General features: G+C 36.2%; 2 long non-coding RNA genes and 1 pseudogene across 2 annotated transcripts; 2 read left to right on the top strand and 1 right to left on the bottom strand.

Annotated features, from left to right (window-relative positions):
- The first annotated feature begins 19,062 nt into the window (after positions 1-19,062).
- Positions 19,063-34,947, top strand: LOC147382027 (uncharacterized). Its single transcript, XR_015174184.1, has 3 exons — positions 19,063-19,465; positions 20,197-20,315; positions 34,812-34,947. It is a non-coding gene; the product is annotated as an uncharacterized LOC147382027 (long non-coding RNA).
- Positions 27,157-29,399, bottom strand: LOC147382028 (ribonucleoside-diphosphate reductase small chain-like; annotated as a pseudogene).
- A 6,205-nt stretch (positions 34,948-41,152) lies between the features above and the next one.
- LOC147382026 (uncharacterized) lies at positions 41,153-42,076 on the top strand. The gene is made up of 3 exons (XR_015174185.1): positions 41,153-41,357; positions 41,735-41,879; positions 41,993-42,076. It is a non-coding gene; the product is annotated as an uncharacterized LOC147382026 (long non-coding RNA).
- The last annotated feature ends 30,013 nt before the right edge of the window (positions 42,077-72,089 follow it).

Here is a 72,089-nt window from a genome sequence, read left to right as displayed (position 1 = left end):
GGACTTTCGAGGATAAAACTTGAAAAACCCCAAGTAAGAGAGCATTGCTAGAATAACCTAGACTATTTTTAGTTGTTAGTTTACCGTTTTTATTTATTCTTATCATTCTTTTTCGGTTCAATCATTGATCGTATGTTTGGATTATGAATATTCTTCTCTTACATGTTTGTATTATTTTTGTTTATTTTGTTATTATGGCTCACTCGAGGGTTATTTAGAATGACCCTAAGTAATTAAAGAGATCATGAGGTTTAATTGAGGAGGGAATGATGATTAATGAATGTTGAAGTTTCATTTGATTTGATTTGATTTTTTTTTGTTTTAGGATTCTTTTTTTTAAGCATCGTTGTTTAAAAAGAAAAAATAAAAATAAAATTTTTTGTTTAAAGGTGCGATGCATCCTTCAACAACATTTATTATATTTGTTTTGTTTTTTTTTTTTTTTTTTTTTTAAATTTTGTGTGCTGTCCATTGACAGCAAGGAGAAATTAACGAAAAAAATATATATGTACGTATATATGTTTGATTCGTTGATTATCAATTTTCCTTTTTTTTATTTGTCCCTTTTTAAAGGTATAGTTTTTGTAAGAAGGTTATGTTGTTCGTTGACAGCAAATAAAAATCGGAAATTTTTTTTAAAGGGTACTGTAAGCGTGAACAACACTTACCCTTTGTGTTAAATCGATTATAGGATGGGGCGCCCCGAGTAAAGTGTTATTTTTACATTTTTCACACCTCATTAACAATGCTGGTGTGAGTGGTGTGTTATAAGAAAAATTAACTTCTAATATACCCACATCGTCTTCTCAAAAGCATTGATTCACTGTCATTAGCGGAGACCGATTCAGTCTCTCGGTTCAGCCGGTTTAAATCAACTTAAAACTCAGCATAAATCACCGATTTCTTTCCTTAAGGAGATACGGAGTCTCGAATCGTTAGCCATCTCGAAACTTAATCGATTTTTGCAGGATTGTCCATGAGAATCGACGTCTTTTCGGCTGAAAAATGTAGAGTTTTTTTTGCTGTTTCGAATTGGCAAAAGATCTTAAGGGCATGAATGGATCTTGTAAAATCGAGACATGGATCGGTCCATTCTGATCGAACCAATTCTTTTTCGATCCAATTTTCTGATTTGTCATGATTCCGTTTTTAAATAGCGAGATCTCATCGAAGGATTCCGAGATTGAACGTTCGATGAAAAGGATTGAGATCTTAGAGGTTGATAACGATAGTCTTAGAGCAAAAATCGAGAGGTTAAATGCGAAGATCGAAGAAGAAAGAAAAGAAAGCAAGAAGAAGATGAAAGAGGAGATTTCAGAGTGAAATCGAGTGGAATCGAAGATGATCTGTAACGAAACAGGGGAGATTGATGTGTCCTCATCATATAAGTTTCAAGGCTTAATCGACATATCGGCAAGATCAAATCTTTTGAAGAACTTGAAAAAATCAGCAAAAATGGTCGATATTGCTTCGATGGATGAGAATCAGAAACTAAAAGTTGTAGTAGATCCGAAAAAAGAAGAAATTTCAGAATCTACAATTTCATCTCAAATTATCGATTTCTAGTTCTACTTCTGTTATAGATCTTCATCCGAAGAGACGAAGAATCTAAAGAGTTTGCCTCCGATTCCTCCACCTCCGCCACATGTCAAATCCGCACCGTTTCCAGATTTTTTTTTTTTTTTTAAAAAAAAAAACAAAGGATTTTCAAAAACCAAGTTTTGAGTGCTGCCGACAGCAACACGTGTGTATTTTTGTTTTTTTTGGGTTTGAGATCAACTTTTTTTTTTTAAATAATAAAAAATAATATAAAAAAAAAACAAAAAATAATAAAAAAAGGAAGGACAATTTTTCTCTCATTAATCATTGTTTTATCTTCAATATCCCTTGAAATTTCTGATTATTTTGGATTGTCAAGAGTGACCCTCGATTAGACCATTAAATTTTTTTGGGAAAATCTTCTTGGTTAAACTCGTAGTATACCAAATGATATTTGATTTTTGGTGCGACATTTTTAACTAAGCTATTGATTGGTCTTGATTGGTATATATCTTGATAATTGACCTTAGGCCATATTTTGATGCCTAAGGTATATCCAACCTTCTTTAATACCTTGATCACATGCCATTGATTGACAATCAATTCATTTATATTTATGTGATATCTCATACATATGCCATGATCCTAATTTTGATGTACATGCCCTGATTTGGATTTAGATGCTATGGTTTATGTATTTTAATATGTTAATAGTATGATCAGGCCCATGGGCCATTTTGTTTGAAAAAGGCCCCGGGCACAGCCCACCCTATTTTGCACACACCACATGCATATTTACTATTTTACCCACTTACACGTCCCATATAGCCAACGTGGCACTAGTGCGTGGCCCGGTCTCTTCGGAGATGCGAAGTCATTCATGAAAACCACAACTCCAGTCACGTACCTTAGGGTATATCAAACTGGGGCATCAATACCGTCTGATCAGGTGATTCTGAGAGATATATTGATACACCCAGGCTGAAGCGACCTGAGCCTTTGACCTATTGTACGCCACACAGTCACATGTCCCGATTGCCAATGTAGTACTAGTACGTGGTCAGTCCCCTCGTGGGATGCCAAACCATTTATGAAAGCTACAACTCTTGACTCGTACCCATAGGTATGTAAAAGATAATCTAAGTATATCAATTGTACTTTTTGGTCAAAACCAGTGCCTAAGCAAGATCTTGCCCCGCTGTACCCTACTGTACGAGGGGGATAGACTACGTCTATTCTAGACGAGAGGTATTTAAGTGGGCCCTTACTCAGCATTGTGCGCCACCTCTCAACTGGATATCAAACTGGCTATTTTTGGCTTCAGAGAAGTGAATTGAGGTTTTAGATTATCACCCATACGGTATATCAAACCAAGTCACCACGTATCGAGAGGTATATAGGTGTGCTTGGGCAAGGGTGGCCAGATAAAAATGCATTGCACGTAGTAAGCCTAGAGTCTAGAAACCTTCCTTGTAGGTCACGACTCGAACTTATCGTGGGTGTTCCCGGGTTGTTTATTGAATGTAACCTTTTGATTGATGAATGTATGAGAATGATGAGAATGAGGAGATCAGAGTGTATGATTGTCCTTAAGGATAAAAAATGTTGTTTTTGAAAATTCAAATGGGTGCACCGACCCAATAAAGAATCCATTCTTTTATAATAATGACCCAATCCATCCCGATCCAACAATCATGGTGGGCCAGGCCATTTAAATTAAAAATGGAACTCAAAATTTTAAAAGAAGAAAAATAGTTTACAGGAGGAGAATATTTTCCAGAAAATAATGTTTTCCGAAAGAAGTGTTCTCTAAAAAAAATATTTTCCAAGAAAAAATATTTTTCAAAAAAATATTTTCCATAAGAAATAAACAATTGATATTTTACATGGACCTTGGAAGAGTACTAAAATACCTTTTTGTGTCGAACCAGGATGCTAGTCGCAGGCGATAACCCAATCGATCAGTTAATCAAAACAACCGTCATAAGAATGCACCCTGTAGAGAAGATCAATTTTGGAAAATTCATGTTAAGGAGTGCTCTCTACTTCCACGAATTTGAGATAGACTGGAACCTCTTACATGCTATGGCTAAGCGATGGAACCCCTATCTTCACATATTCCATATGGAGTATATGCATTTATGTCCTACTTACGAAGACTATTGTGGCATCATGAGGATATCCACTTCAGGACCTCTAGTCAGGCCCTCATTGAAGGCTGGATACTTTGGTGACCTCGCCACAAGACTGAACATTTCCAATGAAGAAGTCAAGGCCTTAGTCCACAACGGGAGATTGGCCTTAGTACCTTTATTGGGCCTGTATCGCTCCCGCAGTCATCCTATCAATGTAACACCCGAAGCCTGACGAGCTACTAGAGATTATCGATTATGCTTAGGAATCCTAACCCAATACATACTGACCTCTAATAGTGATGGCCAAACTATCCTTGAGTCCTGCATAGATATAGCCTCTTAACTCTTAAGGAAAGCCAACCCGGTACCTCTCATCCTAGCTGAAACTTTATCAGGTTTAGATGCCATAAAAAATGGTGAGCGGGAAAGCTTCAAAAGAAGCCCCTACTTACTCTATATGTGGCTTTGTGATTGTCTCAAAATAGTAGATGTTCCCTCAAACCTCGAATATGGGCCAGAACACTTTTCCAAAAGAAACCTGTTAGTGCGTCACAACTCAGTCAAAGCTTGGAGCAAATGGTTAGACTCTCGCCTTGCCTGTCATATCGGTTTTAGGTGCCCTTGGTGGATGACTGATCCCCCTGTTCTAGGAACTAAAGGATCCTACTATGTCCATCGGATTGGTATAGAAGAAACATCTTTTTACCATCCTAATCTGATCCCAGAACAGTACGACGTACCTACAGAGTTATCCTTACCCCAGCACAAAGCTTTCTTTCCCCACGAGCCTTTGACTGAAAAGTTAGTACACCTCATTGAGAAAGCTTGGAATAAACGCAACTTAGGGTATCCAGATAAACCAACAGAATTCAAAGAGCCAGTTGTTAGAGCCAAGAGGGTCAAGCCTGACAGCAATCCTGATGACCATCAAGACAAAGCCAAGCGTCCATATAAAAATAATTCTAGTCAAAGTTGTTGAAAGATGTTTTAAAAGAAGAAAAATAGTTTACAGGAGGAGAATATTTTCCAGAAAATAATGTTTTCCGAAAGAAGTGTTCTCTAAAAAAAATATTTTCCAAGAAAAAATATTTTTCAAAAAAATATTTTCCATAAGAAATAAACAATTGATATTTACATGGACCTTGGAAGAGTACTAAAATACCCTTTTGTGTCGAACCAGGATGCTAGTCGCAGGCGATAACCCAATCGATCAGTTAGTCAAAACAACCGTCATAAGAATGCACCCTGTAGAGAAGATCAATTTTGGAAAATTCATGTTAAGGAGTGCTCTTTACTTCCACAAATTTGAGATAGACTGGAACATCTTACATGCTATGGCTAAGCGATGGAACCCCTATTTTCACATATTCCATATGGAGTATATGCATTTATGTCCTACTTACGAGGACTATTGTGGCATCATGAGGATATCCACTTCAGGACCTCTAGTCAGGCCCTCATTGAAGGCTGGATATTTTGGTGACCTAGCCACAAGACTGAACATTTCCAAGGAAGAAGTCAAGGCCTTAGTCCACAATGGGAGATTGGCCTTAGTACCTTTATTAGGCCCGTATCGCTCCCACAGTCATCCTATCAATGTAAAATCCGAAGCCTGACGAGCTACTAGAGATTATCGATTATGCTTAGGAATCCTAGCCCAATACATACTGACCTCTAATAGTGATGGCCAAACTATCTTTGAGTCCTGCATAGATATAGCCTCTTAACTCTCAAGGAAAGCCAACCCGGTACCTCTCATCCTAGCTGAAACTTTCTCAGGTTTAAATGCCATAAAAAATGGTGAGTGGGAAAGCTTCAAAAGAAGCCCCTACTTACTCTATATGTGGCTTTGTGATTGTCTCAAAATCGTAGATGTTCCCTCAAACCTCGAATATGGGCCAGAACACTTTTCCAAGAGAAACCTGTTAGTGCGTCACAACTCAGTCAAAGCTTGGAGCAAATGGTTAGACTCTCGCCTTGCCTGTCATATCGGTTTTAGGTGCCCTTGGTGGATGACTGATCCCCCTGTTCTAGGAACTAAAGGATCCTACTATGTCCGTCTGATTGGTTTAGAAGAAACATCTTTTTACCATCCTAATCTGATCCCAGAACAGTACGACGTACCTACAGAGTTATCCTTACCCCAGCACAAAGTTAGTACACTTCATTGAGAAAGCTTGGAATAAACGCAACTTAGGGTATCCAGATAAACCAACAGAATTCAAAGAGCCAGTTGTTAGAGCCAAGAGGGTCAAGCCTGACAGCAATCCTGATGACCATCAAGACAAAGCCAAGCGTCCATGTAAAAATAATTCAAGTCAAAGTTGTTGAAAGATGTTTTAATAAGAATATTTCTTTGTCAATCCTTGTCAATAAAACTATTTTTCTTTTGAATAAATATTTATTTCCTTTTCGAATACTCATTGTGTGAATGGATTAATTAATGGATTGGTGCATAAACCTCAATAAAATGATTCTTTAAAAAGTTATCAAGGGGATAATACTGAAATTAACTAAATCTACCTTTGATGGGGTCATATAGGATTATCATTGCGCCCAAACTCAAGCGTCCACCTCCTAGTTGGAGTCGTAAGTCCAGTCGTTTAGAACGAGCACCAAGTCAACAAACAGAGATGGCTTCAGAATCTGAGCTCACAGAGATCCGTAAGATCTTGGCAGCCTTTGCCAATGATATTAACAGTATAAAAGGCAAAGTGAAAGTATTAGAACAGACCTCGGAATCGACGGGTAATCCTCTAGATGATCCAAAAGGGAAAAAGGTAGAAGAGAAACGTCCACGTGAAATCTTTGAACTCGACGGAGACGAAGAGTATGTTGATGAATATCCGGCGTTATCTAATAGAATGTCTCAATTGGAGTCAGCTATGAAGAGTATAAAGGGTATTGATGAAATTACAGCATGCATTGAAGCTCTGAACCGCATCCCTAGAATCCATTTGCCAGAGAAGTTTGTGATGCATGAAATTGACAAGTTCAGTGGGAAAGGTTGTGCAAAAACATATCTTAAGGTGTATGTTACCAACATGCGCATTATGGGGCTCAACGACGAACAGATGACATTATTGTTCCAAAGAACTTTATCAGGATCAGCACTACGTTGGCTAATGTCTCAAGATCCAGTTACTGTGGGTATATGGGAGAACATGTCAAAGGCCTTCTGGCATCAGTATAAATATAGTACTGAAATTGAGACCTCAAGAAGGGATTTAAAAGCAACTAAACAGAAAAATGGGGAGACATTCACTGATTTCATTGGTCGCTGGAGGGCCCAGGCTACTCAAATGTGGGATAGACCTTCGGAGAATGAACAAGTAGCAATTATCCTAAAGAACTTCTCTCAAGGATATGCTCAACACCTAGTGGCCCAATACCTCCCTACTTTTGAATCCTTGTTACAAGTTGGAAGCCAACTCGAGGATGCATTTACCTCTGGAATCCTTTTTAACCCCTCAGATAACAAGCCTAAGAAATCATATGTTCCCAAACCCAATATCAACCATACTTACATCGCCAATACTTCAGTTACCCCAACTCAACCCCCAGCTCGGACTAATAACCAGGTTCACCCAAGTCAACCTCGAATTCCACGTCAATTTACCAATTTAGGGATGACCCTTATCGTAGCTTTGCAAAAATTGTTGAAAAAAGGTTTGCTTACCCCGATTCAATCTCGTCCTTTACCAAATCCCTTGCCAGCCGGACACAACCCCAACTTATTCTGTGAATTTCATCAAAATCCTAGCCATCACAAAAATCGATGTATCACCTTACGCCATGCCATTCAAACCTTATTGATAACAAAAAGATCACGATCCCCAGCCCACCAAATGTCACCATTAATCCACTACCTACCTACCAACCTCCACTAACCCTAAATATGGTTTCTCACACCTCATTGCCATTTGATCCCGCCTCTCTTATCCATCCAATCCAGGTCAAACCGCCTAGTTACCCCCTTGTCGGGATAACTTTCACTGATGAGGTTTTTACTACGAACTATGAACCATTTGATTTAACCTCGGATGATACATATTGTTTATCCCCACCCCATTACGATAGTCCCGCATTCACTAGTTACCTGTTGGCTCAAATGAATCTGAAAAATCCTGTACCTTTGATAGATGAAGATCCATACCTGTTGACTGAAGAAGATGAGCCTTTCTCCCTTTCCTGTGATGAAGTTAGACATATGACTCGAGGGGGAAGAGTTTTTAAGCCACAAGAACTCCTTGTTGATAACTCTGCAGCCCTAGCAAGAAAAGAAAGAGAAGATCCCACCAAGGAAAGCATCGAAGAAGATAACTCCATGATCAAACAGTTGAAAAAATCAGGGGCCAATATCTCAGTATGGGGTTTACTCATGGCTTCCACTACTCATAGGGAAGCTGTTCTCAAAGCACTAAACACAGCCCAAGTCTCCCTTGATACTTCTCCAGATCAGTTGACCAGTATAGTACGGACGACTTACGTGGAGAATATCCTATCCTTCTCGGACTCAGATCTCCGAAAAGAAGGGGCAAGCCACACTAAGTCGTTGCACATTACAGTTGACTGTAACGGGATGAGGGTACCTCTGGTTTTGATTGATAACGGGAGTGCACTGAACGTCTGCCCGCTGAAAACGGCTACTTGTTTCGGGTTTAAGGCTGAAGATCTCAAGCCCACTAATCAAGGCGTTAGGGCCTATGATAACACCAAGAGAGATGTACTGTAAATTTTACACCTTCGATTGTCCACAGGCATAGTAGAATTTCCTCTGGAATTTCAGGTTATTGACATCCAGTCTGCTTTCAATTTACTGTTAGGGAAACCATGGTTACACCAAATCAAAGTCATCCCTTCTACGCTACACCAGAAGGTCAAGTTTATCAAGGATGGGCTAGTAATTACTCTTCATGGAGACGCTGAAATTGTAGGGTTCGTAAATAGTACTGAAGCCAAGAATGAGCCACTGCTTGAGATTCAACCAGAACAACAGGGGATAGAACTTAGTGGGTTCGAATTCGAAAAAATATGCTCAGTCCAATGGGATCAAGCCATGAAAGAATATTTTCCAATGGAAAATACCTCTAATTACAACATGGCAAATATATTCAAGAAAATGAGATTTTTCCCTGGTATGGGTTTGGGTCGCAAGCATCAAGGTGTTAAAGAGGCACCAGTGATTAAAGAGGCCATCGACACATTCGGACTAGGATTATAAGCCTATTAAGGAAGATTGGGCCCAATATTGGAAGACAAAATGGGATAAGGCCATTGCTAAAAGGCAAAGGCGTACCACAGATCTCATTAAAATGAAGTCCTATTGAAAAAACCTTCAATGGTTATTTTGTGAAAGAAGGAGAAGACTTCTGTTACTGTGGGTTCCCAGAGCCTTTCTTTGATCACATCACAGGTACTCGTCTGTCGGGGTTTGAAATCTTCTTTGGCATGGAATGGCCTAAAAATGAAGCAAGCACAGAAATTAAGAAGAAGAAAGTTGAAGACTGACAGCTCGATCTGGACTCCCTCAACATCGATCAACTATTCATTGAAGATCATAGTATCTTAGTGTTGTCAGTTGAGAAAGGGATCCCAAATCCTCAGTCTGTAATCAAACCCGCTGTTGGGTCTCTATCAAATTATCATGTAATCAGTCATGTGTTACATGTCAAGGCTGGGTCTGTCGATCCCATTAGTCCTGTTCAGCCTGACATGCCAGTTGAGTCCTTTATTTCTGTTGAGTTGAGTAAGTTAGTTGTTTCTGTTGAGTCTGGTGAGTCTATTTTTCCTGCTGAGTCATGTGAGTCTGTCAAGTCTGCAATGAGTCCTGTTACCCCATCTCTTTTTAATGAAATGAAAGAAATTTTTGATTACCCCGAGCGCAATAATAATTTAACTAATAACCTGGCTTCGGAGGGAGAATCTTCTGACGAGGAACCTCCCCCTGAAATAATCAAATTACTTGAATAAGAAGAGGAACGTCGGGCTCAACCTCTAATAGAGGAAGTAGAGGTAATCAACCTCGGAACAAAAGAAAGTCCTCAGGAAATTCGGATAGGAGTCAATTTATCTCCCGATGAACGCAAAGGGATAGTAGACTTGCTCAGAAAGTTCAAAGACGTGTTCACGTGGTCTTACGAGGATATGCCGGGGGTAAGCACAGATATTGTTCAACATCAGATTCCGTTATATCCTGATGCTCGACCAATCAAACAGAAAATTCAACGTATGAAGTCGGAATGAACTTTGAAAATTAAAGAAGAGGTTACGAAGCAGATTAACGCTGGATTTTTGAAAGTAGTAGAATACCCTGAGTGGATTGCTAATGTCGTCCCAGTGCCGAAAAAAGATGGAAAAGTTAGAATATGTGTGGATTTTAGAGACCTAAACAAAGCAAGCCCAAATGATAGTTTCCCTTTACCACTCATAGATGTTCTAGTGGACAGTACAGCAGGACACGCGTTGTTGTCCTTCATGGATGATTTTTCGGGGTACAATCAGATAAAAATGGATCCTCGGGATATGTAAAAAACGTCGTTCATCACACAATGGGGGACCTTCTGCTATAAGGTCATGCTTTCTGGTTTGAAGAACGTTGGAGCCACCTATCAAAGAGTAGCCACGACTTTACTACATGACATGATACACAAGGAAGTCGAAGTCTATGTAGATGATATGATAGTCAAATCCAAAGAACGACTAGGGCATGTTGCTGCGTTAGAAAAGTTTCTCACAAGGATTCAAAAGTACCAACTCCGCCTCAACTCACAGAAATGTGTATTTGGAGTAACTTCTGAAAAGCTGTTGGGATTTGTGGTTAGTCAAAGAGGGATCGAAGTAGACCCTGTGAAGATTAAAGTTATCCAAGAGATGCCGCCGTCCGAGACTGAAAAACAGATTCGAGGTTTTCTGGGCAGAATCCAGTATGTTAGCAGATTTATCGCTCAACTCACCAATGTCTGCGAACCTATTTTCAAGCTTCTAAAAAAGAATGAACCAATAGTTTGGAACGAGCAATGTCAAAAGGCTTTCGACCAAGTCAAGGAGTATCTCTTAAACCTGCCTATTTTGGTTTCACCCACACCGGACGAACTACTTCTTCTTTATCTGTCAGTCACAGAAGAAGCTATGGGATGCATGTTTGCACAGTATGACAAAGATACTTGCAAAGAAATGGCCATCTACTACATCAGCAAGAAGATGTTAGAGTATGAACGAAAACATTCGACTCTTGAAAAAACTTGCTTAGCATTGGTATGGACTACTTAGAGACTCCGGCGCTATATGCTGTCTCATTCAATTATCCTGTTATCTCGGATGGATCCTCTCAAGTATCTTTTCGAGAAGCCAGCATTGACCGGGAGAACCGCGCGATGGTTATTGTTGCTATCTGAGTTTGACATCACGCATGTTACACAGAAGTCTATCAAAGGGAGAGCTGTAGCAGAATACTTAGGAGATCACCCTATAGCAGAAGGAATAAGGCCTGTCGATCAATTCCCAGATGAGAACATCCTGCACGTTAAAGAAGAACCGCAGAACCAAACATGGCAGTTGTACTTTGATGGAGCCGCCAATCAAAATGAGTATGGAATAGGGGCAGTCCTGTTTTCTCCGGAAGGATGCCACATTCCTATTGCTATTAAATTAGCCTTTTTGAACACTAATAACACGGCTGAATATGAGGCGTGCATCACGGGGCTTGAAGCTGCTTTGAACGTGGGCATTACAGAAATTGAAGTTTTTGGGGATTCAGCCTTGGTTATACATCAGTCATTGGAAGAATGGAAGACTAGGGATGAAAAATTGAAACCTTATCATGAGTATTTGTTAAACTTAGTCAGTAAGTTTAAAGCTATCCTGTTCCAACACTTGTCAAGGGAGGATAACAGATTTGCTGACTCCTTAGCAACTTTATCTTCAATGATCCATTTACCCCTTGGCATGGAATTGAGGCCAATCACTGTTGAAGTCAAAGACAAACCCGCATACTGCCATCAGATCAACATTGCTACTCGACTACCCAATGGAAAGTCATGGTACACGGATATAAAGAAAGTGTTGGAAAAACAAGAATTCCCGAAAGAAGCATCGAGGAAGGAACGACAAACCCTACTAAGATTAGTATCTCAATTCATCCTGTGCGCAGGAAGTTTATACAAAAGGTCTTATGATAGGATTCACTTGTCGTGTGTTGATGAAGATCAAGCTGAACAGATAATGATTGAACTACATTCAGGAGAATGTGGCCCTCACATGAGTAGGAAAATGTTAGCTAAGAAGATTATGAGATAAGGATACTATTGGCCCACGATGGAAATAAATTGTCATCACATGGTCAAAACCTGTCATAAGTGCCAAATACATGCGAACCTTATACATGTGCCATCATCTCAATTAGTGGGTCTGACTTCACCATGGCCATTCTCAGTCTGGGGAATTGACATTATTGGTAAAATATCGCCTAAGGCGTCAAACGGGCATGAATACATTCTAATTGCCATCGATTATTTTACCAAATGGGTCGAAGCTGCCTCTTATGTTGTCCTCACTGCGTCTCGAGTTGCAAAGTTCATTCAAACAAATATCATCAGCAGATACGGGGTACCTTCAGAGTTGATCTCTGATAACGGGTCGCACTTTAAAGCTGAGGTTATCAAATTGTGTTCAAAGTTCAAAATTTCACACTACAAATCGTCTCCTTACCGCCCTCAGACTAATGGAGCAGTCAAAGCAGCTAATAAGAATATTAAGACTATCCTCAGGAAAATGTGTCAATCACATCGAGATTGGTCAGAAAAACTGCCATTTGCATTATGGGCATATCGAACTTCAATTCGATCCTCTACTGGAGCTACTCCCTATTCCTTAGTGTATGGCATGGAATAAATCTTGCCAGTTGAAATGGAGATTCCGTCTCTCGAGGTTTTGTTAGAAAGTCAGGTGTCAGAAGCAGATTGGGTTCGCCAACGGTATGAAGAATTGAATTTGATCGAAGAAAAATGACTAAGAGCGTTGTACCACGTGCAAGCTTATCAAAGAAGAGTCGCCCACGCATTTGACAAAAAGATCAAGGCCCGTCACTTACAAATCGGGGATTTAGTACTCAAAGAGAATCGGGCACCTATCTTTGACCCTAGAGGAAAGTTCAAACCAAATTGGGGAGGTCTGTTCATCATCAAGGAAATATTACCAGAAAAAGCTGTCAGACTTCAAGATCATGATGGAATCGAATTACCAGAACCAACCAACCTTAACCAAATCAAACGGTACTACATTTAAGGAGGCCATCTTTGGCCGAATCAATCCTCATATTACCCAATTCAACATATCCTTTCTCAACCCCTTTGCAGCCTATTCAAAAATAAAAATTATGCCTTTTTTCTTTCTCAGCCCGATCACCTAACCTAGGGAAGGGAAGATCCGAACTACGTTTTGGTCTGATCTCAAAAACTTTGGGGTACGTAGGCAACCTGAGAAGTTACTTCACGCCCGATCATATAGAAATAAAAAAATAGATTTCTTGACAAAGAAAAAATCTAAAAAAAAAAATTCAGAAGAAAAAGAAATCCAAAATAGGAAAGAAAATTCAAAATTTTTTTTTTTTATGAAATGCCACACAAGGGGCATTTGGGTTTTTGAGCCTCAAAATCCTTTTCTTTTTATACCTAGTCACAAGCCTACCTATAAAAGTCCTCCTAAGTACCGTGCGAAAAGATAGCAAAGCATGATCAGACAGTAACTCTAGAAGTTCAGAGGAGAAGAAAAAGATAAAAAAATGATGAAGCCTACTAAGTTGAAAACTCGAAAAGGGCGACTTAGACAAAAATTAAGGCAAGCTCGCAAGGTTGAAAATCTGAAATAACAACTTTGGCAACAATCAGAGCCAAGAAAAAAAAGAAAAAAGCTCGCTAGATCGAAAACCTGAAAAGGCGATCTAAGCAAAAGTTAGAGCAAGCTCGATAGATTGAAAACCTGAAAAGGCGATCTAGGCAAAAGTTAGATCAACAAAGAAAAACATAAGAAAATCCCAAGTTGAGAGCGGTCCGAACTGAAACATCAGAAGTCCGATACTTAGCTTAAACCAGGCATAGACTGAGAAGTCACAAGTATTTTGTCTACGATCGATCTGAAAATGTTTACTTTCCCAAGTGAACCAATGGAGAAAAGGGTGAATTCTATGATGAGTCTCGAAAGGAAATAATTTTGTTCTCTTGAGCCTGACTCAAAATCTTCAATAAAATTAATCAAAATTAAAAGTTGGATCTTTATTGCGCTTGTGGTAATCAAATATTTCAAACCTTCATACAAGGGGCATTTTCTTTCTTCTTTAATGTAACTTTTCCCCTTTATACTAGGGGCATTTTTTTTAATTTTTGCATGATGTGTTCAATTATCTTCAATGCCACGTACATTGTCAAACTAGGGGTATTTTGTTTTTGAGCAATGTTAATCCTAAAAGATAATGAGAATCCCAAACTTAAGGTTACCCTCTTGATAACAGTTTTTCGAAAAACCTTTGAGGTTCAAAAGAAGTAAAAACTCAAGTTTTAAATTCATAAAAAATTTTGGATAAAACCTTGAGGTTCAAACAAAAGTACTTCGGATCTCACCTTTGACTGAGCCCAGAGATTAACTTACCCAGAGTAAGAGATATGGCATTCTTTCGTTCCCAGATTCCTTTCCAGATCCAATCATTCTTAGATTCAATCATTTCTCTTCCAGATTTAGTATCTTCTAGATTTTTTCTAATTAGTCTTCTGCAAATTCATTCATTCATTTCTAAAATTCCTTCATTCCTCTGCTAGTTTTGCTCAGATGCCGCCAAGGGTTATCTTGGATTTTGCTCAGTTGCCGTCAAGGGTTATCTTGGATTTTGCTCAGATGCCGCCAAGGGTTATCTTGGATTTTGCTCAGTTGCCCCCAAGGGTTATCTTGGATTTTGCTCAGATACCGCCAAGGGTTATCTTGGATTTTGCTCAGTTGCCGTCAAGGGTTATCTTTGATTTTTCTCAGATGCCGCCAAGGGCTATCTTGGATTTTGCTCAGTTGCCGCCGAGGGTTTTCTCGGAATTATGATCAGTTTATGCTCAATTATGCTCAAATTATGCTCAGTTTGTGCTCAGTCTATGCTCAGTTTATGTCTAATTTATATTCACTTTGTGCTCAGATTTTACTCAAATTTATCTCAGATTTTAAGTCCACACACTTGCACAATTGTTATATCAGTCAAGGAGAATTTCTAAAATTCAAGGATCTGACACTGCCAGTGAGAGTTTGCGTTCAAGGACCTGACAAATTTTTAGTTCGGAGAGAGCTTTACCCTCAAGGATCCGAAGACCTCGACGAATTGCTAAATCAGGCTGCAAAATGAACTGTCACTAGCTTTGGCATTCGGACATCGCACTATCTACCAAAATAGATTTTGCTATCTAGTTTGCTTCAACCCTCTGCCAAAGAGAGGCATCTGTAGACACCCCATTTGTGCATTCGCCTGATTAATCAACTCGTCAACCTGATCGTAATGATTCCCAATGATGGATGTTATTTCCATTGCTTTATTTTGTTACCAGATATGTTTCAGAAATCCGGATGAGGTATCTCGAACTGATAAAACTGTAGAAACCACGCTACACTAAGAAAATACAACTCTAGAAACATAGAAATCATCATCTTTCAGACAAAAAAAGTTTTACGATATAAATCACTAAAAAATTACCAAATTACCAAAATACCCCTAACATCAAAACAACTCTAGAGCCTACATTACGCTTAGAAAAACCTTTTCGAACACATAAAAAACAACAAATCGAAACCACATAAATCATTTCGCCAATTTTAACAGAATTTGACAAAATTACGAAAATGACCCTCATAAAGTTCACGATCATTTCACACAAAAAATTTCATAAATGACACAAACTAATATTTTCATTGAATTCCTAACGAAAAATCGATTCTAAAACATCCTAGAACGTTAAAACCGACTTAAAACGTGAAAAAGCCCTCTCCAGGGGCAAAACGGTAATTTCACAATTTTCATAATTAAAAATTTCAAAATTAATAAATAAATTTTAAATAATTAAAGTGAAACATTAATGAAATTAATTTAAAATTTTGAATTAAAAAAATCGATCAATCGGACCCTTATGAAAAATTGTTGAGGGTTCGTGAGATATTTCTTTAAGGACCCCTCCATTTGGGGGTTCAAAGAATTAAAGATATAATAGAGGGGGGTTGTCCAAAAATTTAAAGTCAATTAAGTAAGACTAAAGTCAAGGTATCAAAGTCAATCAAGTGAGACTAAAGTCAAAATTAAAGTCAATTAAGCAAGACTAAAGTCAAGATATTAAAAGTCAATCAATTAAGACTAAAGTCAAAATCTTAAAAGTCAATTAATTAAAACTAAAGTCAAAATTTTAAAGTCAATCAAATAAGACCAAAAGTCAAATACTAATAGAGTTCTAATTAAATAATAACTCTATTTAATAGAGTTCTAACTAAAAAAATAATTCTACCTAAAACAATTCTAACTAAAACATAACTCTACCTAAAACAATTCTAACTAAAACACAACTCTAACTAAAAGAACTCTAATTAAATACTAACTCTATCCAAATCAACCCTTAAAAAATTCTATAAATAGAGGTCTCCACACCCTATTTTCGTATCAAATCATAAACCCTAAGAGAAATAGGTCTAGAAGCCCCCTAGCCTCTCATAAACCCTAGTTTTGGAGCCCCAACTCCTTACCTAACATCCCTTCTTCGATTTTAGCCTAAAAAACACCTAAAAGTCCTTCAAAAATACCTCAAAATCCATAAAAAAACTCGAAGAATTTAAATCCAAGGAAAAAAGAGATACCTTGCCTCAGAGATCGAAAATCTAATCCGGAGACAGAACGAAGCAAGAAGTACGGTACAAGGAGCAACTTTTGTCGGATCTGAGGGAACAAAGTCTTTGCTATCTGGAAGGTATAACTTTTTATTTTTATTTTTTTATTTTATTATTATCTAGGTTTTGTTTTAGCAATGTAACTTATTTGGGAAAATTAGTAGAGACCGGTTTTGGCCGGGCGGGGTTGATGCCTAACACCTTCCAACCCCGTAACGTGATCCCCGGACCTTTTTTTTTCTTTCGTATATTAGTTTACCTTTTCTAAAGTCAGTTTAGTTTTTAGACCTTAATAACTAGGTGGCGACTCCCAAACCTCAAGGGTCAAAAGCGGATCCGCGCACCCCACGGATCGAGGGCACTTTCAAGTAGGGGATGACTAAAGGACAAACATGGTTATAATTTCTTTTGATCTCTCTGACCTCACTTTAGATAACTATAGGTAGGATCCTCTTGTGATAATGGTTTTGGGAATTTTGAACGTTGTCTATTTCTTGAAGACTTGAACTGCGTCCTTCCATTTGTTATAGTTTCTCATCTTCTCATAACAATGCAATGGTTTTATTGCGTGAATTGAAATTACTTTTTTGAACTCTTAATTCTATTGTTTTACAATTAGTTTTGCTTTGTGCATAGCCCTACTTAGTGTTGAATACCTTTCTTCATTTTTTTTTCTATTTGATTTCTTATGGTAATGGAATATAGTAGTATTTTAATATCCATATTTATGAACAAAATTTTCATTTCCTTAATTCTAGTCAACAAAAATCACTCAAGGTGAAGTTGATATTTTCTTTTAATGATTCTATCATACTAACACCATGCTTTTTGTACTAACATCCTCTATTTAACCTTTCTTAAAATTTTGGGTTTCTTGATCTTGAGGTTTTCAAGATGTAGTCACTGAGCATGAATGTGAGAATAGACTTTTGGCTGATATTATTCCACCAAATGACAATGGAGTTATTTTTGACAACATTGGAGCCTTAGAAAATGTAAAAGACACATTGAAGGAATTGGTGATGCTTCCTCTACAAAGGATAGAACTGTTTTGCAAAGGGCAGCTGACAAAGGTCTAATTTGTTTTTTACCCTTTCCAGAGTGAATTGCCCGACACGGTGGAATCTGATAGTCCAAAATATTCAAGGAATCGAAGTAGTTCTTCTCGTTAATTTTTTTTTTAATTTATTTTAAATTTGTTATTATTATTATTATTATTATTAGTTTTTTAATAGTCAAATGATGTCCTCTTATCCCGCCTTGCAAGGGAATACTGCTCTTTGGTCCTACTTGCAACTGATGCAGGTGCAAACTTTATCAACATATCAATGCTAAGCATTACTTCAAAGGTATTGCTACACATATAAGTGGTAACTGTTTCAATATTATTCTCTTGTGAGATTCATCTTGAATCTAACAGAGGACCTCATGTTGGTTACAGTGATTTGGTGAGGGAGAAAAGTATGTCAAAGTGGTTTCTCAGTAACAAGTAAAATTGCTCCTAATGTTGTTTTTGTTGATGATGTTAGTTGAAAACAGTGACACCTTCATTTTCTTCTCTACCTAGATGGCTTTTAAGCATATATATATTTGTTAGAGTCGTGTTGAATCGTAAAATTATGTTGTTTAGGATCCACATTGAATTGAGAGTAACATCATTGGATCATAGATTCAAAAAGATGTTTGTTTACTAATTTTTAAAAAAAAAATATGACATGTTGTAACAACTAAAAAAATGCAGGAATATCCTATAAATTAAAATGTATTATAGAAGTCTAATTACTCCACAAATTACCATATCCATAAGCACATGCTACACTCGTAGACCATGATCACAATGAATCAATCGTTACGTGGATGCACAAACACAACAAATAAGTTGCCAACACCAAAAATTAGGAAGAAGGCATATTTATTAGTAGAAAGAATCATTACCACCTTTCTAGGTGAACACTACAATGAGTTCATGGTAAACTGGGATGGCCTACATATTGGGAAGATGTGAAAATCCAGAAGAACATGAAGCCATGCGTAAAATGACAAATGAGTTCATGGTAAACTAGGAAGGCCTGCGTACAAAGGATAAAGAATGTGTATTGGTACTTAGATATTGCAAGGTTTCTATTACAATTTCACTTTTAAGTGCCCTTCATAATGAAAAGTTCTCATTTAATTGCTTATCTGCCAGATGTCCAAAACAGAGAAAAAATTCTAAGAGTCATATTGGCCAAAGAAGAGATGGCACCTGATGTTGACTTGGAAGCAGTTGCAAACATGACTGATGGATATTCCGGAAGTGACTTAAAGGTTACATAATTTTAGTTCAATGCAATCAGCAATTCCAATGTTGGAATCTTTTTTTTATCTGGTATGCTTTGCTGCACATATTGAGTTTTTAATTTATCTTTCTATTTCAGAATCTTCGTGTTACTGCGGCACACTGTCCCATAAAAGAAATTCTGGAAAAGGAAAAGAGGGTAAGTATCGTGTCCTCAGTCTTAGAGAAAGTCGCTAGTTTGTGCTCCCATTCTGAATTATGTGGACAACTATTATGTTTTGTTGTTTCTTTACCAATGCCTACATCAATACTTCAGTTTGAATGTTGGCATGATTTATTGGGGTTTTGTATCAAATATATGTTTATATGCATTTGCGTTTGATTCAATTGAATTTGTTAGTATCATTAATTCAATATTGTTTTCTGGTGTTGATTTAAAATATCGATATTGTTTGTTGATGCCTTTGATGCCTATCTGATAATCTGAAATTTATGTTGGCCCAACTTTCAAGAGAGAAATTTGGCATTAGTAGAGAACAGATCGTTACCTCCTTTGCATGGCTGTGCGGACATCCATTCTCTAGGCATGGAGGATTTTAGATATGCACATGAGCAGGTATCATCTTATGCTTCTCCAAAAGCAAAATTGCGGATGTGAATTGACTTTATCGCCTCCTTCCAATTCAGGAGATTTCTATATACTCTAGTTTTCTTGTCTATTTGGATTCATCATTCTTTTGGCAATTAAACCAATGAAGTAGTAACACATGTCATGATACATGTACACCATATGATTCAGCCTAATTACCTTAAAGATAATTTTTGCGACAAAATAAAAGGGCATATGGTTTTGTTGTTTTTGTTGTTGGTGGTTAGTAACTTTACGCATAGGAAAAAAAACCCCGCATCTCGATTTAAAGTGAGTTGGGCAAACTCTAAAGAGAGATAAGGACAAATTGCTACTAAGAACGTAACATACGCCAAAAAAAACGTGTCTCCATGTGAAGTGGGCTAGGGTGAACCATGTCCCCATGACAAAGTGCTACTAAGAACATAACAAAACTTTGAAGATGTGGGTTCTAAATCCACTTGTGTAGGTTGGGCTGAGAATTGGTTTGGGTTCTAAAACCACAATCGAGTCATGAAAACATGATGAATGCTTTATCTAGGTTTTGGGTACTAGATATCTTCAGCAAATATATTGGACTATGGCACTCCCTTTAAATGACTAACCCTTGTAATGGAAGATTCATGTTTGCCTCTTCATTTCAAGAGACTTCTTTTCACTAATCTTTTAAATTTTTTTGAAAACCTGTAAAATTGATCAATGTTTTTCTTTTTATGTAGGTATCTGCAAGTGTTTCATCAAAGTCCTCAAATATGAATGAGCTTCTCCAATGGAATGAACTATATGGAGAAGGTGGATCAAGGAAGAAGAATTTACTGAGCTACTTCATGTAGAGGAGGTATCTTATGTTTACAGCCTTCTTTCTTGGATATATTTTTTTTTTAAATTTTAATTTTTTACTTTAAATTTTATTTTCTCATAAGTCTCTGTAAGATTAGGGACTGATATGGATGCGTATTCCATGGCAGGTTCCCATGTATTATAAAAGTGATTGATAATTTTTTATTTCAATATTTATATCAATCATTATTAACTTATTCTAGTGAGATGCACCTTGTTGAGTTGCTTTAATGGAAAAGCTATTTTTCTCTGTGCTTGTACATACTGAAAGCACCCTTGATCCGCGTGGTGCACGGATCCACTTTTGACCCTTGAGGTTTGGGAGTCGCCACCTAGTTATTAAGGTCTAGGAACCAAACTGACTCTAAAAAAGGCAAACTAATCTACGAAAGAAAAAAAAAAGATCCGGGGATCATGTTACGGGGTTCGAAGGTGTTAGCCACCAACCTCACCCGGCCAAAGCCGATCTCTACTAATTTTTCAAAGAAGTTACATTGCTATAAAACCTAGATAATAATAAAAAAAAAGTAAGAAGTTATACCTTTCTGATAGCAAAGACCTTGTTTCCTCAGATCCGACAAAAACTGCTCCTTGTACCGTATTCCTTGCTTCGTTCTGTCTCCAGATTTGATTTCTGATCTCCGAGGCAAGGTATCTCTTTTTTTTTATCTGGATTCTTCAAGTTTGTTATGGATTTTGGGGTGTTTTTGAAGGACTTTTTGGTGTTTTTTAGGCTAAAATCAAAGAAGGGATGTTAGGTAAGGAGTTGGGGCTCCAAAACTAGGGTTTATGGGAGGCTAGGGGGGCTTTTAGACCTCTTTCTCTTAGGGTTTATGATTTGATACGAAAATAGGGTGTGAGGACCCCTATTTATAGATTTTTTTAAGGGTTGATTTAGATAGAGTTAGTGTTTAATTAGAGTTCTTTTAGTTAGAGTTGTGTTTTAGTTAGAATTGTTTTAGGTAGAGTTGTGTTTTAATTAGAATTATTTTAGGTAGAATTGTGTTTTAATTATAACTCTATTAGATAGAGTTATTATTTAATTAGAACTCTATTAGGATTTTGACTTTTGATCTTATTTGATTGACTTTAAGATTTTGACTTTAGTCTCATTTGATTGACTTTAAGATTTTGACTTTAGTCTTAGTTAATTGACTTTAATTTTGACTTTAGTCTTACTTGATTGAATTTAATACCTTGACCTTAGTCTTGCTTAATTGACTTTAATTTTTTGGAGAACCCTCCTCTATTATATCTTTAATTCTTTGGACCCCGAAATGGAGGGGTCCTTAAAGAAATATCTCACGAACCCTCAATAATTTTTCGTGAGAGCCCGATTGATTGATTTTTTTAGTTCAAAATTTTAAATTAATTTCATTAATGTTTCACTTTAATTATTTAATATTTTATTTATTAATTTCGAAAATTTTAATTATGAAAATTGTGAAATTACCATTTTACCCCCGGAGAGGACTTTTCATGTTTAAAGTCGATTTTTAATGTTTTAGGATGTTTTAGAATCAGTTTTTCGTAAGGAATTCAATGGAAATATTAGTTTGTGTCATTTATGAAATTTTTCGTGTGAAATGGTCATGAACTTTATGAGGGGCATTTTCGTAATTTTGTCAAATTCTGTTAAAATTGGCGAAATGATTTATTTGGTTTCGATTTGTTTTTTTATGTGTTTGAATGGATTTTTCTAAGCGTAATGTAGGCTCTACGGATATTTTGATGTTAGGGGTATTTTGGTAATTTGGTCAATTTTTAGTGATTTTTATCATGAAGCTTCTTTTTGTTTGCAAAATGATGATTTATATATTTCTGGAGTCGTATTTTCCTAGCATAATGTGGTTTATACTGTTTTATCAGTTCGAGATACCTCATCCGGATTTCTGAAACATATCTGGTAACAAAATAAAGCAATGGAATAAACATCCATCATTGGGAACCGTTGCGATTAGGTTGACGAGTTGATTAATCAAGCGAGTGCAAAAATGAGGTGTCTACAGATACCCATCTTTGACAGAGGGTTGAAGCAAACTAGATAGCAAATCTATTTTGGTAGATAGTGCGATATCCGAATGCCAAAGCTAGTGACAGTTCATTTTGTAGCCTGATTTAGTAATTCGTCGAGGTGTTCGGATCCTTGAGGGTAAAGCTCTCCCCGAATTAAAAGGTTGTCAGGTCCTCGAGCTTGAATTCTCACTGATGATGTCAGATCCTCGAATTTTAGAAAATTCTTCCTGACTAATGAAAAAGTGCGCGTGTGTGCAATGGTGTGATGCTTACTAAGTAAAAATGTGTCAAGTCCTAGAGATCTTCTCTCACTGACAATAATGATTCAAAATTGAGATGCACTTATGCAACGAAAACAATCATGGCAAGATATGGTAATTGGAGTCATAACATTGTAGGAACTTCGTTAAATCCTATTTGAAATTCTTTTTTAGAGTTCAAAAGATTTTGAGTCTCGTTTATCGGACTCGAACCTATTGTAGTCACGCTTCTCAGGTTAAAGAACTTAAACAATCCTGTTAATTCAATATGATTCAAACAAAGCTGGAGTCTCGTTTCTCGGACTCTGACTAAGGTTTACAGGAACTTAAACAATCTTATTAAAATTGGAGTCTCGTTTCTCGAACTCAAACTAAGGTTTATAGGCACTTCAAAAAATCTATTCATTTTATGATTCAAAAAGTTGGAGTCTCGCTTCTCGGACTCGAACCTAGGTTTGTAAGCACTTCAAAAAACCTACTCATTCTATGATTCAAAAAGTTGGAGTCTCGTTTCTCGGATTCGCACTTAGGTTTGTAGGCACTTCAAAAAGCCTATTCATTCTATGATTCAAAAAGTTGGAGTCTCGTTTCTCGGACTCGAACTTAGGTTTATAAGCACTTCAAAAAGCCTATTTATTCTATGATTCAAAAAGTTGGAGTCTCGTTTCTCAAACTCGAATTTAGGTTTATAGTCACTTCAAAAAGCCTATTCATTCTATGATTCAAAAAGTTGGAGTCTCGTTTCTCGGAATCGAACTTAGGTTTATAAGCACTTCAAAAAGCCTATTCATTCTATGATTCAAAAAGTTGGAGTCTCGTTTCTCAGACTCGAATTTAGGTTTATAGTCACTTCAAAAAGCTTATTCATTCTATGATTCAAAAAGTTGGAGTCTCGTTTCTCGAACTCGAACTTAGGTTTCTAGGCACTTCAAAAAGCCTACTCATTCTATAATTCAAAAAGTTGAAGTCTCGTTTCTCGAACTCGAACTTACTAAGCCACATTTCTCGGAGTTAGATTTATAGGAACTTCAACAATCCTATTAATTCATTCTATGATTCAAAATCGAGCTCAAAGTTTGAAAGATCGGGTCTGTATTGGCTTATCATGCATCTGGATTCATAATTATCACTAGACTTCATCGGACTCCTAAGTAAGATTTTTATTTTTATCATGCGATTAAGAATAAAACTTTGGAATTAAATGACTTTCAAAAATGCCCCTAGTTTCAAGGTTGGCTTTAACTGGGACTTGACTACGAAACTGATGGAATGGATTACGCTTGAAAAATATGGACTCTGATGTATGACAGATAGAAGAACCGACATTCTCTTAAATTTAAGACTCTTAAGATTATCATATGTGCAATAAAGAATTGATCATTATTTTTGAAAAATGCTTGAGCTGGACTTAAAAAATCTTGATAAATATTATAATAGAATATCTTTCTCTTCAAAGTGGTTGATGATTCTACATCTTCCATTAGCGAACACTTAAACAAGTAAACATACTTTTGAAGATCCTACAATGTTCAAGATGACTTATGATTTTTTTGACTTCAACATTGTCTTCGTCGGATGTGAGCTCTTGGCTGAAAAACGAATATTGTGGCTTGAATGGTTCTGCGTTTTCTAGTTTCTACACAAGCTTCCTTCTGAATTTTTCTTCTTGATGGGACCTTTCCTCCTATTTGATGATGTCCTAATTTTTGCCTAGATCGCCTCTTTAGGTTTTCAATCTAACGGACTTTGTTTTTCTTTTTCTGATGATGCCTTGATTTTTACCTAGGTCGTCTTTTCAGGTTTTCAACCTAGCAAGCTTTCTTTTTTATAGTTATGCCCTAAATTTTGCCTAAGTCGCCTTTACGGGTTTTCGACTTAGCGAGTTTTTTTTTTTTTTGATGATCTTGAATAACCAACTCGACAAAATCTTGGTTTCCTGCACCTTAACCGAGTCAATTAGCATTCAGGAGGACTTAATAGGTGGGCTTAGGATATGGTCTAGAAAGAAAAGATATAAGGCTCAACTTCCCAAAATGCCCCTAGTCTAATATTTTCTTGTTTTATCATTCTTTTATGTAAATTCTTTTGACTTTTTTTCTCTAATGCCCCTAGTTTGGCATTCTTTCTTTTTCTCTGCCAATTTTTTTTTATGCCCCTAGTTTGGCCTTTTTTCTTTTGAACCTTTCAATAGGGCATTTTCTTTTTGGATGACACTTTTCTTAAGAGAATACATTTTTTTTTGCGTGACCGGGCCTGAAGTAACTTCTCAAGTTGCCTACGAACCCCAAATATTTCTTTTTCTTTTAGGATCAGGTCAAAACGTAGTTCATACTTAGATTCCCTCCCAAGGTTGGTCGGTGTGGTTTAGAAAAAATAGGTTATTGATTTTTTTAGAGGTTGCGAGAGGCTAAAGAATGTTATATTTTTTTGGTAAGATAGGAAAATAGTTCGACCAAAGAAGGCTTCCTTTGGTGAATGCTGCTCGACTTGGTCAAAGTTTCAGGAATTCGATATCTGGATTGCTCTGTCGACTATGGTCTTCTTTTGAGAATGAGTAACTTCAGTTTTCTTCTGAGAATGAGTAATCTTTAGTCTTCTTCTATGAAATTGAGGGTGATTGAGTTATTTATATTTAACTGTTTAACTTTTCTAGAACTTCCAGAAAATCTTTTATTCTTTTATGAATGAGAACTCTTCTCTCTCGAATGAAAAACCTGACGGATCCCTTCTTGTGGGTCTTAATACCTTTGTCGATGGTTTCAACTGTATCATTCTTGATCGATGAACTTTGACTTTTGAAAATCATCATTGACTTTATATCCTCATGAGACTATGTAGGAATGTTGTTGAGCTTCTCAAGTAAATTTATTATTCTCTCATGTTCTCCTAAGGAAAATGTAGTACCCATTTGCACTTTTTAAGTGTACTCTTTAATTCAAATATTTATCGAGTTTGATTAGTGAGCTTTAAGTCAATCCTCATGTTAGATATTATGCTCAAATCATTATTACACGCATGATAATCAAAAGCTTCTTTATTTTATTAGAATTAAAAAACATAAACTGACAAACTCGTCGAAGACTCGAGAGTTGAAGAAAGACTAACATAATTGAAACAACTAACTGGATTTAAAGACTGACAAAAAACTGGATTGAAACTCAAAGAAAACTCAGAGATAATTATCTACAAAACGAGAAGGTCCTTCTGGGTGGATAGACTACTTGGACTTGACATTGGTACTTTAATTATATGACTCTTTTGACGGACCCAAAATGACACAGATGAGGGTTTAGAACGTTTAGGGGCACCTAAGATTAACCATCGATTCTGAAGGTTTGACTCTTAACCGCATGATTAAAAATTAGCCCTCCGGTAGAAAATATCGAATCCAAATGCACTATAAGTCTATAGTGACCAAGAAAGTGAGAAAGGTTAGACGCAGGTCTACCCCTGATTGGGATTGAACCTTTGATTAAACAAATTAATTTGATCCTAAGATCGAATCTTTTTTATATAAAGTGGTATGAATCTTTAAAAGTTAAACCAATTAGTCAAACTAATTTGGTGTTGATCAGTTTGATCCATTTGTCAATTGGGCCAACTGGTTTAATTGGTTCAAATTGATCGGTACATTTCACCAATTGGGTCGGACCGATATTGCGGGTATAGTTTGAACGGTCTGGATCGGTCCGCCCACTTACTTGTTGGTTGGATTGATTAAAGCAACCCGGGAACACCTATAGTCGATTCGAGTCGTGACCTATAGGAAAGCTTCTAGACTCTAGGTTTACTACGTGCAATGCAATTTATCTGGCCACCCTTGCCCAAGCACACCTATATACCTCTCAATACGTGGTGACTTGGTTTGATATACCGTATAGGTGATAATCTAAAACCTCAACTCACTTCTCAGAAGTCAAAAACAGCCAGTTTGATCCCCAGTTGAGAGGTGGCACACGATACTGAGCAAGGGCCCACTTAAATACCTCTCGTCTAGAATAGACGTAGTCTATCCCCCTCGTACAGTAGGGTACAACGGGGCAGGATCTCGCTTAGGCACCGGTTTTGACCAAGAAGTGCAATTGATATACTTTGATTATCTTGTATATACCTACGGGTACGAGTCAAGAGTTGTAGCTTTCATAAATGGTTTGGCATCCCATGAGGGGACCGACCACGTACTAGTATTACGTTGGCAAAGGGACATGTGACTGTGTGGCTTACAATAGGTCAAAGGCTTAGGTCGCTCCAGCTTGAGTGCATCGATATACTTTTCAGAGTCACCTGATCAGACGGTATTGATGCCCCAGTTTGATATACCCTAAGGTACGTGACTGGAGTTGTGATTTTCATGAATGACGTCGCGTCTCCAAAGAGACCGGGTCACGCACTAGTGCCACGTTGGCTATATGGGACGTGCAAGCGTGAAAAATAATAAACGTGCATGTGGTGTGTGCAAAATAGGGTGGGGTGTGTCCGAGGCCTTTTTCAAACAAGTGGGCCCGTGGGCTTGATCATTTCATTACAACATTGAAATATTAATCATAATTCATAGCATCGAGATCAAAATCGAAAATAAGCATATCCAAAATGTATCTGTAGAGATCATAGCATATTAGATGAGCAATCGATCAGAAATAATCAATCAAATCCTAGCACAATTCTTTTCATGGTCCAATCAAAAAATCATTTTTGGTGACCTTAAACAAGTCGAGATTTCAATAAACATTGAATTAATGATAGAATGATCATTATAAGGATTGATGTACTTGTTCTTTTAATATATTTTTTTAAACATATTATTATTATTATTATTATTTATTTTTTTTGCCACGTGTAGAGGTCCACAACAAATTACCTAAGAAAATTTGAGGTAAGAAATTGGCTAACTTGATTAATCCAATAAGATTTTAAAATTTTGCTAAGGGTCATCAAATCAACGTGGTTCATCATGTCAATAATCCAATGTCACAACCTTGTAGATTTTGATGGAAAAGTTTGGATCCGAAAATAGAAATCACATTACTCATTTTTTTATTTATTTTTTATTTTTTTTTAAAACAGAAAAATTTTCTATAAGAGAAGATAAATTGAATAAATCTATTATTTACTATTACTAAAACAAATTAAATAACTTTATTGATTTTTTTTTTTATTAAAATGAACCAAAACAAAAAGACTCCTTTAAAAAATAAAATAAAAAAGCATATGTTGGTGCCATCAATACACTCATCTCTTTTCTCTCTATTTCTACTGAGTCAGCAACGATTCCTTTGACTCGCTCCACACTTAGTTTCACTTCAACAAGCTTTAAAGCAAACACGCAATGTAAACCTTCATCTAGTGAGATTAACTTGTTTGAAAAAGTCAAACCCAACATCAACCGCGTTTCTCTAACCAAAATACCACGCAAAAACTATCAGAGAGGAAAAAAAAAATCCTTTCAATGCAAGTGAACGCCATAATACGTTCAGCTAAGCTTTCTGAATCGATAATCCATTTAAGTGCCCACTCGGCTTTTTTGGCGACACAAGGAACAGTCTCGATTGCATGAAACAACAATTCTTCTATGTAGAATCCTTGATGTAAGATTCCAACAAGAGACTGTATATCTCAGAATGGACGTTTTCGATGGTGATTTGAAACCCATAGAAAGCACAAGCCTGGGAGATTTGGACTTCTTTCATGAATCAGCCTGCGAGGTTTTTAAGAATGATTTCATCTGAAGCAGCGAAGAATGCGAGAACATGAGTGATGAAGTGTTTCTCATCGGGGGTTAAAGCTTGTAACAGAAAGGGGGATGAGAGGTTAAAAACAGGGGAGAGGTATTTGTGATGGGGAGATTGGCGAGAGGAGAGTGGCTTGGTTTTAGATCTGTCAGCGACAACGTCCTCTCTTTGCGATCTTGAAGACCTTGCAGAATATTCTTATAATGATTCTCGATGAAATGCTTAGTAGTCGCAGATTTCTGTCGAGTAACAGGTAAAGAAACTAAAATTTCAGATCTCAAGATTGAAGCCTCTGGTCTGAATTCTCCACCACCATTACAATATTCTTTTAACTTCAAAGTTCCTAGTTTATCTCCAACATCCAAATCAGATTTGGGGGTTTTACATAGGAGGAATCGGTACCTAGTTTCGATCAGAATAAAGAGATCGATGAGATCAATCTCAGATTTGCAAGAGTTCAAGAAGATATAGAGATGGCTGAATAAGGTGAGAAGAGAGAGAGAGAGAGAGAGAAAGAAAAGAAAAAAATACGTTTTTTTGCTTGCTGTCTCTTCTGTGGAGAAGAAGATAGAAATAGGAAAACAAAGTTTTCACTATTGGCACACCACACGAAAAAAAAGAAAAACTTCTGAAAAAAAAATTTTGAATTTTTTTTTTTTGGAATCCTCTCCTCATCACAAACAACATTAAAAATGAAAAAAAATTTTGTTTCTAAGCCCATTACTCACAAATAATTTTTTTTCACAAATCATCACATATGCCTAGTAACGCACCAAAAAAAAAAAAAATTTCATCCAATTTTTTTTTTCAAAAAAAATAATCATAACTCTCATCTCAACCACCATCATTCCATCATTAATTTATGTCAATTTGAATATTTCATTATTTAGGGTCATCCCAAAACGACCCTAGATTGAATCATAAAAAAAGATACTCTAAAATGATCTATCCAAAATCAATCCAAATAGTGCCAAGAAAAAAATAATAGTAATACAACCAAAAAATAAAATATATCAAATAATGAGAATGGTTCAACAACCATTTTTTCCACACTATTATACTCTTGACATCCTGCATTATTTAGGGTCATTTCGAATGATCATAGATTGAACCGGGAAAATGTGTCAAAAGAAAGTATTCGGAATCCAAACAAATGATCCAAAAATAAGTCAAAAAGAATAATAAAAATAAGTAAATAAATAAATAACTAAAAATCAAATAAAAAAATGTCTTACTGGCAATGTATCCCATACTTGGGGTTTTTCAAGTCTGATCCTCAATGGTCCCTAGTGGAATCGCCACTAAAAGCGCCCTCGATCCGAGGGGTGCGCGGATCCGCTTTTGACCCTTAAGGTTTGGGAGTCGCCACCTAGTTATTAAGGTCTAGGAACCAAACTGACTCTAAAAAAGGAAAACTAATCTACGAAAGATAAAAAAAAGGTCCGGGGATCACGTTACGGGGTTGGAAGGTGTTAGGCACTAACCCCGCCCGGCCAAAGTCGGTCTCTACTAATTTTCCAAAGAAGTTACATTGCTAAAAAACCTAGATAATAATAAAAAAAAAAGTAAGAAGTTATACCTTTTCGATAGCAAAGACCTTGTTCCCTCAGATCCGACAAAAACTGCTCCTTATACCGTATTCCTTACTTCGTTCTATCTCTAGATTTGATTTCTGATCTCCGAGTTAAGGTATCTTTTTTTTTTAATTCGGATTCTTCAAGTTTGTTATGGATTTTGAGGTGTTTTTGAAGGACTTTTTGGTGTTTTTTTGGCTAAAATCGAAGAAGGGATGTTAGGTAAGGAGTTGGGGTTCCACAACTAGGGTTTATGGGAGGCTAGGGGGGCTTTTAGACCTCTTTCTCTTAGGATTTATGATTTGATCCGAAAATAGGGTGTGAGGACTCCTATTTATAGATTTTTTTAAGGGTTGATTTAGATAGAGTTAGTGTTTAATTAGAGTTCTTTTAGTTAGAGTTGTGTTTTAGTTAGAATTGTTTTAGGTAGAATTGTGTTTTAATTAGAATTGTTTTAGATAGAATTGTGTTTTAATTAGAACTCTATTAGATAGAGTTATTATTTAACTAGAACTCTATTAGGATTTTTACTTTTGGTCTTATTTGATCGACTTAAAGATTTTGACTTTAGTCTCATTTGATTGACTTTAAGATTTTGACTTTAGTCTTAGTTAATTGACTTTAATTTTGACTTTAGTCTTACTTGATTGACTTTAATACCTTGACCTTAGTCTTGCATAATTGACTTTAATTTTTTGGAGAACCCTCTTCTATTATATCTTTAATTCTTTGGACCCCCAAATGGAGGGGTCCTTAAAGAAATATCTCACGAACCCTCAACAATTTTTCGTGAGAGTCTGATTGATCGATTTTTTTATTTCAAAATTTTAATTTATTTCGTTCAAAATTTTAAATTTATTTCATTAATGTTTCACTTTAATTATTTAATATTTTATTTATTAATTTCGAAATTTTTTATTATGAAAATGTGAAATTATCGTTTTACCCCCGGAGAGGACTTTTCATGTTTAAAGTCGGTTTTTAATGTTCTAGGATGTTTTAGAATTGATTTTTCGTAAGGAATACAATGAAAATATTAGTTTGTGTCATTTATGAAATTTTTCGTGTGAAATGTTCATGAACTTTATGAGGGGCATTTTCGTAATTTTGTCAAATTCTATAAAAATTGGCGAAATGATTTATTTGATTTCGATTTGTTGTTTTATGTGTTGGAATGGGTTTTCCTAAACGTAATGTAGGCTCTACGGATATTTTGATGTTAGGGGTATCTTGGTAACTTGGTCAACTTTTAGTGATTTTTATCGTGAAGCTTCTTTTTGTTTGCAAAATGATGATTTCTATGTTTCTGGAGTCGTATTTTCCTAGCGTAGCGTGGTTTCTACAGTTTTATCAATTCGAGATACCTCATCCGGATTTCTAAAACATATCTGGTAACAAAATAAAGCAAATAAACATCCATCATTGGGAACCGTTGCGATCGGGTTGACGAGTTGATTAATCAGGCGAGTGCAAAAATGAGGTGTTTACACATACAATTAGATTAATGTAATAAGCTTTACAATGTTTATATTTTCCCAATTTTCAGTGTTTTCTTTCTCTTTCTAAAATCGGATTTCTACATCAAAAGATCTACGTAACATAAAGAGTCGTAAGAATCAGTAATTGTTCTGTGTTGATCTATCTTAAAAGACTCCACTCAAGAAGAATTCTGGTGATTCAATTTTGTACCAAACAACATAAAAATATGGATATTGAGATGGTATTACTTTCTATTCCTATCTTCAATTTGATAGTTGTTCCTATGTATTTTTTTTATTATTTGATTTAACTTTTATCAAATGGTATATATCTTTTGGATAAATAAAGATGAGCATGTTATATTAACAAGAGAATGGCAGAAGAAAGCTCACGGTACAAAAGATGCAAGTCCCCCCCCCCCCCCCATCTTCCCCCACAAAAAATTAAAGTAGAAGCTTGAATTTGAGATGTATTAGTAGGCATTCATTCCTTGAAACCATAAATTTTACATGCATACATTTAATCTCATATATTTACCAGAAAATCTGAGCATATGCGTTTGCACTTGGTCCATGTGTTAGATGCATTTTGGATAGATGTGTACTCATGGCTGGATGAGTCTACCCTAACTCTTTATTTGATTTGCACATGTGTTTCTCTATTGAAAATCACTACTCTAGTAGGAATCGATTTGCATTGCAACCTTACGCTCACATATCAGATTTTTTACATGATTTTTATAGTATTTGTTTAGATGTTGATTATGTTCCTATGAATTTTTTTTTGATTGCAGGTAGTGCATTATGGTGTTCATAATTAAGTATGGGAGTACAACAATGTCGAAGGACCATATTTGAGTAGCTGATTTTTTGTTTCTTAATTTTATTTTCTTTGTTTACAATGTTAGTATTTCAATTAGTACTTGGTTTGCCACTATAAGAACTAACTCTTGTATGTTTTGTAATGTGAATGCTGTGTTTTATTATAGTTATGGTGTGACAATTAATTGAAGTATAATAAATAAAATGTGGGGTGTTAATAGTATTTCATAAGAAATTGAAGTGTGATAAATGAAATTTGAGGTGTCAATAGCAGCTCTTTTTCTTTATATAATTGCAGGTTCTATTTTGAAACAAAAATTTTAATAAATTTTTTTTATAACATTAGAGGCGGTTTTCAAACAGCTTCTAAAAATATAGAAATCGCTCTTAAATCAAATTATATAGAGGTGCCCTGATATTATTTTTATTAAAGGGGATTTTTAAACAGCCTCTAAAAATATAAAAAACGCCCTTAAATCACATTAATTAGAGGTGGTTTTAAAACTGTCCTTAAATCACATTATTTAGAGGCGGTTTTAAAACTGCCATTAAATTTATATTATTATAGACTGTTTTTAAACAACCTCTAAAAGTATAAAAACTGCCCTTAAATAATATTTAGAGGAAGTTTTAAAACCACCCTTACTTGGCCACCAAAAGTAATTAGCGACGCCACTATAGTAGGCGGTTTGACTAAACCGCCCTTATATATATTAGAGGCAATTTTCATGAAATTGGTGGCAGTTTAAAACCGCCTAAAAAAATCTCATATTTTGTAGTGATAGTGTTCATCATCCTGATTTTGCGATCCTTCTATATAAAGTTCTCCATCAAGAATAGGCATCTCAGTAGTTGGGATATCTGAAATATTTTCTTGGTAGAGTGAGTAATATGAAAGTTACTCAATAAACTCACATTTCAAATTAATAATCCTAATATAAATGGATAAACAAACTAATCTATTATAAATAATACAGATTTCTAAATAAATAAATAAAACGAATAATACTTGAAACACTAATCTTTAATAAAACAGTAATAAAATATTTCCATCTCATAATAAAACAAAATAAGCATAAATATGTCATAAAAATATCAATCCTGACGGTGTATTTGATAAGAATGATGAGGTACACGACCGATACAAAAATACCGATCTGTATATCAATGCTCCAGTATTTGACTAGTGTGGAACTTACCGTTACTTCCTAATTTTATTGACATTTTTTTGCGCAAAATAAGGATCCCTTTTTGCTCATTATGATACAGTGCATAACTATCAAATTAATGAAAGATGGAAGAAATTTTATCGCTCTAAGCCATCGAATTGGGGAACATAAAAAATTTCAATGGCCATGCGTCGTCGAATTTTCTTATCAAAATTATCAGTTTTCACATAGTGAGGTTGTAGGATCTGGTACTTCCTCTTATCAATGAGCTCGGTATCACTAGAAATCCATTATGATTTATGATGATTTTGTAGATTTCTTACTAGCCTGGCTCAGTTCTTATCGGCAGGTTATCTTGTTTCAGGTAAGTGTCTCAATCTCAAGTGGGGATAAAAATGGTCTCCACAAATTTTATTATCAAATATTAACAGAATAAATTATTAATTAATGATTTTGTCCAATTCTTTCAGATATCAACCAATCACTTCTCATTGATAAAATTATCATAATTGATGATGAAGTTCATAGTAATTATGGTGCTAAAAATTAATCTACTAATAAGATTTTTCAAAATATTCGGCAAAAACATGAATAATCATTCATTTGATAATTTTAATTGAAAATTATTTACGTAATGATAGGTTATATCTCGATCTCTCTTACTTTTTCCTCCTTTCTCTCCCACCAATTTTCATCTTATTATCTGAGACATAAAATGGGATTAGAACTGAAATCCAACTCTATGAGATACAATAACCTAGATCTGGACCAAGGATTTGAGATCCAATTTGGTATCTAATCAAATAGCTAGTTATGGACCAGCCATACCTCAAACCATTAGGGATCCAATTTGACAATAATCAGTTTGGTTTTGTCTCGATATAATATCCAACTTAATATTATATATGCATTTAATTATTTTCTTGTTCCAAATATTTAGATGGGATAAAGACGCAATCTAACAACTATGAGTTGGAAGCCGAATTCAATACAACTCCTACTGCAAATATTTAGTTGGGGCTCATCGTAGTGAAGGGAACTGTACATAGTCATTATATGAGGTTGAATTTTAGCTTTGTGACCTTAGCACTTATTAGTGAATTCTAAATGGAAAAAGTAATCAAATTTGAAATTAAAACCCAACACCTCATCTTTTGATAATGCCTTATTTATTTATCTTATAAAATAGTTATCTCCCAATAGGGCTACGATATTGTGATCCCCCACTGCGTTTTAGTGTTCTTAGCGCCTACAGTTTACCTTGTCTCCCATTAATCCTTATTATATGAACAAATTCTTCTATAAATAATCATAGTGAAATCAAATTTTACACAGCATCATACACACATTCGAAATTTACAGAGTTGATATATAAAGTGTTTCATGCAAAAAATTTACAGAGTTCCCACATAAATATTGACGCTTACTTTTCTGTTTTAATTGCAGTTTGATCATGAAGACCTTACTCATTCTACTGATCATTACCATCGGAGCAATCATGGTAAGTACAAGATCTGATGCAAAATTGGAAGAACATGATGGGATGGCTTCGAAGTTTACTTTGTCAGAGGAAATCAACGAAGGCTCTGGGAAATATGATGGTCCTGATGAACGATCACCTGATCATTATCGCAGCCGCTGCCGTACTTTTGACCCTGAACTACCCCCAAGCGGTCATTGAGCTTCTAAAATGGAGCTAATATGTTTGGTTCCAACGGGTTGAAGTGTCAGGTTGCATGGCCTGTTATGGCTTGGTGGGGTGGATTTGTGTGTTTTAATTAATCTTAGTCGTCGTTTTTCTTTCTTACTTTAGTAGCAACTTTAGCTTAAGTTACCCGAATTTTCAATATTCATTTTTATTTCTCATCAAACAAATATCATGTTAACGTTGCAAATCCTAAAATATTATTGCAACAAGGGATGAACAAAACCCCGAAGCTCTAATTAAAAATTATCTTGATTCATTCTCTCATGAGGAATTGCCAAAACATTAATTTAATTCTTCACACATCCCAATTTAAAGGACTAGCCAGTCAAATAATATACTTGGGAAGCTTCTAATAATGTTCAAAAAGGGAAAATTACTAAATATTTAGAATTAATAACGTTTTGATCTAAAAATGTTACATTATCTGCAATTCTAAATATTATAGCATCCATTTTAGAAAACCAATATTAATGTTCCGAGATTAATGACAAACATTTCTTTGAACACCATAACTGGAATAGCGTTTAACCCTAAAACCCGTGATTTTTTTAGGATCTCTCTCGGACTCTTTAGCAGCCCAAAAGACGACTCTCTCTATTCTCTGAACAACAAAAGCCCTCTGCTCTATCACTATTTCGATTGTTGGGACGAAAATCATCACTCCCTCTTCTCTATCTTTGTTCCATTTGGACGAAGGTACTTTCTCTATCTCTGTTTTTTTTTTCTTTTCATTCTAGAAATTGAATTTGTGGCTCCTTATTCTAGGGTTTCTAAACAAAACCCTAGAACAGATATTCAAAATCGGCTTAGCATCTAGGATCTCAATTCCACAAAATCGACCTAAATCATATTTATTAAATTTGAACCTTGAACCCTGACTCAAATAACAAAGAGAAGAAATGGACTCTTTTTTCAATCTGATTTTGATGATTAGAGTTCTATAGAATCTGATTTCATAGTTATTTTCTCAACTCCAATACTCTTTTGCAATCTATTATAATTCCTCGTGTTAAATCAATTCAATTGAGATGAGATTCTTGTTAACAACCCTAATTTTCACCTTAGTTGGAGTTGCCTCCTTGTTGTAACAAAGGACCATCTGCCAATCTACAATTTGGTTTTGTCTCTAAATCAGGTTTGATTTTAATTTTATCATTTAACAAAAAAAAAAAAAAAAACTATTTAATTCTAGTTTCATAGATTTCGGCTTTTACTGGGTGTGAAGTTCTTGAATGTTTGATTGAAAGTTCAGAACTGTTTTTTACATGGCCTATGAATCATCTAATTGTTTATCTAAAGGTGGAAGTAACATACAAAACATTAATAGGTTTTAAAAATTATTGAAGAATTTGATATTTCCACTTCATTAATTTTCCATGGATTTCTAAGTCTACAGATTTTCATGCAATCAAATAGACCCTTAGGAATCATCCTAAAACCGATCCTTTTTTATTAATTAGGAGCCTTCTTTAGAATCTAAACTCACCAAAGTAGTAACTTAGAAGCCCATAGCATTTTCGAAAATCCACATCTAGAAAATATATAGATTTGGATGAATTTTTAAGAAGTGTTTAATGCAAGGATTACGGAAGGGAATTTCACCGGTCTTCCTATCTTAGTTTGGAAACTCTTTTCCTTAGGAAGCTATCAAAAGTTTATCTGGGTGTGGTGTTTGACTTGCGTTCCCCTAGTTTTATGAGGATGGTACTTGCAACTTCACTCTTATTTAATTTTTATTTTTATTTTTATTTTTTATTACTCGACCTTTTGGTGTGTGTGACAAGGGATGTATCATGTAATTACCTCGTGTGTCATGAAAAAGGGATTTATGAACATTTTCCCCTCCTTACGAGAGATTGACTAGTATTTATAATATATTATGAGGGGTCAGGTTCAAGGGACATATGAGAAAACCTATGTAAAAACAATGTAATATTAATAAATTTTCAAAGTATGGGTTAGAAATTTTGAATTGAGTGGATTTTTTGTGAGGATGATCTCTATGATGGGTTGATCATCCAAAAAAAAAAAAAAAAATCAGTCCAATCTAAAACTTCTAACCCCATTAAAAGTGATTTAGAATGTGGACAGTCGAATTTTTGCCAATTTTTGTTAATAATTTGTAAATCACTTTTGATGGATTTAGAAGTTTCAGATTGAGCTGATTTTTTGTGAGGATGATCTTCTCATTATAGTGACCATCCTTGCAAAAAATCAGCTCAATCCAAAACCTCTAACCCATATTTTGAAAAACCATTGTTTTTTCATATGTTTTTACTTATGGCCCTTGAACCGCCCCCTATTATGAGTTCTACTATTTCCAATTAACATTTTATTTGTAGCAAATATAGAATGAAAAATAAATACTGTCTCCTCGACAAGTATATGATGCATATCATAAGCACATAATCCATTATAATTCCTATTAAACAAAAATTATAATTGCTTTGTTGTAAGTTATTTTAATATAAAGTCGAGTTAAGAACTCCTACTTTTTCTTAGGAAGAAAAGGTTTCAACAGATAGCACATTTGCTTCTCCTCTTCACATACTTGACATATACCGACTAAACAGGGGATGGGCTTTCATCATCATTTAATTTTTTGACTCAATAATTTTATTATTTTTTGGTATTATTTTGATATTTAGAGATTATTTGTATAATATATCTATCAAGATTTAAATATATCATAAGTATTTCACCTATTTATGATTTGAGAATTTCTAGCTCATGCTTCAGCACTACCTTCCGTCCTCACCTAGTCAATGAATTGAGACACTTGATTTAACTAAATCCCCCCGATATAATGTGTGTGCAAGTGTTGATTTTTCATTTTTTTATTTTTTTATTTAATTTTTTATCCTTTTATTGAATGAATGCACCTAATCTATAACCATTCAATCAACGTGTCAGTAGGCTCAAGTAAATAAGATAATAAAAAAAAAACTCCAATTGTTACAAATATTTACTACATCAAGCCTTACCAAGATTTTCTTAATTAAGTTTGATGAAAACATTGGTAGATACTTTGAAACTTTCCAAAAGGAAGTTCTTTGAATCTCATAGCGTTCAATTTTTATGTGAGAAAACACTTTACTTATTTGTAAGATTTGAAATCTTACAAAAGGTCATCGAGCTCAAATGGACTACCACATTGGCCATCAAATAACAGCAACTTATATTTCATGCAAAATCCAAAAAAATAAATTATTTTATTATTATAAATTATGTTTCCATCAAAATATTGAAATATATATATATATGGGGGGCGTTCAATGGCTAACTTTTTGGCAAAACATTTTTCAAAACATGAGTTAGAGGTTTTGGAATGGGCTGATTTTTGGTGAGGATGATCTCTACGGTGAGGAGATCATCATCACCAAAAATCAGCTCATTCCAAAACTTCTAACCCCATCAAAAATCATTTACAAAAAGTGGACGGTCCACGATTTTTCAGCTAGTAAACATGAGTTAGAAGTTTTGGAATGGGCTGATTTTTGGTGAGGATGATCTCCTCACCGTAGAGATCATCCTCACCAAAACTCAGCCCATTCCAAAACTTCTAACTCATGTTTTGAAAAATGTTTTGCCAAAAAGTTTGCCATTGAACGCTACCCTATATATATATATATATGGGAAATGTTCAGCAACAAACATTTTGGCCAAATATTTTTCAAAACATGGGTTAGAAGTTTTGGAATAGGCTGATTTTTTGTGAGGCTGATCTGTACGGTAAGTGGATCATCATCACCAAAAATCAGCCCATTCCAAAACTCTAAACCCATCAAAAATGGTTTACAAAAACAGGACAGTCCACGATTTTTCAACTTGTAAATTGGGCTAGAAGTTTTGGAATGGGCTGATTTTTGGTGAGGATGATCTCCTCACCGTAAATCATCCTTACCAAAAATCAGTCCATTCCAAAACCTCTAACCATGTTTTGAAAAAAAATTTGCCAAAATGTTTGTTGCTACACATTTCTCATATATATATATATATATAGGGTCCTGTTCAGCACCCTAAGCTTTACCACACACTTTAACAAACGCGTTTTGTCCTACATGGGTTAGAAGTTTTGGAATGGGCTGATTTTTGGTGAGGATGATCTCTACGGTGAGGAGATCATCCTCACCAAAAATCAGCTCATTCCAAAACTTCTAACCCCATCAAAAATGATTTACAAAAAATGGGTACAAAACAAAGAGGCGGTACACGATTTTTCAACTTGTAAACATGGGGTTAAAACATTTCGGAATGGGCTGATTTTTGGAGAAGATGATCTTCTAATCATAGAGATCATCCTCACCAAAAATCAGCCCATTCCAAAACTTCTAACCCATGTAGGACAAAAAACGTTTGTTAAAGTGTGGGTAAAGCTTAGGATGCTGACATTCCCATATATATATATGGGTCCCGTTCAACACCAAACATTTTGGCCAACATTTTAGCCAACCATTTTTGTCCTAAGGGGCTAGAAGCTTTGGAATGGCTGATTTTTGGTGAGGATGATCTCTACGATGAGGAGATCATCCTCACAAAAATCAGCCCATTCCAAAACTTCTAGCCCCATGTTTTCAAGTTGAAAAATCGTGGAACGTCCATTTTTTGTAAACCATTTTTGATGGGGTTAGAAGTTTTGGAATGGGCTGATTTTTGGTGATGATGATCTCCTCACCGTAGAGATCATCCTGACCAAAAATCAATCCATTCCAAAACTTCTAACCTATGTTTTGAAAAACGTTTTACAGCCCAAAATGTTTGTTACTCAACATTTCCCTATATATATATATATATATATATATATAGGGTCGCTTCCTAAGACTCATATTGTGACTCCACATCGCGACTCACCATTTCAGCCGTTCGATATTCGTTAAATCGACGGTCCAGATCGCGACCCATTTTTAAAACGATGAAATTTCGTTATTTACAACTACCTCCCCGATAACAAAATAAAAAATAAAAACTAAAAACGAAATTTCAGCTCAGCCGAAACTTCGTCTTATTCGCAACTTTCAGATCTGATTTCAAAACGCAGAGAGAAATCTTCTTGTGTTCATCGCGATTGAATGAAATTTCAGATCGATCGACTTGCTTGCTAAACAAAATCGAAAGAAACGAAGACGAAAGAAAATCAGAACGAACGAAAACTCGTCTTCTTCGTTTCTGCCCTCTCTTCTCTTTCTCTTTACAGCGCTTCTTCCTCATCTCTATTCCCTCTCTCTCTCTAGAACAGACGACGACTCACACAAACGAAGAGCTCGATAGAAACCCTAAGGTAACAAATCACAAACCCTTGTTTTTTAATTTTTTTTGCACTTTTATTTGTTTAATAATTTTTCTTTTTAATTTTTTTGCTGAGTATCTCTATCTCCATCTTCGTCTTCTTGATATGCTCTATACACAACGAAGAAGCAGGGAGGATGAAATTTGTTCATGCTTTCATATTTCTTCTTTTAATTTGCAAAGCATTTGAAGTAAGGTTTTTTTACAATATATTATTCTATTGTTGACAACAAATAAGAAATGTTACTGGGAGTAAGAAAATCATTAATTGTATAAACTGAAGAAATTGTTGCTTAGAAGTAAGATCTTGGGGTTGAGATTTTTTTATTTAATTGCATAAGGCCCATCCCACTTTCATAACCAATAGCTGGTTTTGCAAATCACAGAGCCTCTCACAGTTCAATCTCCCTGTTTCACTTCCAAGTGCACACTTACTTGGAACTCCAGCTGGAATGGGACCTTTATCATCGGTCAATACTCCTTCAAGCCTATTAACAAACAGCAAAGATTTACAAGATAAGAGTAGCAAGCCTGGACAAGTAACGATGGTTTAGGCTTGAACCGGGTGTTGTCTACTTCAGGTTATAGACATTTATATACCACTGAACAGTGAACGAGCTTTTGTCCAATTCTCTAAAAGAGGAGGCGGAGGCTGCTCTGAAGGCACCAGATGCTGTAATGGGTAACCGCTTCATCAAGCTATGGTGGGCTAACAGGGACAGTGTTCCTGTTGACAGTGTAAGCAATGGGGCCAATACTGCATCTGTAGCTCCGAGTGGTGTGACATCTGTTTCTAATAGAGGAAAAGATATCTCCCATCCATAGCTCCGAAGGTTGGTTCTGCACCTGGGATGACAAATGGTCCTAAGGCTCCACCTTCATCACAGAAGAAGCTGGACAATTTGGAGCTTTTGAAGGAGGAAATCCGTTTAAAGTAGGAAAGGTTGGACCGAAAACGGATCGACTTCCGCCGCAAGTTGTATAAGCTTGAGAAACAAGTAAGACTTAATTTTCATTATATATATATATAGGGCAATGTTCGGCAGCATACATTTGGGAGTCAAAATATTTCCTATATGGGTTAGAAGTTTATGAATGGGCTGATTTTTTGTGTGGATCTCTTTGGCGAGGAGATCATCCAAACAAAAAATCAGCCAAATCCGAAACTTTTCCCATATAGGACAAATTTTGGCTCCCAACGTTGGTTCCCTTAATGTATGTATGTATGTATGTATAGAGCTCTAGTGATGTTGACACATGCTTGCAAACTCTTCAATTGCAAATCCATTTGTTTCAACAAGAATTAATAAATGGCAGCATAAGAAGGAAATAACATGACATGTGGCTTTTGTATTTATTTCACATGAACCTGAAGCTGATGGATGGTTATTCCCGGCCCAAATTTAATGCTTCTCTTGCAATGGAATGGCTATGCTTTCGCTTGGATATGTTGTCGTTAATCACATTTGCCTTCTCTTTAATATTCTTGATCTTTGTGCCAGAGGGAGTAATTGATCCCAGTAAGTCGATCCCATTTGAAATCATTTATGACACCATTATTGTGAAGCACTATGAGCGATTGACCCACTGAAAGAACATTAATCTATTTTTTTTTTCTCTCTTTGTTTTATAGGCATTGCGGGATTAGCGGTGACATATGGACTTAATTTGAACATGTTACAAGCCAGACTCATATGGAATCAAATGGAGAGGTCGATATTTGTGATCTGCAGTTACTATGTGTTCTATGTCAAACATAAGCAATGCTCACTTGTACACATGACTCCTAGTCATACCGAATCTCTATGCCACATGTATGTAGGTCCGTTATGCCCCACACATGCCACTTGTCTTACAGGGTCTCATGTGCAAGACGGGTATTGTTGTGATCAATTCTGATGTCATAACTTTTGTTCTCACTTTTTTGTCTTTTTTTCAAGTTAGTTTTTCAGGCTAGTAGATGTTGGTTGTACTGGTCCATGCTCCACAGATGGTTCTACTTTGGTTTATTTGATACTGAGATCATTCTATTATTATCTATTATCTTTAACTTGAAATATATTTCTTACATGTGCTCTTATAATGGAAAATATGTTTGTAGAAGCCATGATGATTATGGGCAGTAGGAAGATTAGAGAAAATAGTATTATAAATGGGTATGTTAGAAAAGTCTGTTTGAGATAATTTGGATATGTACTAATAGGATTGGAAATACCACAAAAAAAATTCTTAAAAGGGTTATTTTGTTGCTACATGCCCATTGAATAAGCAGCAACATATTTCATAAAATGTGGAGATGAAGATTGTTAGATGGATCTGTGGATAATACTAGTAGAGAAGTTGGTCTTATTGATGAATATGTTTTTTGGGATATGGGTTTAATCCTCATATGAGATATAATCGAGATGATTGATGGACATGTACATAGAATATGAATAAGCACAATATATTTCTGTTATAGAATAATTTTATTTTTAATATATGGGGACATAAAAGTCACTTGCCCCAAACCCCCAATACTTGGTATAGGTGCTGAAAAGATGATCACCTTATCATTAGTTTAAATGTCTTTGATTGTTATTGGTAGGATTGCAAATGGGGCTGTTGCTATCCTTCAACTTTAATAAGAAGTATCACTAGCAAATGCCTCTTTATATGAATATGATATTTTTCATGATGGATGGATTTTACCAAGACAAACTTTTGGATGGTTTGATACCCTAATGTACTTGACCACAATCATGTTTGCTAGTTGGTTCGTTCGAAATGAAAATATACATCGACAAGTGGTTTCATTTTAAGGGTAAGTTGGCATCTTTTAACAAGACTGCTCTTCAGTTGGTACTTTTCAGTGAACATGTAGTTACTTTCTAGTCATTGGATTCTAAGCCTTATTGTTGGGAGAACAAAAGTTAACCCATTCTAAGCCTTAATGTTGGATTCTATCAGACTTTTAATCTTATTTAAGATTTGCATAAATATTGGGGCTTGGACTGATTTGAGTTTTTTACAGGCTAGTAGGCATTGCATCTCCCCTTCAAGGGCGTAGATTACTTCAGTGGATTACAGCGAAGCCAATGTATCAATGGCAGCACTGGAGTTCTTTCATGCAACTTGAGGGATCTAAAAAGGCAAAGGGAAAAACAAAAAATGAAGTGGATTAAGGTAGCACGAAATGATGAGCCTTGACTGAAGATACAGGTCTAAACAGAGCTGAATGGAGAAATCAGATTGTTGTTGAAGGCCCCTAGTAGTGGGGTTAGAGAATAGGCAATGGTGATTAAAGATAAAAACTGCACAAATGTTCATGGTTTCACTTGTGGCATATTGTTGGAAATTGAAATCAAGGATATTAGTCATATAAAACTCAGTTATCTTTCCTCATGGAAATGCCAACTTAACTAAGTTTGTAAGACACCTCTTTTATGAAGTGATTGGATGCTCATGCTTGTAAATTATGATAGTCTCATTTCACTTTATGCATTGTACATGGAGAAATTAGCCCTTGTAACTTTTAATTCTCACATTGAAGTTAAACTGGATGTGATCATAGCATCACTACAAGGTTGGCACTATGAGTTGGGTTAAAACGATCTTGGCACTTTTCACTGACTCATTGATCACTCAGTTTTAGCATATATTTAGATTGTAGATGAATTGAACCATAAGCTGGTCAAGATTTTACAGAATCTTGTAAACCGATTTGCAAGACATTTAAGGTTTTGAAAACCATTTAAGAGTGACTCTGATTGTCAAGAAATGCAGCGTAGAATATAGAACTAATAACACCCACCCTAAAAGAGGTGATCAGTGGTATTCATTCTGGATTATGTGTCATGGATGTAGGCAATTTGCCGAACCACATAAAATCTTATGGGTTTATTATTCATTTTTTCACACAACAAAATCCTCATAAAACACGACAATCTGTACCAGGTTTGGGGAAGAAAAAACAATGGCATTTAAAGTCATTTTCGATTAGTATTGCAAAGAACAAAACTCAAGTTGTTCAGAACTTGAGGATTTTTAACCAATAAAGAAGATAAAATATCAACTCAAGCATTGTTTAAATTAAAATGAAGAACTAATTCATTTAAAAAATAAAATAAAAAGAATCTCCATTTCAAAGCTCAACACAACACTACAACACACCCCACCCATAACATAACTTGATAATTTACACATAACCAACAATCCCTAGCAGTAGTTCAAGAGAGAGAAACAAAGAAAATACAAAACAAACTTAGAAGAAAAAAAAAATTCCATATTTATTGATGATAGAGAGGGAGGTGTTCTTTTAAGATCTGGCCTTGCAAGGAATGGCCCTAATGACAATTTGGTGGTACACTGCAGCAAGAGCAGCTACAATGAAGGGTCCCACCCAGAATATCCACTGAACCCAAACAAACAAATAAACATTAATTCCTATTAATAAAATTTAGTAGTACCTGCTCCCACTCTGCAATGGAATGTAAACAGCGCATAACAATAATATGGAATAAAGGAACATGATTCATTTAACCATGATTTATGTTATATTAGAAAATTCTTTAGATGGATACATACATAAAATACAAATTAAACGTTTGTTCTAGTCCTCAAATTTTAATTTATCTAAATTTTCTTTTAAATTATTACAAAGATTTACAATATTCTCACAAAGGTCTTCGATCATTTTTTTTTCCCCATTTGTAATATTTGTAATCTCTTCACCCGCCTCTACATTTGTTGATGCATTAGTCTTCAACTTCTCATCCCACATGAAGAAACCGCAACCATTTTGTTCTGATTGAAAAAAAATTCACATAAGATATAATTTAAGAAAAGAATTACTATAAACTACAATGTTGATTCAGTAGAAAAAAAAAAAGCCACTTACAGTTGATTTAGGACAACAATAAAAAATTTTCCCTTTATTGCCATTTTTGTTAGATGTGGTGGTTATTAATTTGCAAGGTCCACACCCACATCTACACCATTTTAGTTTATCCATCCAAATCCAATATCCACAACCATTGTCATTTCCAACTTAGAAGAGACAAATAAAAAAATCTATAAAATTTTCAATAATTTCTTACCAAAGCGTATGTTAAATAATTAAAACTTACCGCATTTGGACATTTAAGATAATGACGATTAGGATTTCTTGAAGTTCTAGAAATGAATACTTGACAAATTCCTTCGCCACAAGCACATGGAATTTTCATTTTCATCGAAATATCCCAAACACTTGAGAAGATAATATGAAAAGAAAGAAAAATAGAGACAGTTAAATGAAATATTACAACTACTGAAGCAAGGGTATAGCCACCCAAAAATATAAATGTTACAATGAAGACGAAGACGAAGATCGATCCCAACAATTACATAAAATTAGCATCAACATTTAACCTTCAAACAAGGTAGCAAGGTTTAATGGTGTTAAACAGAAATGAAAAGGCAGTAAAAGAGAAAGAAGAATGCAATAATAATACCTGAAAACTGAACTCAACTAGGGAAAGTAGAGAATCAATTTCTCTTCAAATAAGCTCTTCAGTAGTGTTTAGCGGTAAAAAAAACAGAAGCAACCTTAATACACTTATTTAAAGCGAAACAAAGAATATCAACCTTCAGGCAGAGCAAAAGGATGTTTCAAATGGACTCAAGAGACATAAAATTATTTCCCGTTGCTGGTAGGTCTTAGTAAAGCATAGTTCCATAACATGGTTAACTATATGGATATGCAGCTTCTTACCATTCCCCACGAACATCAGTAACCCGAACCAAACAACTTCAGAGAACCCGAACCAAGTGAACCAAACAAAATAATAGTCGGAACTCCTCGAATGGGCTGTTTCCCCTGATAATAACCATTAAGGAAACATGATTTTAAGAACAATGCACAAAGAGCTTCTCTCAATTATCATATTGAGACCCCACAAAACTCAAAGCAGATAATAAAATAGAATTATCTCTAAGTCGTTTGTGTGGTGTGGTGGGCACACAGTTCTTTATAGAATTATATAAGTATTTGTCCATCTTTAGGTCGTTTGCTCGATTTCGATATTAAGTTCAATTATTGGTAGATAAACTGATTTAAAATGTAATTGAGGTTCTATTAGCATTGCTCCACAATATAGGTCAACTCCATGATTTGGTAACTCAACCAAAATTACCCCTCACTACACCTCTACGGCCACAATAACTCTAACTAGCTACTATTTCCATATCCCACAACAATGAAAAGGTTAGCTAGATGAGCCTTGAAACTTGACAAAGTAATGAACCAAGCTAGACTACACCTCTCAACAAGATATAGGATGGACAAGACACAAACAGAAAGGTGTTTCAAGTTGGATTGGGTACTTTGACCCAAAGCCATTGCAAGTTAGATAGGTTGCTGAACTCACAAGGCTGCCAGACTGACCAACCTTTGTAATTCTGAGCTGATTTGGAAGGGGGGCATTCTAGGCAAGGTGAATCAGGTGTCCATTGCGGCAAAAATATGGTGGCGCATCAAGCAATATGATGGATATCACACCCATGATAACAAAACTGGTGTATAACTCCCATGACAACGGAATGGAGGAGGAAGGAGATTGACACGTGCCTCCATCTCATGGTCTCAAGAACCACTCATTTAAGAAACCAGAAAAACTACTATTTCTATTTTTCCATAAAACTTCTTATTAAATATTATCTATAAGAATAAAGAGAATGGATGACAACATGTTGTGCTAAGTTGCATGGATATAGGTATGGGTGCTTGATTGTGACATGAGTAAAGATGTTAGAACTGCATTTTGGCCAAAGCATGTGCAAAATAACAATCACAGTTCTACAAAGACAACCAATAGATCAAAAAAATTCATTGCAGAAAAAGGACTTACAAGTACTGCAAATTTCTAAGATGAATAAGTTGTGGAAACAGTTGACCAGATAAAACAACATTTCCAAGATCACTGAGACAAGATTAAAGCCCAATTACAATTTGAAACAAAAAAGGAATTTGACCAAAAAATTAATTGATCATTAAATCATTAATAAGCTTAGGAGCAAAAGAAGACATTCTTCTAACTATGTTAGGTATACTATTTTTTTGGTGTATAGTTTTTTAGGAGTTCAAGGGGGTCCTTTTTGAAGATTTCCTAGTTAGGTGGGAGCAAATTTGTTGTCTTGAATCCCCTTATTTCATTTTCTCTGTATTGTTTCTTTTGCCAGTCTTGTTGACCACCTTATTGAAACGATATTTTACTTATAAAAAAAAAAAGCCATTGTAGCTAATTAAAAATCTCTAATTATTGTTGTAGCACAAACGTTTCAATACTGATTTAGATCAGAACTACACAAGATTACAGATCCAAAACTAGATTTGCAAATTCCATTTCTGTTTAAGAACTAGATCTTGAATCATAAACAATAAAGGAGATCGAAAAACGAGTATAAACATTAACCTAGACTATAAACTAGGTACCACTACTTTAAATTGCCACACTGTTAACATCTGTGGGCTTTTCAAGAAATCTTAAATGTAAGTCACCACCCAACAACACACTAAAAACCGAAGAAGAAGAAGACGAAGATGGAGATGGAGATACTCAGCAAGATACTCAGCAAAAAAATTAAAAAGAAAAATTATTAAACAAATAAAAGTGCAAAAAAAATTAAAAAACAAGGGTTTGTGATTTGTTACCTTAGGGTTTCTGTCGAGCTCTTCTTTTGTGTGAGTCGTCGTCTGTTCTAGAGAGAGAGAGAGAGAGAGAGAGAGAGAGAGGGAATAGAGATGAGGAAGAAGCGTTGTAAAGAGAAAGAGAAGAGAGGGCAGAAACGAAGAAGACGAGTTTTCGTTCGTTCTGATTTTCTTTCGTCTTCGTTTCTTTCGATTTTGTTTAGCAAGCAAGTCGATCGATCTGAAATTTCGTTCAATCGCGATGAACACAAGAAGATTTCTCTCAGATTTTTCTCTGCGTTTTGAAATCAGATCTGAAAGTTGCGAAGAAGACGAAGTTTCAGCTGAGCTGAAATTTCGTTTTTAGTTTTTATTTTTTTTTTTGTTATCGGGGAGGTAGTTGTAAATAATGAAATTTCATCGTTTTAAAAATGGGTCGCGATCTGGACCGTCGATTTAACGAATATCGAACGGCTGAAATGGTGAGTCGCGATGTGAGTCACAATATGAGTCTTAGGAACGCGACCCTATATATATATAGGGTCAGGTTATTACGACCCCCTTTGCGCACACACCATTTTGTCTTATATGGGCAAAAATGTTTGGAATGGGCTGATTTTTTGTGAGGATGATCTCTATGGTGAGGAGATCATCCTTGCCAAAAATCAGCTCATTATGAAATTTCTAGCCCCATGTTTACAAGTTGAAAAATTATAGACCGTCCAATTTTTGTAAATCAATTTTGATGGGGTTAAAAGTTTTGGAATGAGATGATTTTTTGCCAGGATGATCCCCTCATCCCAGAGATCATCCTCACAAAAAATCAGCCCATTCCAAACATTTTTACCCATATAAGACAAAATGGTGTGTCGCAAAGGGGTCGTAATAACGCCATCCATATATATATATATAGAAGTCCGATTTGCCAACATTTTAGCCAAACATTTTTGTCCTACATGGGTTAGATGTTTTGAAAAATGGGCTGATTTTTGGTGAAGATGATCTCTACGGTGAGGAAATCATCGTCATCAAAAATCAGCCCATTCCAAAACTTCTAGCCCTATGTTTACAAGTTGAAAAATCGTGGACCGTCCATTTTTTGTAAATCATTTTTGGTGGGATTGGAAGTTTTGGAATGGGCTGATTTTTGGTGATGATGATCTCCTCACCGTAGAGATCATCCTTACCAAAAATCAGACCATTCCAAAACTTCTAACCTATGTCTTGAAAAATGTTTTGCCAAAATGTTTGGTGTTGAACATTTCCATATATATATATATGGGTCCTGTTCAATGACTAACTTTTTGGCAAAACATTTTTTCAAACATGAGTTAGAAGTTTTGGAATGGGCTGATTTTTGGTGAGGATGATCTCTACGGTGAGGAGATCATCATCACAAAAAATCAGTCCATTACAAAACTTCTAACCCCATCAAAAATAATTTACAAAAAATGGACGGTCCACGATTTTTCAACTTGTAAACATGGGTTAGAAGTTTTGGAATGGGCAGATTTTTGGTGAGGATGATTTCCTCACCGTAGAGATCATCCTCACCAAAAATCAGCCCATTCCAAAACTTCTAACTCATGTTTTGAAAAATGTTTTGCCGAAAAGTTAGCCATTGAATGCTACCCTCTATATATATATAGGAGATCATGCTCACCAAAAATCAACCCATTCCAAAACTTCTAACCCATGTTTACAAGTTGAAAAATCGTGGACCATCCATTTTTTGTAAACTATTTTTGATAGGGTTAAAAGTTTTGGAATGAGCTGATTTTTGGTGATGATGATCTCCTCATCGTAGAGATCATCCTCACCTAATATCAGCTCATTCCAAAACTTCTAACTCATGTGTTTGAAAAATGTTTTACCAAAAAGTTTGTCAAAAAGTTAGCCATTGAACGGGACCCTATATATATATAGGGTGGGGTTCCAACGACACACATTGCGACAACGTGTTTGTCTTATATGGGCAAAAATGTTTGGAATGGGCTGATTTTTTGTGAGGATGATCTCTGTGATGAGGGGATCATCCTGGAAAAAAGTCATCCCATTCCAAAAACTTGTAACCCCATCAAAATTGATTTACAAAAATTGGATGGTCTACAATTTTTCAACAAAAATTGGACGGTCTAGAAGTTTCATAATGAGCTAATTTTTGGCAAGGATGATCTCCTCACCATAAAGATCATCCTCACAAAAAATCAGCCCATTCCAAACATTTTTGCCCATATAAGACAAAACAAGTTGTTGCAATGTGTGTTGCAATGTGTGTCGTTTGAACCCGACTCATCTATATATAGGGTCCCGTTCAGCAACAAACATTTTGACAAACATTTTAGCAAAACATTTTTCAAAACATGGGTTAGAGGTTTTGAATGGGCTGATTTTTGGTGAGGATGATCTCTACGGCAAGGAGATCATCCTCACCAAAAATCAGCCCATTCCAAAACTTCTAGCCCCAGTTTACAAGTTGAAAAATCGTGGACCATCCATTTTTTGTAAACCATTTTTGATGGGGTTAGAAGTTTTGGAATGGGCTGATTTTATATATATATATATATATATATATATGGGAAATGTTCAGCAACAAACATTTTGACAACACATTTTGGCAAAACATTTTTCAAAACATGGGTTAGAAGTTTTGGAATGGGCTGATTTTTGGTGAGGATGATCTCTACGATGAGGAGATCATCATCACCAAAAATCAGCTCATTCCAAAACTTCTACCCCCATCAAAAATGGTTTACAAAAAATGGACGGTCCACGATTTTTCAACTTGTAAACTGGGGCTAGAAGTTTTGGAATGGGCTGATTTTTGGTAAGGATGATCTCCTTGCCGTAGAGATCATCCTCACCAAAAATCAGCCCATTCCAAAACCTCTAACCCCTGTTTTGAAAAATTTTTTGCCAAAATGTTTGTTGCTGAACGGACCCACATATATATATATATATATATATATATATATATATGGGTAGCGTTCAAGGGCAAACTTTTTAGCAAACTTTTTGGCAAACATTTTTCAAAACATGGGTTAGAGGTTTTGGAATGGGCTGATTTTTGGTGAGGATGTTCTCTACGGTGAGTAGATCATCCTCACCAAAAATCAGCCCATTCCAAAACTTCTAACCCATGTTTACCAGCTGAAAAATCGTGGACCGTCCATTTTTTTGTAAACTGTTTTTGATGGGGTTAGAAGTTTTTGAATGTGCTGATTTTTGGTGATGATGATCTCCTCACCGTAGAGATCATCCTCACCAAAAATCAGCCCATTCCAAAACCTCTAACCCATGTTTTGAAAAATGTTTTGCCAAAAAGTTTGCTAAAAAGTTGGCCCTTGAACGCCCCCCTATATATATATATAGGGTCAGGTTCAAGGGACATCTAAGAAAACATATGTAAAAACAATGTAACATTTAAAAATTTTAAAATATAGGTTAGAAATTTTGGATTGAGCTGATTTTTTGTGAGGGAATCTCTATGATGGGAAGATCATCCAAAAAAAAAATTAGTCCAATCTGAAACTTCTAACCCTATTAAAAGTGATTTAGAATGTGGACCGTCGATTTTTTGTCAACTTTTTTCAATAATTTGTAAATCACTTTTGATGAATTTAGAAATTTCAGATTGAGCTGATTTTTTGTGAGGATGATCTTCTCATCATAGTGACCATCCTTGCAAAAAATCAGCTCAATCGAAAACCTCTAACCCATATTTTGAAGAACCATTGTTTTTTCATATGTTTTTACATATGGCCCTTAAACCGCCCCCATATATATATATACATATACACTGAATTCCCATATACTATATTATGAGTAACAAAGAAGAATAACTCTCTTTCTGTCCTTTTCTTCTTTAAAGAGTTTTTTTTCCTTTATCATCATGTTATAAATAAAACTTTCCTTACTACCCAAAACTAAGATTTTTGGATCTTGCTAAGTGTGATCGGGCTCAAATGGATTAACATGTTAATAATCCAATGTCACCATGGCCCTCAATGTTTTATGGCAAAACTTAGACTCCAAAAGAACAAATTTAAAAAAAAAAAAAAATTAAATAAACTTTATTTCCTTGATTTGAAAAATGGACGGCAATCAGACTTCTATCTAATTATCAAAATTAGATTCAAGAGGAAACCTTGTTTTCTAACAAAAAAAATATATAGTATTTTATCCTCTATCATGTGGCATTGGATCATGTTTATGGGTATCACAAGATGAACTCAATGACTCACAGCAAGATCAGGAATCTTACTAAATTAGTAAAACTAGTTGTGTCTCAACATATTAACCATGACTTCTCTCAGAACTTTTCACATGCAATCAGATTGCTAACGCATTTAACACTCAATATCATCAAAATAAATAAAATGAAAATAAAGTCATTACTTGCCGAGGAAGATAAATATCATAATATAAAATATTTCTTTCCTTTTCAAGTTTTGCTTCACACAAAGGTGGGAGGGAGAGAGAGATGTAGACTTAAGAGTTGCAGCTCCACAAATACAGAAGAGATGTTCTACGCGTGTCTGAATAATTTTTCTTCCCTTTTTTTCTTTGGAGATTACCAAAGAGAGGTCCCTCTACCTTTAATCTATTTTTTCAATGTTCAATCACTCTTCTATGTTGGTACTGTGATTATTACAAAGAAAGAGAGGAAATTTTTTAAAAGATCAAATGATAGATAATTGTGAAAAATCGTGAAAGAAACGTTAACATGATGAGGTGAAATAAAAAAAAAAAAATTTGTTTTTTGGTTCTTGCAAATTTAAAATAAGGGAGATAAGAGAGAAATAAGGAGAAAGATAAAACTCTATGAAGGATTATGCACTACGTGAAAATTTTCAAAATTCGACGGTTTTGGACTGTCGAATTATGGGACCCTTCGACAGTCTCGACCGTCGAATAGGCCCATCGAATTGGGCCTTGTCAAAAAAATATTCGGCGATTAAAAACCATAGCGACAGCCGCTATTGGCCGTCACTATAGGCTATTTTATTAAAAAATTATATATATATATATATATATATATATATATATATATATATATATATATATATATATATTAAGCCTTTAGCTACGGTTCTTGACCGTCGCTATAGGGTGTTCTTTTAAAAAAATTATTAGGTCCCCAGCTAGAACTCGCCCAATCTGGAACTCGTTGGAGGTAATACATTTTCACATTTCAAATCCCTGTATATTATACCTGTATAAAAATAATGATTTTCGATGAAATACTCATGTTTGTTTGATGACATAAATGGGTTAATATGAACATGTTTTTAACATCAACAAAATTGAAAATTGATTCTATCAATCACTAGCGTTTCATCATGAACTGTCCCACAAATTCATCATCTAACTTCATCTCCTTCTCATCATCATAGTTGTTGTTGATGTTATCAGCCAAAAGGAACTGTACCATAGTGAGGCTAGTGCTCGGCTTCCTAGCAATGAAATCTGCATAGGACAGCGCTTCACGAGATTCCACTCCACCCATGAAAATAACAGCAACATGGTTCATTGAGGAGGCCAAGGAACGGGGCAGAACATTCATGTGTGGGTTTTGATCAACAAGGATTCCAACCGAACAAGGTGCATTGGCCAGGAGGCTAGAATTCACCATGTGAGATGCATTATATTGAGTATAGTCTCTCCATCCTGGCTTGTGGAAGGGAACAATAATGAGTGATGCCTTTTTTTCTAGTGCAAGTTCACAAATATCACGGTACATTGTGTTGTAAGGGGACACAGCTGTGAATGCCTGAATGCTACCATAGTGATTATGTGTTTGCTCATAGATCTTCAAGGCCTTTACCATGAAGTTGGAGCGAGCATACTGGAAGATCTAAGATGGCTGTCATGAGTTATAAACATGGCATTTGCACCATTGAGTTCAACAAGGTGGAGAGCATACACTGAGATTGGGCTATCTTTGTTTGAATGAGAGGCTTGAAGGAAGTTGATGAGTCCAGGGATACTCTCTTGTTCGTGAATGCAAGCAACTGCACATTCCTGCTCTTTTGCCATTGCTCTTCACTATTCTATCATCACAATATATGTTCACATTCATTAACTCCAAAACTGACTTCGGTGTTAGATCCTTCACAAGATGATGATGTATGTGTCGATCATAGTAACCCATGGAATCGATGGTACCTGATTTACGGTTGGTGGGACCGATGCATGTTCTAACAGCCGTTCAATCTTTCTACAAGAGAAATTGCTCACTCCAATGGACTTACATATCCCCATATCCAAACATTTCTCCATTCCAGCCCATGTTGACTCCATGTCCAACTCTTTGAAGTCTTCTTCATTAGGCACAGCATATGAAGCCCATTCCTTCAATTTGGCTGGCCAGTGTACAAGGTACAATACATTCATATTAGTAAATCAAAAAAAAAAAAAAAAAACAGGATCCAGAAGTTATAAAACATTCATATTAATGTCGGAAACAATGAGACTAACATTTACTTGACAAAAAACTATCACACGTAAACAACTACTAATCATCGCTTGCCTAGCCAAATTAAAGACGTAGTGAATTGCCCTCTAAACAATTCCTCTTGTTCCTTGCAAATTAAATGATATATCATAATGGTAAATACAGGCTTATTTTGGGATAAATAAAGTACACAAAGAAAGTACACAAATCTCAAAGAGCGAAATCCCAAAAAAACTTCTACATGAGTATCTATTTTATTATTATATATGCATTTTAGATATTTCTTAAAGAAATTATATAACGACTAATTCATTAGTTTCAAAAGCAATGTATTACCACCAAATGGAGTCTCTTGTTTAGTTTTATTGTTATATATACATGTATATTTCCTTTCCATTAGAGATACATATATACATATGTACAATGACTATAATTCTAAGCATGGAAATATGTATACAATAACTAAGAGGAAAACTTTCAAAAGAGAGAATTGCACATGCCAAAACTAGTTGTATATTCACACTTTTGTATGAAAATAATTTGGAAAGTCAGGTAGAGGTCCATTTCATTTAGTTCATAGAGATTTGAGGTCCATTTAATTGGTAAGCAAATTGTTTTGAAGTTAATCTTCATATAGAAATTCCGAAAAACACATAGTGGTTATATACATACAGGATTCTATATACAGTACACCAGTTGTCCCGACCTCCGATCAACTAGCCTCCCATAATTTGCCCCTAACCTAGTCGATATTGTGGTGTAGTCTTCTGCCTCTTGCTCTACTCAACTCATAGTTGTCCATCCCTCTAGGTCTTTCCTTACTCTCATATCTTCTTGATGGTCTCAAACTCACTCTCTCCTAATAGGGTTTTATCAACCATCTTTGCATAGGTATTGATTATAATCGCCACAAGCTTCTCTTGGATGGTAGGCCTCAGAACATGTCTAAATTGATCAATCCTAAACTCGTCTATAGCAATCAAGTGGGATGCAAAACGTGAAAGATCTGCAAACTTAGCTTTGTATTTTGCTATTGTCAGAGTCTTCTATACCAAGTCCATGGATTCTCTTATCCTCTAATCCTACATCGCCTTTGGGAAGTACTTCTCATAGAAGACTTCCTCAAACTGTAGCTATTTCATTTGGTTCATGTCTCTTGTCCTCATAATCAAGTCTCACCAAAAATCAACATCACCCTCTAGCATGAAATATGTGAACACTACGTGAAAATTTTCAAAATTCGACGTTCAAAACCATCGAATTATGGGACCATTCGAGAGTCTCGACCATCGAATTGGACCTTGTCCAAATCCATACAATCTTGAGTTAGTTATATATGCATCCAATCATTCAAATATACCCATTAAACCATACATCTAGTCCCCCTCACCCACCATTTATATTTCTCGACCGTCGAATTGGGCCTTGTCGAAAAAATATTCGGTAGCTATACTTTTGCCATTCATTGTGATCTCTGCCATAAGTTTTACTCTAAGAACATAAGATTAAGGCCTAGCATTGAAATATGATAACAAAGGACTCAAAATAGGTCAAGTGAGTCTTGGTTGGTGTGGGAAGGGAACAAGTTATCAAGTGTTTAAGACTTTCAATGTTATAAATGAACAGTAAGGACCTTAAGCATATCTCAAACTCATAAAAACCAAATTCGGACTTTTTCTGAACCTATTTGGATCTCTTACAGGTGGGGGCTGGGTACATGACTCATCATCTCTATATGCACACCACCCAAACAATTCTAATCCTCTAATTCAAAGCCTCTTATGAACCAAAGCCTCTTATGAACACAGATCTATAATTAATTATCAACGTAAATAGTCTAAAAGGATAATTCACCTCAATTAGCTACAGTTTAAAATTCATACATATTGGACAATCCCAACTCTAAGGTTTGAACCCATGACCTCAAAGTTTTTTCACAATGTGTCAAACCAACTGAGCTATGTGAGGCATTTGTAGTTTTGTAGACAATCGTCTCTATCACGGCAATTAAATAAAAGCACAAGCGAGGCATAAAAACAGAATTAAATGAGTCATTAGATATTAAAATGCAAAACCTAACAGATTCAATATTACTTAGGAAGAAGAAACAGGATCGAACAATAGTGGGATCATAGAGTGTTCTTAAGCAAAGAGAGGATCATGAGATTGTTGCTAGTCTTTAAAGGAGTTTAGAGCACCATTTTTGAAGTAGAGATTGTTTGGAGTTGGACATGCACAATTACGATCAATGATGGCACAGATGAGAAATTTGATGAAATCAAAAGTTTAGGATAATAATCCACACTAACACAATTCTGACTATAACCTATTTCAAGACAGGTATAACACCACACAAACCAACTAAAATCCAACAACTACCAATATATATATGTAGGCACCAAAATTTTGAGGAGGCCTTTACAAATTTTATAAATAAAAATCCTTAATTTTATTAATGGGCCACAAATCCAAATTGAATCCATTAATTGGGAATGTGCTCCCTACAATCTTGGATTTTGGGTATTCACAGATAAAACCCATGATCTAAATAAAACCAAGTGATCCACATATTAAGTATTGGGCCCTATACCCAAATAAATAAGTTTGGCCCAATAATGATCCATAAAATCTTTAAAATGGGATTTGGACAAATTTAGCCTTTGAACAAATCAATTAAACCTTTTTAAGTTGGGGTATAATTGGAAAACTAAATTATTTTAAGTCTATAAATACAAGAGCTTCTCTCATTGAGAGGGGATCTGGATCACTTTCTCTCAGAAGACAGAAGCTCTCCCTCTAGAGAAGAAGAAGCTTTCAAGCCCTGTTCTAGGGACAAAGCAAGGTTTTTCAGAGATCCAGACTCCGTCTAAAGAGAAGATCAAGCATAAAGCCCTTCTCCTGAAGCCAAGAAAACCTTCTCAGCCGATAAAGCGTGAAGTCCGGAGAGAAGAAAATCTACAGAAGCCTCTACAGAAGATCAAGCACAAAGCAAAGCCACCGTCCAAGCAACCTTCTTAGTGGATAAAACGCGAAGCACGGAGAGAAGAAAAGCTACATACGTCATCACTATTTTGTATTTGACTGTTAATCAAAGGAAACATTGAGATCTGTATCTCCTTTTTCATAAAAAATCAATAAAATCATTTGCGATCTTATTTCACGAATCTCGAGGTAGATCCGTTGAAATTTATTGTCGACAAATTTCAAGCACGCCCGGTGGGACTGTCTCAACCTCTCATCTTTCAGTCAACTACAAGAACATCACCTAAAGCATCAATGGCATCTCGCAACATCAACGCTATCGCATCTGCCACTACTGAGAAAGGTAAGAAAATCCTTTCTTCCAATCTTGAATCTGATCAAGTTATTAGTCGCGATCACCATGTGACACGAACAATGACAAAGACTGGTGGAATCAAGCTGATGGCGCCTCTCCAACATCACTCCAAGAAACAGGCAACAAAAATGGCACTAACCACGAAGGAATCGTGGGCGGACGTGATAGAAGCCGACTCGTCAGATTCTGGATCTGATTCGAAGTCAAGCAAGGGATCATCTAGATCTTTATCTATCACTTCTCTGTCACAAACTCACATATCCATCAGAGCAGTGATGACAGCTGGAGCGCTAACGATGGAAGAACAAGTTGCTCAGATGGCAGACACCATCAACAAATTAACAAAAGTAATGGAAGACAAAGACATTTAGATAGCAACCCTTATTAGTCGTTTAGAGCATAAAGACAAGGAGAATGAATCAAGCGCTGGACCTTCACGTCCTCCAGGATTCACTCCTGAAGCGTACACGATTCCGCGTGAAGAAGAGCGAGAAGACTATGCTGGTTCACGTAAAGCTACGTGAGACCCACCACAGGGGTCTGTTGCCTCACTTTCCGTTCAACAGCTACAAGCAATGATTACTGACACCATTCGTGCTCAGTATGGGGGCATGCCACAGTCCTCATTGGTTTACTCCAAATCCTACACTCAACGTATTGAACAAATACGTCTTCCAACGGGATATCAACCGCCAAAATTCCAACAATTCGAGGGAAAAGGCAACCCAAAGCAACATATTGCCCATTTCATCGAAACTTGCAATAACGCCGGTACATTCGGTGACTTCATGGTGAAACAATTTGTTCGCTCCCTCCGTGGTAATGCGTTCGATTGGTACACTGATTTGGAACCTAACTCAATAGACAGTTGGGATCAACTTGAAAAAGTATTCCTTGGTTGCTTCTACAGCACTAGAAGAACAGTGAGTATGGTAGAACTCGCCGCTGTCAAACAAATGAAGGATGAACCGGTTATCGAGTACATTGAGCGATGGAGAAATCTTTCTCTCAACTGCATGGATTGACTCTCTCAATCTTCTGCTATTAAGATGTGTGTTCAAGGGATGCACTGGCAACTCCTTTACATCTTGAAAGGAATCAAGCCACACACTTTCGAAGAGCTAGCTACTCGAGCCCACGACATGGAGCAGAGTATAGCTGTGCATCAGACTCCACGACCAAGCGAGCCTCGAAGGCAAGAAAAGAAGGATGACAAGTCCTTCAAAACTAAAGAAGTCTTATCTACTACCACCAGCAAACCTGTCAAGATCACAAGTAAGAGAAGAGAAGATCAGCCAAAAGTTGATTCAACACAAGAAAAAGGAAAAGCTTGGAAAACTTTCAAAAAACTTGAGGCGAAGGAATACCTTATTCCTGATGCTGATGTATTGGGCATGTTCGAAGAGTTGTTGAAATTAAAGCTTATTAAACTTCCAGTGCCCAAACGACCCGAGGAAGCAGGTCGCGACAATGATCCGAAATATTGTCACTATCATAGGGTGATTAGTCACCCGATTGAAAAATGCTTCATCTTCAAAGAAAAGATTATGGATTTGACACGTCAAGGGAAAATTGAACTTAACTGTGTCGAAAATGTTGCTACTTCCAACATGACCTCTGTCACTTTTAGATTTTTTAATCCAATACTCTTGAAAAGTCAGTATGCTACGTAGATTTTATCTCCTCAGATCACCAAAGTTTTATATAAACCATCACAACTCATATCCGTACATTCCGATGTTGAAAAGGCCTATCCCACGCTGAGGGCAAGGCCAAATCAAAGAAAAATCATCACATTTCCCACTTCACTTCAACAAGGACCACAATCTCATCCGACTTCAAATTCAAAGTTGAGTATCTCATAGTCTATTTCAGTTGATGACGAAGGGTGGACAGTTGTCACTCATCGAAAAAGACGTCTTACATACGTGCCGACTCTTTCTACTAAAAAAGCCAAAGAGAAATAGAAGAAAGTCAAAACCAAGTACAGAGTCAAAGAAACAAAAGAGAGCAACAAAGAAGAAGGCTTTCCGAATTCCGTCCGTAGACCCCGAAGACATCCTTCAGCAACCGCCCCGTGTGTTGATTACTCTTCTAGAATTCTTACCCAAGAAGCTCTTAAAGGAAGTCTGCACGGTTTCATGTCATCAAGTGGAAACAGAAGTGCTAGAAGATGATGTCGGTGATAGGTCCAAAGAACATCCTACTACTTCCAGTGATGGAGATCAACGACTTGAGAAAGACAATAGCACCTCGAAAATAGAAGATTCGCAAGTCGACGTGAATTTGTCCAGTGAATTTCAAAAAGTTCAGCTTACTTCAAAGCAAAGCTCAACTGATTCAAAACAAGAAGTTCAACCTGACACAGATCCACAACAAGATAGTATGTGTATGGCCACAATCACCTTCACTGACGATGATCTCCAATTGGGGTCTCGACCTCACAATAGGCCTCTTTATGTTACAGGTTATGTGAGGGAAACTAAAATTCAAAGAATCCTCCTGGATTGTGGTTCTGCGGTCAACATCATGCCGATTCGTACTGTGAAATAAGTTGGTATCTCATTAGATCAACTTGCTCGTAGTAAGTTGATGATTTAGGACTTCAACTTAGGAGGTCAAAGAACGATTGGCATGATAAGAGTCAAACTCTCTATTGTAGATTTGGAGTCAACAGCGCTCTTCCACGTGATTGACTGTAAAATTTCATATCACTTGCTTCTCGGTCGATCATGGCTACATGAAACTGGAGTAGTACCATCCACGTTACATCAATGCTTCAAGTATTACCAAGATGGTGTGCAAAAATGTGTAATAGCCGAAGATCAACCGTTTTGACAAGGCAGAAACATATTTTGCAGATGCAAAATTTTATGTTGGAGGTAACGTCATTCAAGAAGCACTTCCAGTTTCGGTATCTCCTTCTAGTAAGCAAAAACTCGATAAAGGAAAGCATACTATGAATGATGCTGATAACATTTCTCCTGGTCCTCCACTTCAGAAAGAACGAAGTAAAAAAGCAAGAACTAGAAACCCGACAGATGAAGGTGGGTCAATCAATGGTGGATGCGTCATCCATGATTGTGCCAACCTCAATGCTTCGTTACGTGCCACAATCGAGACGGAAGTCGGGACAATCACCTTTCGAAGAGATTTCTTCAAAGACCAAGCCTTCTGTCTCTAAAATCGAATTGGAGACGTTGAAAGAAGAGTTAACCTTTCCGGTTACACCTATCCAAAAATCTTACATAGTAAGGACACCCATGAAAAATGTTGTCCCAACTACGTCAATCGCGAAGAACCATGAAGACAACCTCGCAAAAGTAGAGTCCAAAAGTTGGTTCAGTCCTAAAACTTCAAAGTTATTCAAGATTATCGGTTATGAAAGAGGTGAACCTGTGCGATTGGGTGAACTACCACAAACTGATCAAATTCATGATTTGACTGCAACACAAGTCAAACTCGTACGAGTTAGAGAAAGAGTTTCATTCACACGAGTAGAACTAGGGTATACGCTAGAGGTTCCAATCAAAATTTCTAAGATGAAAACGGCTTCTTCACAACATACTACAGTAGAAGTCATCGATGAATCTGTAAAAGAAACACCAATTCCACGAACATCGGTCTTTGATCGAATTGGTGGTCACATCTCAACCACGTCGGTATTTGACCGATTGGGTGCTTTAGATGATCATCATGATGTACAAATCCATGAACCTCGTGCGTCGGCTCTATCTAAACTTGGACATAATGTTGGAGTAAAAATACGAAGAGAATCGCGACGTCGACCTAAGCAAAGAAATAAATATGTGGAGCCTAAAGATAGTAGTGGCTTGCATAGTACTATTCCATCTTGCATGAAACGACAAACGGCTTTAGAGGTCTCGATATCAGATGCATTGGTTATGAAGCGACGCACCATCATCCTCACAAACCAAACGAGCAACAACAGAGCTTCAACTATTGGAACAGACAATTCTGAAGATGTCGTTTCGATAAATCATATTACCATTGAGGAATTCCTTGAAGAAGATTCTACGTCGTCAGATGAAGAACTCGAAAATGCTCCACCGGTCTTTGAAGAAGGCGGACAAGCCACTGTCGACGACTTAAAAGAAATAAATCTTGGGACAATTGAAAAGCAGCGACCCACGTTCGTCAGCACTCTTCTAAACCATCATGAAGAATCCGAATACCTCAAGTTGCTACAAGAATACAAAGATGTATTTGCTTGGACTTACAAAGAAATGCCAAGACTTGACCCAAAGATCGTTGTTCATCAGCTCGTAGTTAAACACGGAGTTCGCCCAATAAAACAGGCACAACGTCATTTTCGACCAGAGTTGATACCACAGATTGAGACAGAGGTCAACAAGTTGATAGAAGCTAGCTTCATCCGAGAAGTAAAGTATCTAACCTGGATTTCTAACATAATTCCGGTAAGAAAGAAGAATGGACAAATTCGAATATGTGTCGAATTTCACGACTTGAATAATGCATGTCCAAAAAATGATTTTCCGCTCCCAATCATAGAACTTATGGTTGATACGACTACAAGACATGAAGCCTTATCTTTCATAGATGGATCTTCTGGTTACAATCAAATTCGAATGTCGCCAAAAAACGAGGAGCTCACAGCCTTTCGTAATCCAAGAGGTATATATTGTTACAAAGTTATGCCTTTTGGACTTAAGAATGCTGGTGCCACTTACCAGTAAGCTATGCAGAAAATCTTTGATGATATGCTACATGACAAGGTGGAATGTTACGTTGATGACCTAGTAGTAAAATCCAAGAAAAGAGAAGATCACTTGCAACATCTACGTGATACCTTCGACAGATTACGGTAGTACCAGCTCAAGATGAATCCATTAAAATATGCTTTTGGAGTCACCTCGGGTAAATTTTTGGGATTCGTGGTTCGGCATCACGGTATTGAAATCGATCGAAACAAGATTGAAGCCATTCAAAAGATGCCGGTACCAAAAAACATTCATGAACTCAAAAGTTTACAAGGCTGACTTGCTTACATTCGTAGGTTCATTTCAAACTTAGCTGGGTGTTGTCACCCCTTCAGTCGATTGATGAAGAAAGATACATCATTTGAATGGGATGAAGCTTGTGAGAATGCTCTGAAAAGCATCAAGGAATATCTTCTCAAGCCTTCTGTTCTTTCTGCACCAATTCCTGAAAAGTCACTGATTCTTTATATTAGTGCATAAGAAATGTCACTAGGAGAATTGTTGGCTCAAGAAAATGACGAAGGAAAAGAAGGTGCACTCTACTACTTGAGTCGAACTCTTATTGGAGTAGAAGTAAACTATTCACCCATCGAGAAGACATGTTTAGCACTCATCTTTGCCACAAAGAAACTCTGGCACTACATGTTATCACACACAATCCGACTTACTGCACGAGCTGATCCACTCAAGTACATCATGACAAGGTCAGTCTTGTCGGGAAGACTAGCTAAATAGGCCCTTCTCTTATCATAATTTGAAATTATTTACATCTCTCAAAAGACTGTAAATGGACAAACATTAGTCGACTTTCTTACTGATCATTCTATTCCAGCTGAATAGGAATTATCTCACGACTTGCCTGATGAAGAAGTATTCTCTATTGATGTACTTCCAGCTTGGAGAATGTTCTTTGATGATGCAGTTAGAAGAGATGGAGCGGGGGCAGGTGTAATTTTTATCACCCCACAAAATGAGGTATTGCCATTTCATTTGTCTTGACGAGATTATGTTCAAACAATATTGTAGAATACCAATATCTGATCATTGGTTTAGAACTCGGGTTAGAGATGAAGTTACACTAACTCTATGTGTATGGGGACTCACAACTTGTTATCAACCAACTCTCAACAGATTATGATGTTCAAAAATATGAGTTGGTACCTTATCACCAGTATGCTACACAACTTTTAAGTCAGTTTGAAGATGTCATCATCAAGCACATACCAAGAGTCGAAAACAAGCAGGCTGATGTTTTAGCTAGTCTTGTTGTAAGTTTAGCTATGCTAGAAGGAAAGACAATGAGTATCCCTATCTTCCATAGGTGGGTACTACCTCCTTTGATAGAGGAAAATTGTGAATCGCACGAAGCAAACACCGTTGAAATAGCCGAAGTCAAAAATTGGAGACAGCCACTTATCGACTATCTACAGCATGGGAAGCTGCCAGACGACCTAAAGCACAAAATTGAAATACGTCGTAGGGCACCTCGATTTTTATATTTCAATGATAGGTTATATCGTCGCTCTTTCGACGATATCTTAATGAGATGTCTCGAAGATGATGAAATCCGGGATGCTTTAGAAGAAACACACTCTGGAGTGTGTCGTTCACATCAGTCAGGACCGAAACTCCATCATAGTCTGAAGAGGATGGGATTCTACTGGCCTACTATGGTGAAAGATTCTTTAAACCATGCAAAAAGGTGTAAAGCTTGCCAATTTCATGGAGATTACATTCGTCAACCACCAAAGCCATTGCATCCTACAATTACATCTTGACCCTTTGACGGGTGGAGACTTGATGTCGTTGGACCACTCCCAAAATCCTCAAGACAACATCTTTATATCCTTACTGCAACTGATTACTTTTCTAAGTGGACTGAAGCAGTTCCCCTTCGAGAGGTCAAGAAAGAAACGGTAGTCGATTTCATCAAAAATAATATCGTCTTCCGTTACGGCATTCCACGATATATCACGACAGATAATGGAAAATCTTTTAGCAATACGCTGATGGATCAATTCTGCATGAAGTTTAACATTAAGCAGAGATGTTCTACAATGTACAACGCTGCAGCAAATGGACTTGCCGAAGCCTTCAACAAAACTCTCAGCAAGCTTCTTGAGAAGGTTGTCTCAAAATCGAAAAAAGATTGGCATGAACGAATTGGAAAAGCATTATGGCATATAGAACCTCATACCGCACCTCCACACAAGCCACACCTTACTCATTGGTTTATGGAGTTGAAGCTGCTCTCCCTTTGGAATGTCAAATACCTTCCCTAAGGATTGCGATCCAAGAAGGTTTGACCTGCGATGAGAATGCTAAGTTACGTCTAGCTAAACTTGAAGCATTGGACGAAAAGAGATTGGAAGCACAACAACGACTAGAATGTTGCCAAGCCCGTCTGTCACGCGCATTCAATAAGAAAGTTCGACCACGTTCTTTTCAAGTTGGCGATTTAGTTCTCGTTGTACAATGACCAATCATCTTCTCACACCGTTCTGGAAAGAAGTTTGATCCAAAATGGGATAGGCCTCATGTAGTGAAAAAAGTATACACTAATGGTGCATACCTTCTTGTAACACCAGAAGGATTACGTCTTGATCCAATCAACAAAAAATTCCTCAAAAGATACTATGCTTGAAAGAATGATGCTCCCCAGCAAGAGCCTAAACTGTTTGACAATGCTCCCCAACATGAGCCTAAACTGTTTGACAATGCTCCTCGGCACGAGCCTAAACTGTTTAGCAATACTCATTATCGTACGAGCTTAAACTACATGATACTCCTGATCTGCATGAGTTAAAATTGTGAACAGTCCAAAAAAAAAAAAAGATAATTGAGCTCGCTAGATTGAAAACCGAGAGGGCAATCTAGGCAAAACTTAGAGCATTATCCATCTGAACTATGTTATGGTTTGATCCCATTTTGGGTACGTAGGCAGCCTGTAAAGTTACTTCAGGTTCAACCACATCAACAACAAAAAAAAAGTAAAAAAAAAAAGAATAAAAAAAAATCATCATGCTTAATAATGCTCCAGCGCTAGAGTTTGGCCAACTGACTGTACAAATAGTTCGTCGTATGGTTCTTTTAGCCAGTTGACGTTTGTCAGTCAATTGACGTTGTGCACTTTTAAACACTACTGATGAACAACTGCTTTAAAGATTGGCTAACCGACTGGACAAATGATTCGTTGCATGGTTTTTTCTAACCAGTTGACGTTTGTCAGCCAATTGACGTTATGATGCTGCTAGCAAGTCGATGATTGTGCAATCTTGAGCATTACTGATGAACAACTACTTTAAAGATTAGCCAACCGACTGGACAAATGATTCGTCGCATGATTTTTCTAACCAGTTGACGTTTGTCAGTCAATTGACGTTATGATGCTGCTAGTCAGTTGATGTTGTGCAATTTTAAGCATTACTGATGAACAACTGTTTTAAAGATTGGCCAACCGGCTGGACAAATGATCTGTCGCATGGTTTTTCTAACTAGTTGACATTTGTCAGCCAATTGACGTTATGATGCTGCTAGCCAGTCGATGTTGTGCAATCTTAAGCATTACTGATAAACAACTGCTTTAAAGATTGGCCAACCGACTGGACAAATGATTCGTCGCATAATTTTTCTAACCAGTTCACATTTGTCAGCCAATTAACGTTATGATGCTGTTAGTCAGTTGACGTTGTGTACTCTTAAGCATTACTGATAAACAACTGCTTTAAAGATTGGCCAACCGGTTGGACAAATGATTCGTCGCATGATTTTTTCTAACCAGTTGGCGTTTGTCAACCAATTGACATTGTGATGCTGCTAGCCAGTTGACGTTTGTCAACCAATTGGCATCATCCACTCCTAAGCATTACTGATAAACAGTTGCTTTAGAGGTTAGCCAATTAGCTGGACAAATAATTTGTCGCATGGATCTTCTACGTGCATAAAGCTTGCGTACCGCGATTCTTTTAACCAGTTGACGTTTGTCAGCCAATTGACAACATCCACTCCTAAGCATTACTGATAAACAATTACTTTAGAGGTTAGCCAATTAGCTGGACAAATAGTTCGTCGCATGGATCTTCTACGTGCATAAAGCTTGCGTACCGCGATTCTTTTAACCAGTTGATATTTGTCAGCCAATTGAAATCATCAACTCCTAAGTATTACTGATAAACAGTTGCTTTAGAGGTTAGCCAATTAGCTGGACAAATAGTTCGTCGCATTGATCTTCTACGTGCATAAAGCTTGCGTACCGCGATTCTTTTAACTAGTTGACGTCATCCACTCCTAAGCATTACTGATAAACAGTTGCTTTAGAGGTTAGCCAACTAGCTGGACAAATAGTTCGTCACATGGATCTTCTGCATATACAAATCTTGCGTCATTTGATTCTTCTAACTAGTTGACGTTGTCCACTCCTAAGCACAACCGATGAACAGCTGCTCTAGAGATTGGCCAACTAGCTGGACAAGTTTTTCGTCGCATGGTTCTTCTACGGGTACATCTCTCATCACGCAACTCTTCTGACAAATCAACAATGTTCACTCCAAACATGATTAATGTACCCCCGTTGCAAATCATTGTATACAAGAGCAAAAGGTATTAAAAATTTCAAGTTTGGGATATTACTTTGTTTTGGTAATGACAGAGACTAAAGTTTTAAGTTATCGAGAAACTCTAAGTGATTGAGAAGCAATAACAATGATTAAAGCTTTAAGTTATCGAGAAACTCTAAGTGATTGAGAAGCAATAACAAGGATTAAAGCTTTTAGTTGATGCTCACGTTCCAAAAATCAAGAGAGAGCCTAAATTAAGGAAAAAAAAAATTGAAAGAAAAGAAACAACATCTTCAAGTTTATGATGTCCAGGAAATTTTAATTTAATTGGAAAAGAACATTGCTTACAAGTAGGAAAGTTCAAACTCAAATCAACAAAGGATTCTGATTCAAGAGTCTTACTTAGATCAATGAAGAATCTTAAAGTTTTCTTTAGTAAAAAAAAAAGGAAATTTCTTGGTTTGTTACAAGTGAAAGTCGGTGCAAGGCTTCTAAAAAAACAAAAAATAAAAAATAAACCTTTGTCAAAGGGTTTATAGATCTTTGCATCCATCAATGAAAGGAGATGAGTAAAAGGGAAATCGAAGAAATCGGATCGCGAAACCAAATTTCTAGTGTTCCGACTTACTATGTGAACGACTATGGCTTCTTTGACCTGTTGCAACCAACATTTCCTACTCGACAGAGCAAGACCAAATATCTTTTTTCGAGAAGACAATGCTCCTCTTAAGGAGGGTGGAACAACTTCTAAGGATCTAACGAAGTGATTTGCAAACCGTTGCAGCTTTTGTAAGAAGCGTGTTGGATTAACAAAGTCCAAGTATAGATGTGATCGGACGTTTTGTTCTGTCGTCGTTACTCAGACAAGCGTAATTTGCTTGTTCAATTATAAGATAATCATCCAAGAAACGATGGTAAAAAAAAAGAAGGAATCCTGTTGTGAAGGCAGAGAAGACCGAGAAAATCTGATAAAAAGGGAGCGTTCGCTGTGTGAAGGATATATGGTCCTCTTATGTGCTGTGAGTTTGTGATTTAAGGCTATTTATAAAAAAAAGATATAAAAAAAAACTCACTGATGGATTCAGGATCAGCTGCAAATTTCTTCCAAGAATTAGTGTGCTGAAAACCCAGAAATATGAGAAGACGAATCCTTTACAGCAGTTTTGTGGTCTATTTATAAGAAGATAGAGCCCTCCTCGATGAAACGTGATGTATCGAATTAAATCTACCGAATAAAAACTCTCGTTGGTGCGCTCTATTAATAAGAAGATTGGAGTCCAAATTTCTTTTTCAAACTCGTTGTCAAATTTGTAGGAAACTAAAACTCTGTTTAGAGGAGAGAGGTTAAATAAAGGAAGAAAGAATGGGAAGGAGTTGCGGATCCAATTTTACAAAAGTTAAGAGTTTTAATTGGAAGAAAAGTCTAATCGAAGATTTTGATTCCAAATCGAAGATTTTGATTCCAAATCGAAGATTTTGATTCCAAGAAGATTTATCTAAATTAGGAATCGATTTTAAAAGATTTCCTAATGAAATAAATCTCCTGATAATGTAAAGTTAAAAAAAAAAAAAAAAAGAGTTCTCGGCCCATTGTGAGTCCGCTCAACTGGACTCAATTAATTCTGACGTGACTCAGTCAAAAATGCGATGGTGGAGCTTCTCAAGATCAGCCCCAAAACTCAAACAAGAATGATCAAAAATATATATATACGATCAAACCTTTCTTCAATTCTGAGTTTGAACCGGATCTCAGATTAAGAAGAGGAAGAAGCAAAGCAAAAGAAAGCTTGAAAAAGAACAATTGAGAGTCGCCGAAAACCATGGAGACAATTAGAGAGTTTGTAGAAACACTTCAAGACTTCGTCAAGAAGCAAAAGAGAGAAGAAATCCGTTGAGATTCGAGAAGGATTAACAAGCTAAGAAGCTAGAAATGCCTTCATCCTTACCCTTTGAAGCAGTGCCTACAATTGCTAGGACCGTTGATCGAACCGGATCGGCAAAGATGGAGACCTAAACATTTAGATTTCGATTCTACAGCTAACTCCTCGAAGTAAAAGCTCGCTTAGGCACCTTCGGTTGATCCGGATGAAGGGTTTGAAAGGCGCCTTCGTTGATGAGAACTTGATTCCAATCGAAGGCAACAGAGAAATAGAGATTTAGATGTTAGTTTTGTTATAATCTCTATTAACACCCCAATTTTTAATTGATAAATCTCAAAGGTTTTGCACAAACCCGTATAAAACAAACCAGCAAAAGAAAACAAAATGAAAGATAAGAAGCTAAGTTTACCAACTTAGTAAGATTGAAATCTTACTAAGGGACCTTGGTTCATTTTCAATAAGCCTGAAGCCCATTGTGAGTCAACTTAACTTGGCTCAGTTAAAGTTGAGGCGACTTAGTAAAACCAGACTTGAAACCTGTGTGTGTACTTTTGAACCTTTGCTGAAAGGTTTCTTGATGAAGTTAAAAGGCTGGGAGATGAGAATAAAATGGTGTGATCCTATGTTTTTCATTCGTACTCAACTTAAGTCTAGTTAGATAAGAACCACTACATCATAATGCGCCAAAAATGACTATCCCTACAGTCGCAAAAAGAGTCGTTTTAAAAGGAGTGGTTTTTCAAAAACGACTGTCCAAGACAGTCGGAAAAAAATGTCAAAACGACAGTAACATATAGCGACGGTAAAATAGGGATATAGAGACGGTCGGCGACCGTCACTATAGAGTATGTTTTTTAAAAAAAAAAATTTTACACCTGCCTCCCTTCACATGTTGCTGAATATTGAAGATACCCCTATGTTTTGACATTGATGACCTAGACCCCAACAAACAATATGAAAAGACCAAAATGCCCCTCATCTTCACTGAAAACAAAGCATGTTTCAAATTACATATAACCTATTTGTAATGAAGCAAATCCCAAATCCATATATATACATTTTCTATGAAACCCTTGGCCTTGACAGAGTAGCACTAGCACCAATATGAGAGACATTCCAATATTTATAATCACCAATGTTACTCATTATGGGATATCAGCTGATCACAAATGAAATCAAAAGCTTAGAATATAATAAACAAAACCATAGTCTTAGACACTAATCAAATACATTATGTACTTACAGACTAATGCCCCCATGTCTGGTCTCCTCTATTTTAATACTTTTGATACATATAACTACATATATGTTTCTATACGTGTGAAGATGCAGACATCAACCTCCCATACCATAGGAAGGACGAGAGAGTGGACAGTAAGTGTGCCCTTCTTCATAGTTTCTGGATGCTATTAAGTTGATCTGCCAATGGGCGCTGAAAAACTTAGCCATCCCACAGAAAAATCGAAAGAGTCAACAATGCGAAGAAAGAATAGGTAAGAAAGATACCTTGATGAGCTCAGACTCTGAGCTGGGGTGCATGTATGCTATTAGGACACTCATGTGGAAATCCTGGGTTCCAAAATAAAAACAAATTTTGTTGAGATCTTAACTTACCATGTAAGGATCACATAAAGTACTCAAAAAAGCTAGCAATCCATCTTCATTATGATGAGGGAAGACATGTTCTCTACGAGATAAAAACTTCTCCATATGCAAAACAAGAGAAACCACCACATGAAGGGATTAAAAATATCATATAATTTCAAGGAACCATTGTCGGTTCCTGCAATGAGCTAAAATGTAAAACAAAAAGTGTAGAAATTTTAAGATTGGGAAGGGATTAAAAAAGTGTAGAAAGCAAATGTTTTGAACATGTAACAATTGGTTAAATCTACGATCACAAAAATATAGAAGGTAAGTATAGTCCATGAGAAAAATACTAGGTCATTTCTGAGAAGGAAAGGTCATGCCCAACCATGATATTCTGCTTAAAGTTGAAAATAACATTGATGAAAGAGAATACCTGATTGAACATTGAGTGTGCAGCAGCAATTCCAAACACATGCACCCATTGCAAAGTGAACATTAGTAGAAACAAATCTGTATATTGAATATTATACAAGAGTGAAAGGAAAGCCCAAATAAATATGGATTGAGATAATGAAAATGGAGAGGAACTCACTTTCAACAATAAATCATGGCTCAGGGCAGGGAATTAGATGGAGGGATAAATTCATTAGGCCAACCCCAAATCTTGGGATAATGCTTTATGTTGATGAATCTTTAAATTTGGGTGTATGCAAAACAGTTACATAATAGAAAAAACATAAAATAATGAAGCCTCCATAAACTTGGCATTTGAAAATAGCTCAGACTCCCAGTAATTAAAATTCCTATTAATGGAAGATACCAACCTGGCCTTGATGGAACAGGGCTTTCACATTAGCCTCTCCATCCCGCATAGCGAAGTCCGCATCCAACAATGCCCCTTTCAAATCTCCTAATTTCAGCTTGCTAGCCTAAAGTGTACACATCATACATCATTAGTTAATTGAAAATACAACTACGAGAGTGATATCAGAATCCAATGCTCAAGTAGTAGATAAGCTAAGAGAGGAAAAGCTACACAACTCAAAACATGACCATGTCTTCTAAAGTTGATATTACTTGGAAACTTCAAATGGGAGCCATATCTATGTCCAGCATTTTTAAGTTAATCCTAATCCTGCTTTTCTTAAAGGCGTGTTTGATTGCATGGCCAACTCTAAAGAAAATAGTACACCATGGAAAACTCAAATTTAAGCTGTTTGAGTGCAAAAGGTTATAAAACAATGCAGGTCTGATTTCACATTACTGATGAAGAATGGCAAAATAAACATTTTAGTGCAGATATTTTGCTAAAGAAAATAAGAGATGTGCAAGAAAAATAATCATAAATTGGCTATTTACCACACAAATGCTTGTTGTATGCCCGAATATGCAATAAGAGGGATTATTAACAGCATTCGTTTGTCGAACAAAAGAGCAATATGCAATAAGAGGGATTATTCAGTGCATTCGTATGTTTCTAGTCCTGCTTACATTAAAAGTTTTGATTGTAAAGGGCATAC

This window comes from Akebia trifoliata, unplaced genomic scaffold, assembly GCF_017979445.1.
Source record: "Akebia trifoliata isolate Shusen 1 unplaced genomic scaffold, ASM1797944v1 Contig00081, whole genome shotgun sequence".
Classification (NCBI taxonomy): domain Eukaryota; kingdom Viridiplantae; phylum Streptophyta; class Magnoliopsida; order Ranunculales; family Lardizabalaceae; genus Akebia; species Akebia trifoliata.
This window is presented reverse-complemented; position numbering and strand designations above follow the sequence as displayed.